The 70,745-nt window shown below is 46.8% G+C and overlaps 6 protein-coding genes across 8 annotated transcripts in view; 5 read left to right on the top strand and 1 right to left on the bottom strand.

The window, feature by feature from the left end:
- Positions 1-157: 157 nt before the first annotated feature.
- Positions 158-14,518, bottom strand: LOC135826705 (E3 ubiquitin-protein ligase TRIM45-like). Its single transcript, XM_065339306.1, has 3 exons — positions 14,500-14,518; positions 13,898-14,053; positions 158-1,494 (listed from the first exon to the last, which is right to left on the bottom strand). The coding sequence occupies exons 1-3, from the start codon at positions 14,516-14,518 to the stop codon at positions 158-160; spliced, it is 1,512 nt and encodes a 503-aa protein (XP_065195378.1).
- A 788-nt stretch (positions 14,519-15,306) lies between these two features.
- On the top strand, positions 15,307-19,024 carry LOC135826704 (uncharacterized). Its single transcript, XM_065339305.1, has 3 exons — positions 15,307-15,466; positions 15,622-17,137; positions 17,931-19,024. Exons 1-3 carry the CDS (start codon positions 15,307-15,309, stop codon positions 18,172-18,174), a joined length of 1,920 nt encoding a protein of 639 aa, XP_065195377.1. The 3' UTR covers positions 18,175-19,024.
- A 12,264-nt stretch (positions 19,025-31,288) lies between these two features.
- On the top strand, positions 31,289-37,148 carry LOC135826110 (uncharacterized). Its single transcript, XM_065338748.1, has 3 exons — positions 31,289-34,535; positions 35,293-35,519; positions 36,199-37,148. Exons 1-3 carry the CDS (start codon positions 32,413-32,415, stop codon positions 36,255-36,257), a joined length of 2,409 nt encoding a protein of 802 aa, XP_065194820.1. The 5' UTR covers positions 31,289-32,412; the 3' UTR covers positions 36,258-37,148.
- Positions 37,149-44,181: 7,033 nt separating this feature from the next.
- Positions 44,182-53,672, top strand: LOC135825774 (uncharacterized). The gene is made up of 7 exons (XM_065338397.1): positions 44,182-44,794; positions 47,988-48,069; positions 49,322-49,388; positions 51,231-51,316; positions 51,495-51,575; positions 52,140-52,448; positions 53,045-53,672. Exons 1-7 carry the CDS (start codon positions 44,303-44,305, stop codon positions 53,113-53,115), a joined length of 1,188 nt encoding a protein of 395 aa, XP_065194469.1. The 5' UTR covers positions 44,182-44,302; the 3' UTR covers positions 53,116-53,672.
- Positions 53,673-55,668: 1,996 nt separating this feature from the next.
- Positions 55,669-63,923, top strand: LOC135826260 (metabotropic glutamate receptor 2-like). Its single transcript, XM_065338891.1, has 3 exons — positions 55,669-56,552; positions 57,737-57,851; positions 59,991-63,923. Exons 1-3 carry the CDS (start codon positions 56,341-56,343, stop codon positions 63,072-63,074), a joined length of 3,411 nt encoding a protein of 1,136 aa, XP_065194963.1. The 5' UTR covers positions 55,669-56,340; the 3' UTR covers positions 63,075-63,923.
- Positions 63,924-69,992: 6,069 nt separating this feature from the next.
- The window catches only part of LOC135825711 (cell adhesion molecule DSCAM-like), a 22,066-nt gene continuing 21,313 nt past the window's right edge, over positions 69,993-70,745 (top strand). Inside the window, exon 1 of one of the 3 annotated variants that reach the window (XM_065338333.1) lies at positions 69,993-70,667. The gene's annotated coding sequence lies outside the window, so the exon portion shown is untranslated. The remainder of the gene's footprint in view (positions 70,668-70,745) is intronic. The other 2 variants (XM_065338332.1, XM_065338329.1) reach the window with 2 other exon arrangements.

Genomic DNA, 70,745 nt, shown 5'->3' with positions numbered 1-70,745 from the left:
CACAAACACACACACACACATACACACACAACTGCGCAAGAATAACATGACATTGGCGTACCCATGACAAGGAGCATTGCGATCAAGAGGAATGGATATCTGGTGTTTGCCACGGCTCCCTTTCCTCACGCCACGTACTGACCTCCAGAGATGTTAATCAGATGTCCGTAACTGTTCGGGTGTTGTTTGACAGTTCCAAATTTGCACTACATTGGCTGGGATCAAACTGAAGAGGATCCACGATGGTAATCGTTGCAGGACTTCCAGCTACATGGTGATCTCCAATCATGGCTGATACCTGCACTGAACCCTTCTTTCCGGTCGTCTTGTACGTTGCAATCATGTTAGTACCTTCATTAGGACTACAGTCAGACATCATCACCGGTTCAATCATGCTAGTGCTGTTGTTGTCTACAGATGTTACTTCAATGTGAACACTAGACAGATGTGCCTCCGTCACAGCCAGACTATTACCGCGGCCATTCCGTGGCTCAATGATCACGGTAAGGTCGTCTCCCTCCACAACACTGGCTGCAGTAGTCATGCTACTCTTCTCCGATGACAGTACACCTTTGTCACTCACCACACCAGTTCTGGCAATGGCCGCTGTAAGCTCCTCGCCATGGCATGGTGAAAACGATAGCGTTCCCGGAGAAAATACCCTCACATCTCTCTCGGACACACGCACCACATTCTTCGCTGCTTCCACCAGCCATCCGCTCATCTTCAAGAAATTCACATCGTCACAGTTCTGTGCAAGATATTGAACCTTCGTGCTATACGATGCACCAGCAAGTAAGCTCTGCCTCTCGTCTTGAATGGGAAGAAGATAAGACAACTGCAACTGCTCTACCTCATGCAGAAGCTCCTGCTGACGTTTCTCAATGTCTTTCTTCAGACCACCAAAAACGTCATTGATCCGGTAGTTCACACCTTCTCTCTCTTCACGGAGTTCGCTCAGTTTCGCCTCAGTCTTCTTCAAGTTCTTGATCAACACCTCAAAAACACTGCCACTTCCACGTGACGTGCTAGTCAGCTTGGTTTTCAAGGACTGGCGAATGCTAGCAGATGCCATAGTGGTAGTCTGCACATTGTGAGCATCATGATCACCACTGCTTACACATTGCCTACACAATAGCTGTTCACAAGTCATGCAGTACGAATCCTGCACAGACGAGGGGTGGAATGAGCATTTGTGCTTGCTGGCTGATTTACTATCATCTGTATGTGCCGCAATCTCACGGTGTGTCACAACCTTGTGTCTGTACGACCTGCGTGAGGTTGGGTGCACCCTGGCATGGTCAGTGCATAGATTGTCGCCACAGTCCAAGCAAACTGCAACTGCTGTAGTGTCCTCAGCACACTCAGCACACACTGACTCCTGGCGACCAGCACTTGCAGCAGCTACCTCTTCTCCAAACCCGTAACTAGACACATCACTATCCGGCAGGAACTGCAGCAAAGCCACACCAGCCAGTGGTGGTGGCGGAGTGACTGTACCACATTCAGTACAAATCACAGAGCCCTTGCTACGGGTATGTTTTTCCAAACACTGCACACATAACGAGTGCAAACACCTCAGCAGCTTGCCATGCTTACTGCTGCTTCTACATGACCCACATTCCGGTCTGGACATGGCGTATCAACACAGCTACACGCACACAACACCCTGAATTCAATCTGTCGTGTAATAGCTACAACAACACAGAACACTGGCCTGACTGTGGCTCAAAGGCAAAGTTACTCTACGTACCACTGCCGTACAACACCAAATTGCAAAGGACTTGTTTGGCACAAATGATCTTCTGCCATCAATTTCTGCATCTATAATTATAGTATATCATAGCCAGCTTATGCTGAGCGAATGAGGATGCTAGGAGTAGTATGCTGGAAACCTCGGGAAAGTAAGACTGCACTACACGTCGGCACTTGCACTACGGGCACTACACGTAGGTCTACGTGGCGTTGACAGTACTATAATACTTAATAGTACAGTCGGTATCATTCTTTACTTATAATAATAAGAGGCACCTGTGACGTGTGTTTGTCTGTGTGTCACGCTCAGGCCATGCTGCGGAGCAGCGCTGCGTTGAGCACGCGAAGCGTGCGAACAGTGTAGCTAGCGGCCGCAGAAGCACTGAGCACGCGAAGCGTGCGAATCGTGTAGCTAGCGGAAGCAGCTAGCCTGGCCTAGCTAGCTAGCCACAGAAGCACTGAGCACGCGAAGCGCGCGTGTAGCCACCACCACGTGCTGAGCACGTGTGCTGTTCATGTACTTGCACCCGCCCATGCATGCCACGTTCGGCCAGGCAACGCTGGCCGGGGGTGCTGCTAGTCGCCTACATGTATAAGGTTGGCGGCTATAGTAATATACCGGACATAGTGATCAATTATTTCTCAAATTCATTTTCATTTGCCATAACGAAGTATACACAGTTATCGCGTATAGTAATAATCGTATAGTAATATATCGCCTATAGTAATCGAATTCATATTTCAAAAGACGTTTATTACACTATTTTTGCATCGGTTATAGTGACTGATGTAAAATCAAGCGATGTCAGAGGAGAACAGGGTGTTACTTCTTCGTGAAGAACTTGTCCAGTGAGTGTTGTTTAGTGAGTTTTGCTTGTACAAGTTGCCAAAATATGCCTCCATCATGAGGAAATGCTGATTTTGTGTGTCAGGAGCTACAGCCAGCTACATGACATTGTACATGTATGTAGTGCGTATGTGCACGGCGCGCTGAGTCGTTTGACACCCCACTCGCATACATTGCATGCAGTATCGGTCATAGTAATTATATCGCTTATTGTGGTAAAATGCTCAAAATCAAACACCAACGCTATAGACGATACTGACTTTTTTTTTTTTTTTTTTTTTTTTTTTTACTAAGTACACAACCTACTCGTCAGAAGGGGAGAAGACAACAGAGTATACAATGACAAAACAGCAGGGAGAGTAGGGGCTGCAAAGCAAGCCTGTGCTGGTGAGGCAAGCCCACAACACCGACCTATGGTCTCGGCGTTAACGTGAGCTTGCGCACCATAGCCTAAAAGAAGGGGGTGATTTAGTGCGATAAAGACAAGAGAAGGTGAGGTAGAATGGATGAGGAGAAAGAAAGAGAGAGAGAGAGGGGGGGGGGGTGGAGAAAAAGAGAGAGAGAGAGAGAGAGAGAGAGAGAGAGAGAGAGAGAGAGAGTGAGTGAGTGAGAGAGAGGGGTGGAGGGGGGTGGAGAGAGAACAAGAAGAGAGAAAAATAGATTCAAAGGCAGTTCAGATGCAGTGAACACAAGGTGACTGTACAACTGCCACTACACGTACAGGTACGTGGCGTTGAACGTTGGCACAACTGCCACTACACGTACAGGTACGTGGCGTTGAACGTTGGCACAACTGCCACTACACGTACAGGTACGTGGCGTTGAACGTTGGCACAACTGCCACTTCACGGATACACGTGATGTAGGCACTACCGGTACTATAACTTTATAAGTGTAATCTGAGGTAGGGTTAGGGTTATTTCATGCACCCTCTTTGGTGATGTCATTACATTGATTGTGATGGCTTTCGTCGGATTGTCACTTTGTTAGAATCTTAATCGCCATGCGCCAACCAAACTCCACCGACTCGAGATGCAGGCGAAAGTGACGTGGATTCTAGTAGCAAATGTTGATCACTCTGCAAATATGGCTGAGTGTTCGAACTGTAGACAAGAAGTCAGTGGGTGTGTGTGCTGCATATCGCTCTGGCTCCTGCCACGACAACGACATTAGTACAGTGATAAAAGGCCTCTTTTACGGGCAAACAGAATACAACTGACAGTGGCATGGCGAATGATTAGAACACAACACGACGTAATAGTACAGTACTCTCGAAGCCATCACTCATCAGTGCGGGCATCGACCTAGTACCAGAGTACTAGTACCTGGCCCGTAAATCCTCTCAGTACATGAACATGTATGTGGTATAGGCCGTCGAAGTCTGACGTCACAGCTTCTTGACAACGCGTAGTTTACTAGTAGTAGTAACTTTACTTGGCCAAGTGATGACAAACAAAAGTCGCGTCACCTTCACTTGTACCTATAGTCCGCAGTCCAAGTGCTCAAAATGTAGCCCTAAAAAAATTCCGTTCGCCACGACGGGGCACCAAGGTTTGATGTGGGGGCCTGAAAGAGGACCCCTTGAGGTACCCAAAACAGTCGAGAAGTGCTTCTAGATCTGGGGCGCTCTCTCGATAGAGGCGATTTTCTTCGGGGCAAATCCATGCACAAATTTCGCGGAGCGTAAGTTTGAGCATGCATCAAACCCACTCAAAAGTTCAAATTTGAAATATCGCACACTTGGAGTGCCACGTGGTGCGCTTCAGATGTAAAAACGTATTCCTGGACGGTACTCTGTAGTATTTAGGTTCTACTTCTAGGTCGATCGGGTGTGCCTCGCCTATGCCATGGTTTCACGTATTTTGGCAATACCACCTGCAGTGATGAGCTCCTGCCGAGTGCTGGCCGGCCTGGTACATGGTGCTATCTCCTCTGTACTGGAACCCGAAACGAATAGAACTCTGAAGTGTATTCACACAATGCCAAGTGCCAAATATTCTGACAGCCTGCACGGCATCCGAGGAGTCCGCAGTTCGATGGACATGGCTCATCAATCGCTACGAGCCCCTGTTGTTGAACCAGAACTTAAAAAATATGCCTGTTTTGTGGCACGCTGAAACAAATAAGCGAGCTGTACAACCAAGCAGGCGACATCTCAACTCGTGAGAGTGGAAGCAGAAAAGAAATAATTGCGGAACGCTGCTGCCACACGACAAGATCAAAGGATTATGGCAGCAAGCTCAGCGAATCTGATCGCTAGAGAGGTACACTACCATAAGTCTTGCTATCATTCATGCACTTATGCAGAAACTCTCGCTAGGATTGTAGCAAGCAGACAAAAGACGCACATTGCAGACCTCACTGCCTCATCGAATTCCTGGGAGGATGATTTCTTCTCTGCTGTAGGCAGTGAACTACTTGATGACTGTGTTCAGGGGCGTAGCCAGGATAGTGATCAAGGTGGTTTCCTCGACGTTCCCACACAAAAGAGCATGCCTTCATTGTGGTCCTTTCATGTCGGCCGATATTTATATATTTTGTTATTACACAGGCAGAAGAACGTGCAGTTGCTGCTTCGTAACTCTGAGTTTCATGAACTGAATCAATCCGATCAGACGAACATTGATACTGACCTTGGCCTGAGAGTGCTACTAATACTAAGTCCGCTGCGCTTGCCACATTCATGGTATAAAAAAAATAATATATTATATCAGTACTCTCAGGGCAGGGTCAGTATCAATCTTCGTCTGATGATCGATTTAGTTCGTGAAACTGAGAGTTACGAAACTGCAACCGCTCGTTCTTCAGTCTGTGTATTCCGCTCTTTGTCTTCGGCAAATTGAGCCGTCTACGGACAGTGGATGAACGTCACATGGTATATTTTGTTATCATGAACACAACGGCTCTACGGAGAAACATGTGGAGAACATAACGGCATAAAACAAGACATTCAAAGCGGATGATGTACATTATAAGGAAGACGTGCCGCACTGTGTACCGCACTAACCATTCCAAAATGGCCAATCATCCGACGAAATAGTCAAGTGCAAGTAAGAACGCGTAGATTGGTTTCAGATTAAAAAAACCCACGTAAGTCCGAACAGGGATGGCTACAGTGTGCGATGTGTAGAGTTATGGTCCGCGCGTTATGGTCTTTCTTGAACGAGCTGCAAACCAAGATCGAATTCGGTTTTGGGGGGGGGGGGTGTGCTTTGGCACCCCAAACACCCCTTCGAATGCCCCTGGTGTTGTCGTGTCCGCTGCGTAAGTACAGTTAAAAATAGTTCATTCCCTTTGTTTGACCATACCTGGTCTTTGGGTCGCAATATACACAGAGGTTAACTATCAGCATTGTCTAATATTTCTCGGAACTATTTCCCTAGTTCGAAACGAATTTGATGCCGCATTTCTTTATGTTTAGGTGCTGACACACACACACTGCATTTTCAGCCACTGCATTGCTGTAAACCATTACGTTGACTTGCACTTGAAGTAAATGCACTCCTCCTAAGGCCGACTCCAGTGTGCATGGCACGGGTTTTCTCACACCAGTCTCCATACATGTAATTAATTAACTCGTCTCATCCGGTTTTCTTTGTGTATTTTGTGTCCACATGTAATTCTAGAACATATAATTATTAGTATTATTGCTTTGAACTCATCCGTTATGCGATAGTGTGGTTGTAGGTGCACACTGCAAGGTAGTACATGACATGACAACTGTGTCGTGTTGCGTCATACTGTGCAGTACTATTTCTCCTCTCTACATGCCTATACTTCATCCAAATTCAGTAACATTCCGCATGCTGGCTCTCCTCAGCCTCTGTGGCTCGAATACAGTTCACAAACATCGCTATGATGCTTGCAATAGCCTCAAAATTCAAATTCATGATCCAGTTGCCATGGCAACGCATAGAAAAACAATTGTCGCGATTTGGTCAACAAAGCCCCAACACAGCTAATCAAGAGACACATGCCTGGAAAGCCCTGCTCTTGCTCTTTCATTTGGTCATGTCAAACCTTGGTGCCCTTTCGTGGCGAACGAAAAGTCACAATTCTGCACCCTGGACTGCGGACTACTAGGCTAGAGTACAAGTGCAGCTGCAGGTGACGCGACTGAAACACGAAAAGTTTTCGTGTTTCCAGTGCCAGCATGCAGCATGCAGCGTGCAGTGGTTACAGCTACAGTACAGGCTCTACAGCATCACTTTGACTGAGGTCGTGAGGGCTACAATAGACCCTTTGCACAATAAGCGAGAGGGGTCGAGACGGGGCATGCTGTGCACGCGCTGCACACTTGGCATGCAACCAGCATGCATGGTTTGCTGCCGGACGTGATCAAGTTTCCTGTGACAGGCTGTGTTTTCACGGTCCAGACGCGATGTTCATGTATGTACTTCCCAGCCTTTTTCATTTGAAGTTTTTTAGTTCTGAAGGAAGAAGTACCGAAATGCTTTCCAAGGACCACTGTTGGGTTCTTGTTTGCAGCAACCGTCATCCCTAGTGGCTAGTCTAAGAAACCCACTTGTCTTTCCATGCATTCCCTGGTTATGCTGGCATTCCACACTCTTGAATCCTCGCTATCTGGCGAGAAGAGGGCCGCAGTTTGCTGCGACATCGTTCACAGTGTTGTGCTCGGAACACTTTGTCGATGACGACTTTCATCCTTGCTTTTGCGAAGACGCTGAACGCCCTGCCAAGAGACTCTGGAGCCTGAGAAAAAGGCATGACCCATCCCTGTCTTTGCAAGGAAGATCGACTGCTTGCTGGCGCTGCTCGAGCTGCTGATGTTGAAGTGCTGAGCAACGCAGCCTCATCGCTCAGCCTCAGGTGTGCGGAGAAAGTCATCTGAGTTCGAGCTGTGGCTGTGTGCACGATATGACAGACTTTCACATTATGCACATAGCCACCAAAGTAAAACTCATGGACACTATCCACGGGCTACTTCACTAGTACTACTCCATCAGCTCCCTCTTCACTGATCACTGTCGTCGGCGACTTGCCCCTGCGTTGGAGATGAGCACTCACTCTGGGAAACAGAAGTTCATCTCTCATCCACTCGGACGCATGACAAAGTTGGGCATGATGAAGGTACACTCGAGGAAGATTGGTGCCCATCTTAGTTCTAGGAGCATCAGGGTTCTGCATAGAGAAGCGTTCTCTACATCGACAGAGGAGAGAAGGTAGAGAAAATAAAAATAAATTTCAATCTACAGTAATCCGAAATATCCACTGACTGCGGAAAACTTACCGCTCCAATAACTCCTTCTTTTTCCAGACAGATACGCACCCTCATTCAGCAGAAAACTGTTCAGTTCCTTCACAGACCATTCTTTATTTGACAGCTCCTCCACGGGTTCCACAGCCATCGATGGCAAACCACTCGACACTCTCTCCTCCATCTCCAAAATGGAAAAATACAGTGTTTCACCATGCTCAACAACTGATACTCTGCACAAAAATCGAAGAGGATGCCCCGTCTCGGATCACGTGACCATTATTGTGCAAAGGGTCTATTGTAGGGGCGCGCGAGCGAGACTATCATAATAATAATTATTATGATAGTCGAAAAGTAGCAGTTTATTTGAAATAAAAATTAATAATTATTATTAATTTTTATTAATTAATTTTTATTTCAAATAAACTGCTACTTTTCGCCGAGTTTTCGCTTTGCAGGGAAGGAGAAGCCGTAGCTGATTATTTGCTTGGCCACTGCTGTGCCTGTACTGTCGTTCGGCTTTACATGTAGTCGCCGGCCAAGAAGCAATTATGTACCAGCAGGAGCGGTAAACGATAAGAAAGGGAAAGACACGGAAAAGGAAAAGGAGAGAAAACATTAAACAGAAAAATGAACGCGCCGAAAAAATGGTTTACCAGCAGCAAAATGGGGAGAGCTGGGAGCAGCACTGGAAGAAGCAACCGCAGCACTGAGACTGGCAGCTCTATACGTGGGCCGTTAGTCACAGGTTCCACCGTACTTTAGAACAACAGACTGGCAGTCCACTGTCATTGAGGATCCTAATGCAGTGTGTACGCACTTTACCCAGAACATTCTAGAAGGCATGCGCCAACACAAACAGTCTAAGCAGCTCAGCATGTAACCATCTACTGTTAAACCCGAAAGTCTAACGACCAAAAACTTTCACGTTTTTGTAATTTTGGCATGAAAACGTGCAGAACGTTTAACGATGGCTAGCTGGCCACCCATCTTTATGCGCATCTTTACACAGACCTCTAGCGATAACGTTATTTTTCAAATAGGGAAAAAAATTGGTCGTTAAAACGTTAGACTTTGGGTCTTGTTAGACTTTCCGGTTTTACAGTAACCCCTTTTGATGGACATGGGAATGCACTGAGGCTGTAGCACAGAAACAAAGAGCATGGAGGAGACTCCGCGCAGACCGGTCAAGTGCCCAGCTGCAAGTCCGTGATATGGTCGCCAAGCACTCAGCTAACCTATGCCTGACAACTGCCAAGCAAGCATTCACAGCAAGCCTGGCGCAGAAGTTAGCCTCTGGGTGTATGGCGTCTGGTGAATGGTGGCGAACCATCAAGAAGGCCTCTGGCCATGGAAACAGCACATCCTTACCTGCTCTCCGCAACACTGCCGGTACGGAGCACCAACCGCGGCAAAGTAGGGTGCATTGCCGAACACTTCGCCAACAAATTTAATGCAGTTTAGGGGCTGAAGAACTATCCGCTGCATTTCCTCACATCCGAGAACGCAGCACGGCACGCACTGACCGCAATCGGCACTGTCCTGTTTCGCGAGACCACAGTGGAGCAAACCCTCTGCCAGCTCAACCCCACCAAGGCCACTGTTCCAGATGGGATACCTGCTCGGATCCTGAAAGCTTGCTCCGCCGAATTGGCGCGACCACTTTCAAAGCTATTTACTTGCTGTCTTCGCTCCGGCATCCAGCCACAACAGTGGAGGGTTGCAAACGTTGTTCCAGTCCACAAGCGCAAATCAAAATCGTCGCCATCCAACTATCGACCAGTATCTTTACTGAGCATCATCTCCAAGGTCATGGAGACTACTATAATTATAGTCAACATGGCATTCAGCAACTTCATGGAGACGAATCATGTCCTGTCAGAACACCAATTTGGCTTCCATCGCGACCACCTGCTGACTGCTCTCCACCACAAGTTGGTGCACACGCAGCCAATAGAGGGGCTTCTGGAGTGCTGACCATCGATATTGCTGGAGTATTTGACCGGGTGTCACATACTGGTGTATTGCACAAGGCTAACGTGTACGGCATCTCGGGTGACCTGCATCGGTGGTTCCAAGACTACTTCTGCAGCCGCACACTCCTAGTCCTCATAACCGGCCAAACATAAGCCAGACGCCCAGTTAAGGCTGGAATGCCACAGGGAAGTATCCAGGGCCCCACCTTATTCTTGGTCTACGTCAATCTATTCTTTTCATTTCTTCTGTTTTCTCTAATCCTCCCTACCCGATCTCCCTTTGGTGCGTCCAGCGAGCTATGAAGCCGAGACTTCTGGTCGGCTGAGCTTATTGGACCCCACCACCACACTCCATGAGAGAGACAGAGAGAGACAGAGATAGAGAGAGGGAGAGAGAGAGAGAGAGAGAGGGAGGGAGGGAGATAGAGAGAGGGAGAAAGGGAGAGAGGGAGAGGGAGAGAAAGAGAGAGATAGAGAGAGAGGGAGAGAGGGAGAGAAAGAGAGAGGGAGAGGGAGAGAAAGAGAGAGGGAGAGAGAGAGGGACGGCGAGAGAAAGGGGGAGAGAGAGGGGAGAGAGAGATAGATAGATAGAGAGAGAGAGAGAGAGAAAAAAAAAGAGACAGAAAGCGAGAGAGAGAGAGAGAGAGATAGATAGAGAGAGAGAGAAATTCGTGAGGATACAGTTACCAGAGGTGTGGGTTTACCGTGTTATGGGTGTAGGGGAGTGTACTAAGTTGGAGAGGTTTAAGAGGCAGGGGTTTGGTGTGGTATAGGGCTTTATAGGTACTTGATTGCTTGTCCAGGACGTTCACATTGAGTATTTAAAAGTACATGGCTTTGCAAAGTTACTCAGACTTGCCCTGCTTAGTTTCACTTGGATCACAATTCATGTTAGTTGTCCGTCGCAGGAAACGTGCGAAGGCCTATTCATACTTCATTTCGCGCACCGGAAACGCGTCGCGAAGAAGTGGATCTGAGCTCAACTATTTTGCGTACGAGAAAACCATCTTGCGACGGTCGCGTGATGGCTTTCCCGTACGCGAAATGAAATTGTATGTATGTATGTTTTTATTTGAATTCGCAAGTACACACGGGCTACAAGCCCAATTACATGGAAGCGAATGTGATAATGAGGTTAATTAAGAAAAAGGGCGGAGGAAGGAGGAGTACGGTAGCAAAGCAAAAGGGAGGACAATTCAGGAGCAAAATTAACAATTGCAGAAATATGAGAGTACCTGAGACCGAGGGTACCTGTGGAGCGATAAAATGCTAAAGCAAACAGAAGAAAGGAAATCACAAGCCAAATACACGCTAAACTGCGCTTGGGTTTTAATAAAGGGGGAAACTGGAGTTCAAGAAAATTATACCACACAAAGTCATAATAAGAATTTAACTGGATGAAGAGTAGCAAAAGCAAACATTTCCTGACAACGAGAGGGACTGTAACTACAGCCACGGCAGTAGCTCCTGTAGCAGCAGCAGCAGCAGCAACAACAACAACGACAACGACAACAACAACAACAACAACAACAACAACAACAACAACAACAACAACAACAACAACAACAACAACAACAACAACAACAACAACAACAACAACAACAACAGCAGCAGCGCCGTGCTGACTGCTCCAAGGAAGGAGTATGGGATTGCGAACATAGAAGGGAGTTTGCAGATCTAGCCTGCAAGCGTGAAGGGCAGTGCGGCTACGGCGAATTCACTGGGACGGTTGAGTAGGCGAACTTCGCTGGGGAGGGTATTCCAGAGGACGGCACCACAGTGCGATGGTCCCTGCTGCTGACCGGGCTAGCGGGAGGCGCAAACCCTGTCCTTGCTGGAGGCGGGTGGTGTTTCCATGAGCACTTTGAAACTTGTCCTGGAGGGCTGTGCTGGCGCGGTTGTGCTGGCAACGCCACACAAACCTCAGAATCTTCTGCTTGTGCAGCTCCTGAATGCTGTAGAGCTGCAAGCTTGTCAGGAGGGGTTGAGCATGAGACCAGGGTGGCTGGCCAAACACTGCCCTGGCAGCTCGGTTCTGTAGGACTTGCAAGCGAGAGACTTGCTCCTGTCGCAAGCAGGCGAAAAATGCGGTCGACCCGTACAGCAGGTCAGGCATGATGATGGACTTCATGAACTGTGTACGGGCCTTCAGATTTATTGCTCGCCTAGATCGCCAGAGCGCCCGGATCTTCTGAGATACTGTCTTGGCGATGCTGTCCACGTGTCGCTGCCAGTTGAGGGAGCTGTCCAGCAGAACTCCGAGGTATTTTGCAGTGTTGTTGTGTTGTTGTTGTAGAAGTTTATTTAACGTCGCACCACAAACAGGCGATTTCGCCTCCTTTGATACATGTGGACGACAGAAGGAATGAGAGAGAGGGGGGGGGACAGAAGTATGGAGAGAGGAAGGGTAGAAATAAATAAGCAATCAACCTCAGGGCTGCACCAAAGCAAAAACGGAATGGGAACATACTATATACAAAATAGCTTCATACATATATTGCAAAACACGTTTACTATTCTTCAGTCCGCTATACCACAGAAACACACTAGCCGAAAAGCATTTAAACGGAGCCATGATGCGCTTTTAGCAGGGCACAGAACTGAAGGTGGCTGGGCTCGGAACGGAGATCAGGCGGGAGCTGGTTCCACAGGACTGCGCCGATGAACTGCATGGTCGCTCGACCCGCAGGACCGGGCCAAAATGGTACTCGAACGAGGTGATGTGCTGCTCCCCGAGTGCGGTCACCAGTGCTTGCTGCTGGCAAACTAGTCCCATTTCAATTTACAGGAATGGCTTCACTATGTCTGCTCAGGACTTGGCTCTTCGTGGAGTACAGGATGAGGTTGCGATCCTCTAGCCAGTCAGCCACTTAAGATACTGCCCGGGTAAGCGCCGCATGAAGTATGAATCGACCTTTAGTACGTTCACTGCTTGCAACACTGGCTCGTTATGTCCATCACGAGGACAGATGGAATCGGTTGATCACCGTCTGTTAGTCGTGCTATTCGTTGTCCACTATAACATTACGTGACAGATGGCGTGTTTCACACCAGGCTTCTCCGACTGGCCCGTAAAATCACCATCGCATCAAGTCAATCACCATCGCATCAAGTCGAATCCGAGCGATCAAGTTTTGACCGAACTTCGAAGTACAAAGCAGGCATGCAACTGCCGTGAGTCCGTCAGGCGGAGAGCTGGTTCTAAACAACAATACAAGAGGAAGAATTGATTCCTCAGATGTTCTCCATGTCTTCCAAGTGTTGCGCAAGCTCCGAGCCTTGCATCGGAGCGTTAGCTCTCAAATTGTGTCGGCTCACCAGGTGTGGCCTCTTATCTCAGTTCATCTCTAATAGAGCAGTGAGTGCTCGTTCCTCAGTGCTGTACTCTGAACACTAAAGTGAGAATCGGCTATTACGTGCAACGGGCCAAAACGAACCTCGGTATTCTGCGTTCACATGTGCTAGTCCATCTGAGCTCCAACACGTGAACCCAGCAGTTGATCGGAAACGGATACTAGTATTCAACTATGGATGTACAGATAAGTGCGAAGTGTATTCTGGCAATGGTATGCGTGTCCCTGACGTCCTGGGTAGCAGTGACCACTGGCATTGCCGGAGCTCATGAGGGCCTTTCACCAGAACTCCTGAAAGAGAAAACTGCAGTCCCTAGGCGTAGCATGCAACTTTACCCGACTTATCCTGAACATGGTCATCCCCTCCGACCGGCTTTCAGTCCGCGAACAACAGTACTTATCACGGATGCTTTCTTCAACAAGCCAATGGAAAGGGTTGTAACATTTGGTCTGCCCGATGCCAATTCTACCCTCTGTACAATAGTGGGCTCATTCTTTTCAACCCAAACTACTTTGCAGAGCTGGAATTACAAGACATTCTTTTCTTCTTACCAAGCTTTACAGACAAAATGTTTTTGCAAACTGGCGATTCAGCCCAGTGTGACGTCATCACCTGACCGAAGTATGTTAGTCTTCTATGGTTTTGGAGCGGGCGAGTGCTCCGAGTTCATCGTTCTTCACGATGGTTTCACAGCCATCACCAGTATACTGTACACAACTGGTGAGAACGCTCCATGGGCATTCTCACCTGCTCTTGTTACCATACCCACCAATACGTCATCGTCCATGTTCACACTCATATCATACGGAGGGTCCCATTGTAACGACATGAGCGACAGTGAATGTACCCGCTTCTCCACGGATATCTTCCAGATCACCATCGACAGATCAGACACATCAGTGCCTGCCAAATGGATAAAATCGGAACAGTTAGCAAATGCTCGCTCTCCAAGCCCCAGGTCAAATCCCACTCTATTTTCCATAAGTGATTCCGATTTATTGCTGTTCGGGGGAGTGGAAGCACATGAACATTCCCAATCCATCCAGTTGCGAATGTTAAAAGATTTCTGGATCTTCAATATTGAACAAGGTACATGGACTGAACTGTCATCAGATTTCCCGCCTTTGTACTTTTTGCCTCCTGGTGACGATATGGACATTATGAGAGAGTTTTACAATAACTTACAGGCTGCGTATCTTAGTGACTACCGAGCACTGATTGTGGCATACTCTGTGCCGTTTGGGCCCTTTCCCCTGTATCTATGTGCGCTGCCACCCCAAGACGTAGGTCGAGTTCACTGCGAAGCGAAAGGAAAACTATCGACATTATTCCCTATGTCATATCCGTACGAGATGCCTTGGTTTTCATTGTTATCCAGCCACTCAAATGAATTTCACATTGTGTTTCATGGTAAAGAAAGTAAAAAGAGTTTCATTGTGGAGCAGGACTTCCAATCTCAACGCAATACGTCACAGCTAACGATCACGCAAAAGCTAGACATTGATGTTCGAAGTCAGTTTCCAGGCTTTCAGGGCTGCTTTAATGCACGGCCTATGTCTGTATCGCTTCGGCTAAACACCACATCAATAATAGCATATGTGTTTGTTGGGTCGCATTGTCCAGCTCATTCAGCTGGTAGTAACATTCGATTTACTCGATCTGAGAGACCGTCTCTTGTTGTTTGGCTCCTATTGTACAACAAGTTCGAACCCTCCACTATAGTGGCAAAGTATCCTTCACCTTCACCTTTGCTGTCGAGGAGCAATGGCCACACACTCACATCCGTGGGACCATACATGGGAATTCTCTTTGGAGGTTACCAGATAACAGACAAAAGCATAGATTACCCAGATTCCACTTGGTGTATGTATATCAAGTTTGATTACTTGGCTCAAGATTCCGCAATCTACTGGCGATTTCTTACCACATATCCCTTCCCGAACAAGCCAATGGCTCGAAGTGAGCATGTCGCATTTCTTCACAAGAACAACAACTTGTTGATACAAGGTGGTGCAGACATCGCCCAATTCAAAGTTTACAGTGACTTGTGGATATTGCAGGTGACAGACGAACAGTCATGCTACGGTAAATGGATCGAACTGACTGATAATGTTTTTGGTGAGAAACTCCCTCATCGCTACGGGCATTCTGCCACGATGTATGGTGATGATATCATTCTGTTTGGTGGTAATGACGTAATCGCTGAAGACAATGGCTTCAGAACCACCCGTGATAATGTTGAAAGGTTCATGACAACCGATCACGTGTTGCTAATGGCGATCAAGAACCTATCGTTTATACATCTGCGCAAGATCCGTTTGTCACGTCCGCTTCCCTTGACATGCTATCATTCCCTGTCTCAGTACGCGTTCAATTCCCTTTTACTACTTGGCGGATTGTTTTCTCGCAGACGGCTTTATACGTATTACAAAGACACCAGCCAAGCATTTCTTCTTCAATTTCGTGAACAGTGAACAAGACAGTGAAAGTGATTCCCTATTTCAATTTCACCATATTTGGCCATCATGTGATCGACAATTTCGTCTTCTCCGGTGGGTTTGCGTATGACTTGGATCATTATACGCCAGCAGTAGGTTTTCTGTTTGTGAATGTTTCGGGAAACTGTCCCCTGGGCTATGGATTCTCGGACCATCGTACCTGTCAGCCCTGCTCTGTAGGGTATTACTCGTCCGCTATTGGAGAGGAATGTCGCAGATGTCCTGGTGATTTAACGACACCAGGCATTGGAGCCTGGAAATGCGATACCATATGCAAGGATAACTTCTGCCATGGCCACGGTACATGCATGGTGGACAGGGATGACAAGAAGTATTGCAAGTGCAAGTTTGGATACCTGCCTGCCGACAACTGCCGTACACCCACAGTCTATCTTTCTCAGGTGGCCGCCGTTATTTTCTCCTTGGTACTTTCTTTGTGCATTACGTTCCTAGTGAAGTTCATTCGAAAGCGTCGTGACTTGAGGAATACGGAGAAACAGATGCAAATCCAACATGTTCATCTCCAAAGGTCACTGAGGAAACTTGCGGAACTGAATCGGGGAGCGCGAATGCAATGGACCGACATAACCATCAGCAAACGACTCGCTTCGGGCACCTACAGCAAGGTGTATATTGCAAAGCTTAGTGACATGGATGTTGTTGTCAAGAAACTTCCCAAGCGTTTCAATCGCACGCGATGGCGTACATCACCTTTTGACATCTTCTTGGAAGAGGCTGAGACACTGCGTTCATTGCGCCACCCAAATATTGTGCTCTTTCTTGGAGCAGGCCAGGACACAGCAGACAATTGCCCTTTCTTGGTTATGGAGTACTTGCGACGAGGTTCTCTCTACGACAATCTCCATGACCCAGGAATTCAACTAGAACAAGAGGATATGCTCCGGTTTGCTCAGGACATCGCTCGTGGTATGCGATATTTGCATAGCTCCAATCCTCCACAGATTCACCGTGATCTAAAGAGTCCAAACCTATTGGTCAGTGACAAGTGGGTGGTGAAAATCGGGGACTTAGAGTATACCAGATATCTTGCCCTACTGGACAGTGAAGATCGTCCGCAATCTGGCCGGGAATCCAGCAGCGATGCCCAACCCAACGCTCAGGCGGCAAGCGGTATAACATTACAGCAGAACTCAACGGCACACGGCTGCGAAAGAGAGACTCTGATTCAATCAACGGTTTCTGAATGCCGAGAACGTTCACCGTCAATACACCACAGCAGCGGAGAAGTCGCAATTCCACTTCTGTGCATCACGGACCAGACTCAATCTGACAATACGATCTCTGGAAATGCTGGTCCCATCGTAACTATGACAACAGACGACGCAGAGAGTACACTCAGTCCCTGTTTCACGGCCTCCTCACAGCTACCATCGCGAGTTGGAATGACGTGTGGTGTGGGGACTGACAGATGGAGAGCTCCAGAGACACTGACTGAGAATAGTTACACTGAAAGGTCGGATGTGTACAGGTAAGTCTGGTCTTGTTGATTTTCCTCTTTCCAGTCCATTTCTGCACGCACCTCTTGCGAATTGCCTTTTTCAAGGGTGCTTTTCCACAGTCAGAGACAACAATACAAAATTATACAATAATAATATGTACGAGTAGGCAAGAAAACTCCTACACACAACATGATCAAATGAAGTGGTCTCTTCGCTGCGAATTTCTGATTATAATATCCCAGTCAAATCTTCGACAAGGAGCAATCATCAGAAGTAGGCAAGAAATCAGATTTAGACGTGACGTGTAGACACACACCCGATAACAAGTACATTTTGTATATGGCCAATTGTAGTGATGGTTGGTTTCTTGCTTTGTTGTTGAAGTAGAAACCTTCTGTGGTTGAATGGTGGTGGTGAGGTGTTTCTTCCCAGAAATATGCTCAGGGTTTTGCTTGTTATAATCCGCATACTCTGCGCACAAGCCTTCTTCCTAAAATAACACCGCTAGCCCTGAAACATACATGTACATTGTATACGGAGTCTACATACACACACACAGCTTTCCATACAGCGCTACACGACCCACCCTCTCCTGGCATATTATACCGGCATGGTCGGTGCCCCTTCCTCATGTTGACTGATGTTTGCGAAAGCATGAAACCTAGCAACAAACAAGCCTTGATTGTCCTTGTTGTTATGGACCTTAGATAATTACACCTGTGTGTGTTCCTGTACAATGTGTGTAAGAATGCATGCGCGTATGTATTTGTGATTGCGTGTATGTACGTGTGCATGTGTGTGTTTGCGTGTGGTCTCTTGCAGTTATGGCGTAGTTCTGTGGGAGATATCTACTCGTCGGCTTCCCTACGCACATTTGACATTCCCGGAGGACATCCATCAAGAGATCCTTGATGGCAACACGCCAGTCTTCCCTCCCACCACTCCTTACCCATACCGTCATCTGGCTGAGAAGTGCATGAGCGAGGAAGCACGTGACCGGCCCTCATTTCAGCAGATATTTCATCAGTTGGAAGGTCTACAGGATGCATTTGAGGTTGACGTCTAAAGGGCCGCCCCAGTCACCCCATAACTGAATTTATCACGTGGCACGTGATTGTTCCCCATACTCCAGCGAATCAGCACCTTTGGCGCCGCCAGCAATAATATGCGATATTGCCCGCAAAAAAATGTTTATTTCAGTCATGGCGTGACTAAGACGACTCTCTAGACAGTACGACTCTACGACGAGTCGCAGTGTAGCATTGAGACGAAGATGGAATTCTTTTTGGAGATGGACGTCCCGGCAATGGACATGGCCTCGGACGTCTGCCGTGTGGTGCTTGCAGGGATCATTTTGTTCAGTCATGTTGGCAGCCTCACTGTCGGTAAGCTTGTGGATAGGATTCAGTTCTGCTCGATGTGGTACTATGATCACAAAAAATTATATGAAATAACTCAAATTCAACTCGATCAGCATCGTGCGTTTCAGATCCTCGCAAAGTCACTGCCTGTGTGTGGTCTTCCTGTGCCACCCAAAACTCTTACCAGGCTCATCTGTCCTCTGCCTTCACCTTTGCTTGAACAACAAACACAACAATTCAGGAATGTTTTGCAATGAAAAATACAGCTATCAGGAGCTGAAATAAAGGAGAAAAATTGTTTATTTGCCAACTTCCTGATACACATGTAAACATGAAGAAACTCTTTGTGGCAGCACTCTTAATGTTTCAACTGAAATTATGATTCTGTTGTGTTTTTTTGTGTTTGACATGTCTATTGCTATGACGATGCGTTTTGCTCAGGACAGCGATTTGACGATCGTTTTTCCGAGTGTGCTTTTGTGTAACATGTTCTGGTTGAAACGAGTGGTAATGTCCATATGAAGGAGTTTTCAGTCTGTGTTTTGTGGTCTGCCCGACGATGGTTAGTTGCGGGACCAAGTCGCACCGCAACAATTGGTAGCAGAGGATGGTTTAGTAGTGGTACCAGTAGAGCAGACCAAAGGACATGGAATCCTCGTCGAGTTTATGCGTAGAGTCCGATCTCAAAGTGAGGAAAGCAAAATCAAAAGCCCAGTTCACGAACGGCAAGAGGGCGGTACTGGTGGCGGCGATGCACGAGCAGCCAGAGTAAGGAATCATCAAGGCTCGCATGGATGTGCTGGAGAGAGAGAGAGGGCGAGAGAGAGAGAGGGAGAGAGAGAGAGGGAGAGAGAGAGAGAGGGAGAGAGAGAGAGGGAGAGAGAGAGAATGAGAGCGAGAGAGAGATAGAGAGAGAGAGAGATAGAGAGAGAGAAAGAGCGAGAGAGAAAGAGATAGGGATAGAGCGAGATAGAGCGAGATAGAGGGAGATTCGTGAGGATACCGTTACCAGAGGTATGGGTTTACCGTGTTCTGTGAGTAGGAGCGTCTACTTAGTTCGAGAGGTTTTAAGGGGCAGGGGGATGGTGTGCTATAGGGCTTTATAGGTACTTGATTCCTTGCGCAGGACGTTTACATTGAGTATTAAGTACGTGACTTTGCAACGTTACATGAACTTGCCCTAAATAGTTTCGCTCGGATCACAATTCATGTTAGTTGTCCGTCGCAGGAAACGTGTAAGAGCCGATTCACACCTCATTTAGCGTGCGGAAAACGCGTCGCTTCGCGAAGAAGTTGATCTGAGCTCAACTATTTTGCGTACGGGATAGCCACCGCGGGACGGTCGCGCAATGGCTTTCCCGTACGCGACATTTAGAAAAGCGATCCTGTCAGCTTTTCTATTATTGTGTTCACATGGCAAGACAAAAGGACATCGCTATACTAACGTAAGTTTCTACGTAAGGTGCTCGGTATTTCACTACTCCATGTATCCTAGATCTATCAACTCGTGGTAGCCGCGTGCTGTGCACGTGCACGGCAGTGTGTTGCAGTCCGTTTTCGGACGTGCAGGCGCGAGGAACTTCCTTCTTTGGAACTGCTTCTTGAATGAGCTGTTTCGGATATTTCGTCTCCTGGCTTATTTCACTTCGGCTCTGCTGAGACCTCCTTTCACGGAATATTACTCAATGACAGGTGAGTTGACCAGTTCCCTTTGATTCATTTGCTTGTGTTGACTCTTTCATTTACGAAAAGTGTGCTGATTTTAGGTGGAATACAATACATAGCAGACTCAGCGGAGGACGTTCAGGTTGGTTGTAACTCTGAGTTTCATGCCGTTAGGCAATCATGCGACACCTGATACTCTGGTCTACCCAACAGTATGCTTATAAACACATAGGGCCACAAGCATAAACAAATTTAGCGCTAAATCTGGTGTGAGGTATGGGGAGAAAGCTGGCGCGGGCCAAGGCGCGACAGTAGAAGTGCCAGGTGGGTGGCGGGCAAAAGGGCAGGTGTGAGCATGAAAGCGCGGAAGGAGGCGATGGGGAGGCAGTGTACAGCAGATGGATAGAGGTGCCAGGAGGATGGCGGGCAATGGGCCAGTGAGATCGCTACAAGTAGGGAGTCGTTTGGTGACGGGCAGGCGTGAGCAGAGTGGCATAGCCAACAACAGGCCAACGGATTGTGTTATTAATAATAATGGGTGCTCAGGCAAAGTGCAGTACAGTACTTGGTCAATTCATTTCATAGGTGTGAAATTTGCGAGGCGGAACTTATTCTCATGCCTGCATTTCGAGACCATCTCAGACCGCTTGTTGAGTAGGAGCTTCTTGGGTGTAGTCAGGATGTAAATTTTTTCCGCAGTACATAGATTGCATTTTTTTACTCACATCTGTATGATCGTACCTTCCATGTAATGGTCAACGGCTTTCCCTCGCTCTTCAGCTGCCATACGTGTTTTGCGAGCTCAGTGCTGTTTTTGTATTTTTCATGACGCATGGAGGTCAGGTGGTTGGCGTGACGGGCTTTGAAAGGTGTCTCTGATAGGCCGATGTAAATCTTGCTGGTAGATTCTGCAGTGGCCTCATACACTATCTCCTTCGTCTGGCACTCTCCGCGCAGCGGGCAGGACTCCTTGATTCTACAGTTGCATGCCTTGGTTTGTTCTGGCTCTCGCAGGTTGCTCTTGTTGTGGCTGCTGATGACCGCTCCCATGTTGGGCATGCAACTGTAGCGCACTTTCAGGGTGTTACGGTTGAAAAACTTCCCAAGCTTGGATGTTTTCGCGAAGTGCCTGGAGACAAGGCTCAGGAACCTACTTCGAAGTACCAGCGACGTTTGTGCTGACGTTTTTGGAGTAAGGAGGGTTGAACCATATGATCTTCCGGCTGCGGTTCTTCCTGCCCCTGTGCTCATGTGCCTCGGGCTGAAAACTCAACACTTTGGTGTATCCACTGGCCTTTAATGCGGTCTGGTACACGGGGGCTGCATGGTTGAATGCCTCCGCGTCGCTTGATATGGCGGAAAGGCGCTTGTTGACAGCAGCAGGGATGTTGTTGATGATCCCAGGCGGGTGATTGGACTGCTCGCTGACGTAGAGCGGGTTGTCATTTGGCTTTCGGAAGGGTTGAAATTTCCCGGTGTCCAGGTTCATCGTGACATCCAAGAAATCCACCACCTTCAAGTTCGCTTCGATGGTAATTCTTAGGTCGAAGCGCTTGAAGATTTCCGCCAGCTTTTTTTCTGAGGCAGTCTGCAGCCTGTGGGCTGATGTCCTTGAGGGCGGCCAGTCCATCGTCTCTGTAGAGGCCGATAGCGGATCTATCGACGTGGCTTGAGAGCTGGTTGAGAAGAAAGGCGCCCACAAGTTCGCACGTCTCGGCGCCATCGTAACTTCCCATTGTTACGTCAAACATGTCGCCCTTGTCCTTCATCCATAGGGAGGCCATCATGGAATAGGAGCGATTTTCGGGCGTGAAAGATGATGTCCATTTCACGCGGCTCGATCGTGGTGAATTGCTCCGCAAACAATAAGGCCTGACGGAGGAGCTGCTCACCAATTGACGGGTAGAATTCTACCACGTCAAAGCATAGGAACGTGTGGCGCTGTTTGTCGGGTATCTCCTTGAACCACTTGATCACTGACATGGTGCTCCTCCATAGGTTCACGGCCGTTTGGCGACGCACAGCAGCCACGATCTTCTCCAGTATAGCCTTGCTCACCACACCCACTTCCGATTTGGCTGGGGTAATGAGTCTGCAGGGCAGCGCTCTAGCGAAGTTGTTTTATGATCTTTCAGTGTTATAAATGCTTCTGACTTAATTAAACAGTACGTCCATCCTGTTTTGAAGATCTAGACCCTGTGCGATCTCCTTCGCCTCGCTGTTGACTTCATCGTAAGCATTCTCAGGCGCGATCTTGTAGTTTTTGGTGATGTTCTCCTTCATCAGCTTGCTGAATTGCTCTTTTGGTACTTGGTACAAATTGCGTGTTTTATCGGCTTTCACGATGGTGTCCTTAGAGTTTTTGATCGTTTTGGTGTCTTTTCTCATAGCGTCTTGGAGGCTGTCTGATACTTGGCGGAAGCTGACCGTTTCAGCCACGCCAATGAGGTCCTCTTCAAAGGCAGAGCTAAGAACATAGCAGACTCAGCGGAGGACGTTCAGGTTGGTTGTAACTCTGAGTTTCATGCCGTTAGGCAATCATCAGACAACTGATACTCGGGTCTAACCAACAGTATGCTTATAAACACATAGGGCCACAAGCATAAACAAATTTAGCGCTAAATCTGGTGTAAGGTATGTGTATATAAGCATACTGTTGGGTAGACCCGAGTGTAACATTTTAATGTTATTTACACACAAGCGGAAAAACCGTCAGAGATCAAATTCCATTACACAGTGTTTCACCGTTCAAGCAACGGATCATCAGATGAGCACTCTCCGCAGTTTGAGACCATTCCCTTGTGTAATATTATTTACATAAGTGGGTATACCCAGGTTTCAACAGTGCTCAACACCACAGGGGCGGAGCGTAACCACAAAGGTCAAAAAGAATGGTTTCACCAATTATAGAAACATACGTTGTAACGCTGCGTTTCATGCACGTAGCTAAATGCTAAGGCAATCATCAGACAACTAATGCTTTTGCCTACTGCGCAGGCCCATCCAGTGATGTAATTATTAACACTCGTTCGTCCCATGCATGCCCTGCATTGATAACTCACATCTCCTCTACATGCCCATGCGTATCCCCCACAATAAGAACAAGCTATCCCGCGACAAAAGCATTAGTTGTCTGATGATTGCCTTAGCATTTAGCTACGTGCATGAAACGCAGCGTTACAACGTATGTTTCTATAATTGGTGAAACCATTCTTTTTGACCTTTGTTAATGTTATTTATACTCGAAGTATATATTTATATTTATTACAACATCTCAAGACTCGGTGGAAACACCGGCCAATGTTAAGAGAGCGGGTGATTGCCAACCATGGCGATAAATAAAAGTAAGGGGAGGAAAAAAGAAAGAGTAGCAAAATGAACGGCAACAACAACTCCGTAAAGAAAGATAATGTCATATAAAAACAGTGAAAAACACAGAGACGCAAAGGAGGTTATGGAGTGCCTAGTTTGTCTCAGTACCTCCAACTATAACTTTGCCCTTATATCCTCGGGATCAGTGTAGTTGTTGGAACGAGGTGGCGGACTCAACAATGTATTTGTTTATATTTTAATACATGTTTATTGTTCCTTATTTGCTGTGTTGTTTTAGACAATCGTGGACTAACACTTTGAAGTCATTGAACTACTTCCAGAAGTTATATCGACAATTCGACATCAACAGGATTACAAGATCAGTGCAATATGATGCAGGATGACCTTTTCACGATAACCCATGACTACAATTATAAACACAGAACAAAAACATCTGCGACGCGCACCTAGTTACATTTCTCAAGTAAAATTGAGGGTGGGGAAATCTGAAATATCTGAAAGGCAAGACAATTTTATGACAGAGTCACGAAATTCTGCAACAGCAACATCCACAATATGACCTGCGTATAAAAATGTATCAATACCACTACCCACATGTTTCCCCAGCAGAAGAACATGATTATGGAAGTGCCATTTTCTGCAAGAAAAGGCTTGCGCACATCACTGCGTAAAATACTGTATTGATATGATGTACATTGCATTCCCAACTCATCACAACCACGCGCTCTTCAGCCGAACCATACATACACCAGCAAGGACACTTCCGTTGAGAGATAATATTGCTCCACGCCTCTAGACAGCTGTTTCGCTCCCTGTCGGAGCTCATCAGTAGAGGATGATAATGATGATAATGGAGAAATGATCAGTCTTATACACCAGAAATGGTGCAAGTGCGCGCTTTCCACATATATCAATGGCATATGCAAGCTGCTAAAATGGTAAAGTGTGAGAACAGCGATAAATAATCATAGGCCGCGCTCATTGGTGGAGAAACACACCACACAGGCGACGAAAATCTTACGCGGAATACTGATGCCAATGGAAAGTACATGTTACCATTTTAGCAGCTTGCATATGCCATTGATATTATGTGGAAAGCGTGCACTTGCACCATTTCTGGTGTATAAGACTGATCATTTCTCCATTATCATCATTATCATCCTCTACTGATGAGCTCCGACAGGGAGCGAAACAGCTGTCTAGAGGCGTGGAGCAATATTATCTCTCAACGGAAGTGTCCTTGCTGGTGTATGTATGGTTCGGCTGAAGAGCGCGTGGTTGTGATGAGTTGGGAATGCAATGAATTGAAAATATGGCCGAAAGCTCTGTCGCAATATTTAGTTTTGATATGATGTAGATGGCATTATTATTATTACTTCATATTGTAAGGAACAAAAATTGGAGGCGTATACAATTTCGAAAGGAAACGTGACAGCACCAACGCAATCCACACAGTCAAGTAAGCCAATTTGGTAACCGAACGTTTTCGCTCCCTTCTCATCATGGGTAAGTACAGGGAATAATGAAAAATGTCAAAAAACAGCAATTTATAGAGCTACAGCAAAAGCAAAGATCGAGAACCTCACGCTGAACGTGTGGAAAAATTTAAATTCAGCAGAACAGGTCAAACACAGGGTGAAGGTGAAGAAATGACTAAAACATAATGAAAACATCAGTGAGGAGAAGCACTCCTAACACTTTCACGAGGATTAGCGCCAAACAACTGCAGTGACAAAACATTTTCCTTCTGAACACATAGTTCAGGGTACAACTTACGGATATACCCCTGTGTTTGACCTGTTCTGCTGATCTTAATTTTTTCCACACGTATAGCGTGTGGTTCTCGATCTTTGCTTTTGCTGTAGCTCTATAAATTGCTGTTTTTTAACATTTCTTCATTTTTCCCTGTACTTACCCATGATGAGAAGGGAGCGAAAACGTTCGGTTATCAAATTGGCTTACTTGACTGTGTGGATTGTGTCGGTGCTGTCACCTTTTCTTTCGAAAATATTATTATTAATATTACGACGAAAGAAATTAGAAGAAAAGATGTGAGAGTGTTCTGAGGTGTGAGCTACTACAAAAGGTGAGTGAAATGAAGGCGTGGAAGCAGGTGAACGTGATAGAGTGATAACCTATAAGTAGTTTGTTTCTCCGTATAGCCTCTATTGTGAGACGATTTTCCCTGATGATAGTCTCAAGAAAATCGATTAGGAACAACCATTTTAGATACATGTATTCTCATTCATCATTTTGTAATGTCCGCTTCACTTATACTATTAATCGCATTAATAATAATATTATTAATATTCGCTAGCTACAAGCGAGGGTCCCTGGTTCGAGTCCTGGTGGTGACAGTCAATTTTTTCTTCAGACTTTTCCCGTTTGTCTCTTTCCCTCAAACTAGTGAAGATTATTAATAATATTATTATTAATAATTCGACGAGGAGACAATAATTTTAATATGGCAATAAGTAGGACGAGCTGAAGCGACATGTGGACTACTTTATTAACAATGTAAGCGATGGAGACGATGCAAGAAACAATCTAAAGGGTAAATAAAATACATGTAAGAAGAAAAAGGGCAATGGAAAAAATGATGATTCGAACAAGTTTTCGTACAACACTCTTCAGGAATCACCGTTGTACTAAAGAACAAAATGAGAACAAAGGAAATAATATAGCAATCAAAAATCCATAAACCTACATGCCCTGTTAGACCAATAGTATCCATGACCGCCTCCCCTCAATACTCTATCTCGAAATGGCTGTGCATCTACCTACAGCCTGTTCAAGATTACTATTGCAAACGCACTGTGAAGGATAGCTTCGACTTTGTTGCGAGGCTTCGTGATAGTCCGGTCCCTCTCAATGCACACATGTGTTCCTTCGATGTTGTAAGTCTCTTTACGAATGTTCCTATTGATGAGACTGTTGACATCTGTATGGATGTATTGTACCGTAACGATGATGTTGATACTCCATGGGTATCGGAAGCGGCGTTTCGTCATTATTTTGATGCTGTCAGTTACAACTGGTGTCGAATTTTCATTCAACGATGTGATGTACAAGCAAGTGGATGGTGTGGCGATGGGATCTCCTCTTGGTCCCGTCCTCGCCAATATATTCGTTGGTTATTGTGAGTGCAAGATTGATGAGTCGCTTTGGCCCGCGTTCTACGTGCGTTTTGTTAACGATTCGTTCACGCATTTTGACAGTGTTGAGAGCAGTGAATTTGTTTCTCGATGTGCTCAACAGCCTACATCCTTCCCTCCGCTTTACTTGTGAGCACGAGCAGTCTAGTAAGTTGTCATTTCTAGACGTGCTTGTAGAGAAGACTGGCTGTGAAATGTTGACTTCTGTGTATCGTAAGCCTACGTTCACTGGTCAGTACATTGCCTTCGATTCATATTGTTCGTCTCAATACAAGGTCAACTTAGTTCGTAACCTCGTGGACCGTGCGCAACGTATTTGTTCGCCCAGTAAGCTGCAGGCCGAGCTCGATTTTCTTCGATCTGTTTTCTTGAAGAATGGCTATCCGGAATTCTTGTTGCGTAAGTTTCTGTCCATAGAGCAGAAACCGAAATCGGTGCTGATTGGTCCACCTCGCTGTCCCGTCTATCTATGTTTGCCATGGAAGGGGCAGGAATCGATCAAAGTGTGTCGCGAAGTCAAGTCTATCGTCCGTCGTACTTATTATGCAGTACATTTTGTGCCAGTCTTCACAACAATGCGTGCGTTCACGGTGCGGAAGGACGTCCTACCAACCCTCCACCTCAGTCATGTTATCTACAACTTCGAATGCCGACATTGTGCTAGTCGGTATGTTGGTAGGACTGTTCAGCACCTGAACGCACGTATCAAACAACACACTCCACTTCACATCCTTCCACCCAGTGCGCAATCTGAGAGGCCCAAACGCGGGAGGCCTAGGAAAAACCCATCACCTACACGGCAGGATAGTTCCCTGCCGCTGTCTGCCGCTCCCCCTCTGACATCTGTGTTGGACGGGCTTGAGCTTGGCAGCTCTTTGGAGGTGCGTGCGGAACCGCCACTGGTGCAGCCCTCGGGTGTGCCTAAGTCTGTGCCTCTGGGTGCTTTGCATGGGGCTGTGCCTCGAGTGGTGACAGCACCTCTGCCTCCCCCTGACCCTCCTCCTTCGAGGTATGTGTTGGTGGAGAGCACCCGCGGCGGTCGATTTGTCCCACCGGAACTAGAGCTGGATTCAACAAAAAGACCAACAAACATGGCTGCAACAACAACACCAGCTTCACATCCAACAACAACACCAGGTTCACATTCAACAACAACAACAACAACTAATCCACAAAACAAAGCAGCAAATGACAGACCACGGAGATCTACAGCAGATTACAACCGGACCTATGAATTCACGGTAAAAATACAAAGGAAACAATCGGAAAGGACGACGACTGACATGAAGGCAACGGCATTCACGGTTGGCGTGGGTGGTGAAGGTGAGACGCAGGACGATGCAAGTGAGGAGGAGAGTCGAACCGCTGTGGATGACGGAGCAGGTTCTGATTCGGACAGTGAGGGAGAAGGTGAGCTGAGTGAGGGTGAGAGTGAGTGTCAGGGTGTGCGCGTGAGTCGAGATTGTGTGCGTCCGTCTCGTAATAAGTCTTCAGTATACAATCATTTGGTTTCTAGTACTGACTGTTGTCGTACTTATTCTGATTCCTGTTTTTCTGTTTTGTGCCGTGCTCGTCATGGTTATCTTTTGCAGTTACAAGTTTTGGAAGCTGTTTGTCAGCGCATTCATAAGCCGAATTTGTGTGTCCAGAAAGATAGTGTTATTACCCTAAAATTGTTCAAATAATGTTCTTTTGTGTAGTGTGGCAACGTTGTTGCCACTTGTGCCTAAATGTGTTTTGTCACCTTCTTGTTTATTATTGTTATTATTATCATTCGTTCTCACTTTTTTGTTTTTGTTGCTGATACACACTTGTCACGCTTAGTTCTTACTGGTATACCCTTGTGTTCTACACACTTTTGTGAGAAATCGCACCTCGATATTCCAGTGCTGTCATTGTATCGTGTCACCCTACCTTGATTGCTATATTATTTCCTTTGTTCTCATTTTGTTCTTTAGTACAACGGTGATTCCTGAAGAGTGTTGTACGAAAACTTGTTCGAATCATCTTTTTTTCCATTGCCCTTTTTCTTCTTACATGTATTTTATTTACCCTTTAGATTGTTTCTTGCATCGTCTCCATCGCTTACATTGTTAATAAAGTAGTCCACATGTCGCTTCAGCTCGTCCTACTTATTGCCATATTAAAATTATTATTAATGCGATTAATAGTATAAGTGAAGCGAACATTACAAAATGATGAATGAGAATACATGTATCTAAAATGGTTGTTCCTAATCGATTTTCTTGAGACTATCATCCGGGAAAATCGTCTCACAATAGAGGCTATACGGAGAAACAAACTACTTATAGGTTATCACTCTATCACATTCACCTGCTTCCACGCCTTCATTTCACTCACCTTTTGTAGTAGCTCACACCTCAGAACACTCTCACATCTTTTCTTCTAATTTCTTTCGTCTTCTCTCCCACTTTAGTTTTTTTTTCACACCTCACCTTGTATACTTCCCACTATCCGATAACCTATAAGTAGTTTGTTTCTCCGTATAGCCTCTATTGTGAGACGCTTTTCCCTGATGATAGTCTCAAGAAAATCGATTAGGAACAACCATTTCAGATACATGTATTCTCATTCATCATTTTGTAATGTCCGCTTCACTTATACTATTAATCGCATTAATAAAGTTATTGTCTCCTCGTCGCCTTTTCAATATTATTATTAAATTTTGAATAGCTCAGTCCCATCGCGTGCATCATTTTGGGCATTCGATTGGTGACATGAAAAACAAAAGAAGTTATAGCAATTAAAACTGCTTTATGGCAGCTTTCTAAAATAAGTTATTGTGCTTTAGTCCTGGGTCCTTTATAATTTGCTACCAGACTGCCTTGGACTCCGTCTAAAAAGTAAGAAATTAACGAAATGTGATTGCCGAAAATTAAAATTTCACACAAAACCTCCCAATAATCACACACAGAATGAAAAGCGGGAAGACCTTTTCCCCTCGTGATCCTCTTTCCCATGCATGCATGTTGGTGCACTACAAGTACAAGAGAAAACAAGTGTTGAAGGCATTATTAAATTTTATTTTGATTATCAAATGTTGCGATTATTGTGAGGTTTTGTGTGAAATTTTAATTTTCGGCAATCACATTTCTGTAATTTTTTACTTTTTAGACGGAGTGCAAGGCAGTTTCGTAGCAATGTATAAAGGACCCAGGACTAAAACACAATCACTTTTTTTAGAAACCTGCCATAAAGCAGTTGTATTGCTATCATCATCATCATTATCTGCGTTGCCGAAAAAAAATAATAGTCTCTTTCCCTCAAACTAGTGAAAATAATAGTAAAATTTAAAAAATAATAATAAACGGCATTATGCAGCTGTGTAAGCAGTAGATGCACAGTGTGACTGCCAGGCATCTCTGTCAGATGCCATAATGAGGTATTAATCGGCTTTTTAGTAGTAAGTTCACTGCTTGCAACACTGGCTCGCTATGTCCATCATGAGGACAGATGGAATCGGTTGATTACCGTCTGTTAGTCGTGCTATTCGTTCTCTACTACTAGTATAACATTACTCGACAGATGGCGTGTTTCAGACCAGGCTTCTCCGCCTGTTCCATAAAATTACCAGCGCATCAATTCAATCACCAGCTCATCAAGTCAATCACCATCGCACCAAGTCAATCACCATCGCATCAAGTCAATCACCATCGCATCAAGTTGAATCCGAGCGACCAAGTTTTGACCGAACTTCGAACTACAAAGCAGGCATGAGCCTGCCGTGAGTCGGTCAGGCGGAGAGCTGGTTCTAAACAACAATACAAGAGGAAGAATTGTTTTCTTAGATGTTCTCCAAGTCTTCCAAGTATTGCGCAAGCTCCGAGCCTTGCATCAGAGCGCTAGCTCTCAAATTGTGTCGGCTCACCCGGTGTCGCCTCTTATCTCAGTTCATCTCTAATAGAGCAGTGAGTGCTCGTTCCTCAGTGCTGTACTCTGAACACCAGAGTGTGAATCGGCTATTACGTGCGACGCACCAAAACGAACGTCGGTATTCTGCGTTCCCATGTGCTAGTGCATCTGAGCTCCAACACGTGAACCCAGCAGTTGATCGGAAACGGATACTAGTATTCAACTATGGATGTACAGATAAGTGCGAAGTGTATTCTGGCAATGGTATGCGTGTCCCTGACGTCCTGGGTAGCAGTGACCACTGGCATTGCCGGAGCTCATGAGGGCCTTTTACCAGAACTCCTGAAAGAGAAAACTGCAGTCCCTAGGCGTAGCATGCAACTTTACCCGACTTATCCTGAACATGGTCATCCCCTCCGACCGGCTTTCAGTCCGCGAACAACAGTACTTATCACGGATGCTTTCTTCAACAAGCCAATGGAAAGGGTTGTAACATTTGGTCTGCCCGATGCCAATTCTACCCTCTGTACAATAGTGGGCTCATTCTTTTCAACCCAAACTACTTTGCAGAGCTGGAATTACAAGACATTCTTTTCTTCTTACCAAGCTTTACAGACAAAATGTTTTTGTAAACTGGCGATTCAGCCCAGTGTGACGTCATCACCTGACCGAAGTATGTTAGTCTTCTATGGTTTTGGAGCGGGCGAGTGCTCCGAGTTCATCGTTCTTCACGATGGTTTCACAGCCATCACCAGTATACTGTACACAACTGGTGAGAAAGCTCCATGGGCTTTCTCACCTGCTCTTGTTACCGTACCCACCAATACGTCATCGTCCATGTTCACACTCATATCATACGGAGGGTCTCATTGTAACGACATGAGCGACAGTGAATGTACCCGCTTCTCCACGGATATTTTCCAGATCACCATCGACAGATCAGACACAACAGTGCCTGCCAAATGGATAAAATCGGAACAGTTAGCAAATGCTCGCTCTCCAAGCCCCAGGTCAAATCCCACTCTATTTTCCACAAGTGATTCCGATTTATTGCTGTTCGGGGGAGTGGAAGCACATGAACATTCCCAATCCATCCAGTTGCGAATGTTAAAAGATTTCTGGATCTTCAATATTGAACAAGGTACATGGACTGAACTGTCATCAGATTTCCCGCCTTTGTACTTTTTGCCTCCTGGTGACGATATGGACATTATGAGAGAGTTTTACAATAACTTACAGGCTGCGTATCTTAGTGACTACCGAGCACTGATTGTGGCATACTCTGTGCCGTTTGGGCCCTTTCCCCTGTATCTATGTGCGCTGCCACCCCAAGACGTAGGTCGAGTTCACTGCGAAGCGAAAGGAAAACTATCGACATTATTCCCTATGTCATATCCGTACGAGATGCCTTGGTTTTCATTGTTATCCAGCCACTCAAATGAATTTCACATTGTGTTTCATGGTAAAGAAAGTAAAAAGAGTTTCATTGTGGAGCAGGACTTCCAATCTCAACGCAATACGTCACAGCTAACGATCACGCAAAAGCTAGACATTGATGTTCGAAGTCAGTTTCCAGGCTTTCAGGGCTGCTTTAATGCACGGCCTATGTCTGTATCGCTTCGGCTAAACACCACATCAATAATAGCATATGTGTTTGTTGGGTCGCATTGTCCAGCTCATTCAGCTGGTAGTAACATTCGATTTACTCGATCTGAGAGACCGTCTCTTGTTGTTTGGCTCCTATTGTACAACAAGTTCGAACCCTCCACTATAGTGGCAAAGTATCCTTCACCTTCACCTTTGCTGTCGAGGAGCAATGGCCACACACTCACATCCGTGGGACCATACATGGGAATTCTCTTTGGAGGTTACCAGATAACAGACAAAAGCATAGGTTAACCAGATTCCACTTGGTGTATGTATATCAAGTTTGATTACTTGGCTCAAGATTCCGCAATCTACTGGCGATTCCTTACCACATATCCCTTCCCGAACAAGCCAATGGCTCGAAGTGAGCATGTCGCATTTCTTCACAAGAACAACAACTTGTTGATACAAGGTGGTGCAGACATCGCCCAATTCAAAGTTTACAGTGACTTGTGGATATTGCAGGTGACAGACGAACAGTCATGCTACGGTAAATGGATCGAACTGACTGATAATGTTTTTGGTGAGAAACTCCCTCATCGCTACGGGCATTCTGCCACGATGTATGGTGATGATATCATTCTGTTTGGTGGTAATGACGTAATCGCTGAAGACAATGGCTTCAGAACCACCCGTGATAATGTTGAAAGGTTCATGACAACCGATGACGTGTTGCTAATGGCGATCAAGAACCTATCGTTTATACATCTGCGCAAGATCCATTTGTCACGTCCGCTTCCCTTGACATGCTATCATTCCCTGTCTCAGTACGCGTTCAATTCCCTTTTACTACTTGGCGGATTGTTTTCTCGCAGACGGCTTTATACGTATTACAAAGACACCAGCCAAGCATTTCTTCTTCAATTTCGTGAAGATACAGTGAACAAGACAGTGAAAGTGATTCCCTATTTCAATTTCACCATATTTGGCCATTATGTGATCGACAATTTCGTCTTCTCCGGTGGGTTTGCGTATGACTTGGATCATTATACGCCAGCAGTAGGTTTTCTGTTTGTGAATGTCTCGGGAAACTGTCCCCTGGGCTATGGGTTCTCGGACCATCGTACCTGTCAGCCCTGTCCTGTAGGGTATTACTCGTCCGCTATTGGAGAGGAGTGTCGGAGATGTCCTGGTGATTTAACGACACCAGGCATTGGAGCCTGGAAATGCGATACCATATGCAAGGATAACTACTGCCATGGCCACGGTACATGCATGGTGGACAGGGATGACAAGAAGTATTGCAAGTGCAAGTTTGGATACCTGCCTGCCGACAACTGCCGTACACCCACAGTCTATCTTTCTCAGGTGGCCGCCGTTATTTTCTCCTTGGTACTTTCTTTGTGCATTACGTTCCTAGTGAAGTTCATTCGAAAGCATCGTGACTTGAGGAATACGGAGAAACAGATGCAAATCCAACATGTTCATCTCCAAAGGTCACTGAGGAAACTTGCGGAACTGAATCGGGGAGCGCGAATGCAATGGACCGACATAACCATCAGCAAACGACTCGCTTCGGGCACCTACAGCAAGGTGTATATTGCAAAGCTTAGTGACATGGATGTTGTTGTCAAGAAACTTCCCAAGCGTTTCAATCGCACGCGATGGCGTACATCACCTTTTGACATCTTCTTGGAAGAGGCTGAGACACTGCGTTCATTGCGCCACCCAAATATTGTGCTCTTTCTTGGAGCAGGCCAGGACACAGCAGACAATTGCCCATTCTTGGTTATGGAGTACTTGCGACGAGGTTCTCTCTACGACAATCTCCATGACCCAGGAATTCAACTAGAACAAGAGGATATGCTCCGGTTTGCTAAGGACATCGCTCGTGGTATGCGATATTTGCATAGCTCCAATCCTCCACAGATTCACCGTGATCTAAAGAGTCCAAACCTATTGGTCAGTGACAAGTGGGTGGTGAAAATCGGGGACTTAGAGTATACCAGATATCTTGCCCTACTGGACAGTGAAGATCGTCCGCAATCTGGCCGGGAATCCAGCAGCGATGCCCAACCCAACGCTCAGGCGGCAAGCGGTATAACATTACAGCAGAACTCAACGGCACACAGCTGCGAAAGAGAGACTCTGATTCAATCAACGGTTTCTGAATGCCGAGAACGTTCACCGTCAATACACCACAGCAGCGGAGAAGTCGCAATTCCACTTCTGTGCATCACGGACCAGACTCAATCTGACAATACGATCTCTGGAAATGCTGGTCCCATCGTAACTATGACAACAGACGACGCAGAGAGTACACTCAGTCCCTGTTTCACGGCCTCACAGCTACCATCGCGAGTTGGAATGACGTGTGGTGTGGGGACTGACAGATGGAGAGCTCCAGAGACACTGACTGAGAATAGTTACACTGTTAAGTCGGATGTGTACAGGTAAGTGTGGTCTTGTTGATTTCCTCTTTCCAGTCCATTTGTGAACGCACCTCTTACGAATTGCCTTTTTAAAGGGTGCTTTTCCACATTCAGTGACAATACAAAATTATACAATATATTCGAGTAGGAATTAAAACCCCTACACATGTCATGATCAAATCAAGTGGTCCCTTCGCTCTTCCCTGCAAAATTACAGATTAGATATTCCAATCAAATCTTCGGCAAAGAGCCATCATCAGTAGTAGGCAAGGAATCAGATTAAGACGTGACGTGTAGACACACACCCGATAACAAGTACATTTTGTATATGGCCAATTATAGTGATGGTTGTTCTCTTGCTTTGCTGTGGATGTAGAAAACTTATGTTGTTGAATGGTGGTAGTGCGTTGTTTCCCAGAAATATGCTCAGCGTTTTGTTTGTGTTAATCCACATACTCTGCACACAAGCGTTCGTCCTAAAATAAAACTGCTTGCCCTCACATTCACACAAAGCTTTCCATACAGCGCTACACGACCCACACTCTCCTGGCATATATACCGGCATGGTCGGTACTCCATCCTCATGTTGACTGATGTTTGCGAAAGCATGTAACGTAGCAACAAACAAGCCTTGATTGTCCTTGTTGTTATGGACCTCAGATAATTACACCCATGTGTGTTCCTATACAATGTGTGTAAAAAATGTACGTGCGCATGTATGTGAGTTCTTGCGTGTATGTGCGTGTGTATGTTTGTGTTTGTGTGTGGTCTCTTGCAGTTATGGCGTAGTTCTGTGGGAGATATCTACTCGTCAGCTTCCCTACCCACATTTGACATTCCCGGAGGACATCCATCAAGAGATCCTGGATGGTAACACGCCAGTCTTCCCTCCCACCACTCCCTACCCATACCGTCATCTGGCTGAGAAATGCATGAGCGATGAAGCACGTGACCGGCCCTCATTCCAACAGATATTTCATCAGTTGGAAGGTCTACAAGATGCATGTGAGTTTGAGGTCTAAAGTGCCACCCCTGTCACCCCATAACTGAATTTGTTCATCAACCGCCACACCACAATGGCGCTCACGATGGAGTACAAGGACTACAAGAATACTGCACAGACTCAGTACATTGACATTTTTTACTAGAATCAGACATGTAGCTTTGCAGGATTCATGCTGAATTGCTGATCCCTTTGGAAATATTTGTGTGGGCAAATGTTCGAGACGTCACGGCCATGCACCACCATACTGCAAGGGAACATAATAAAGTTGGTTTGCGCATTCCAGAGGTGAGACAGCTAAGCATCACGTCGTTGAATGTCAGTAACTGCGTGACACCATTGGTGATTTGCTAACTGAAGTTTGCCCAGATCATAGCAGATGTAGCGGTTGAACCTTTGTTAGCTCCCGTTCAGGGTGAGGACTGCAGCCAGTACGATCACAGCAAATGATGCAAGGTCGGACATTCGTGTCCGAGGGTTTTGGACTCCTGCTCAAAGCACATTTCTCGATTTACAAGTATTCCATCCAGATGCATTGCAGCAGCTTCATATTGTAGTAGAAATAATTATTTCCGCTCTTTATCTGCAACACGAGAGGCAGAAGATATTGCAGTGTAATGAAAGGATTGTGCATCTTGACTGTGGGAGCTTTACTCCGCTTGTCTTTACCATGGCTGACAGGGCATCCCCAGATGTACGCGGTGTCTGAAGCGCCTGTGTGGCATGTTGGCGCAGCATGACGGCAAGCCCTAGGCTATGGGCAAGTGATGGCATACCTGTGATGTCGGCTATCGTTTGCGCTGCTTCGCGCAGCCATCATGTTCGTTTAGGAGGAGCGCGCTCGGCGTATCATCGCCCTGACAATGCCTTGCGCCCCTTGGCGATGGCCGAGAGTAGGTTGTGGGTCGTTACCGGAGGTGTGCCGGAGTTTGAAATTGTTAAGTACATTATGTCACTTCTCATAGCGTGTTTCCTTTCTGGGAGAGTGTATGGCATTCATATTTTATGACCATATTATCACCTTATCTTATTCTATGACAGTGCTCGCTGCATTGCATTTAGCAGTGTTTGAGTACTGTAGGGTTCCAATTTACATGATACTAATATCACATTCTTCCTTTCATGCAATTGTTTTCAGTGATTGAATTGTGTTCTACTCCTAGATCCTCCATAAATTGCAAATTGTGTTTTGTTTGCCCGTAAAAGAAATTGACGATCTGTCGACACGTTGGTGGTACAGCAGCACACTGGGAACTCACCTGTACACCATGCAGACAGGCAGTGCTCTTCAACGTGACTGACCACGGGCACAGACAGTACAGCCTCTCCAATTGGCCAAGCAGACTGCACTGCATACATGTACATGTACATGTACATGCGCTGAACGGGTCCTGGATCATTTTCCCAGTACCCATATCGGATCATTGTCCTGGTTCCCGTGCACCCCGGGAACCGCCCTACCCTATGTATGCCTCTGCCATTTCATGGTCAGTATTATTCTGCTCTTTCAGGCCCTAGGAAAGTTAAAAAGAATTTTGATGTGTATCATCTCATTAATTTTCTCAATGAGAAACAACATAGAGACACCCAGAATTTATTCGTTGCTTCTGGTCACCCGACCGACCGTCTTTATTCACCTGACCGCAAAATGTTATTTTTATATTGTGCATGCAAATGTACGACTACACACACGCGATCCTACAGTCCATTTCAAAACTATAGACGCGTGAACTCATACGTACGAGCCGTACGTGCGCACGACAGCCGTGAGTTTTGCATGAGTGTTTTCTGGTTTTCAGATGTGTTTTTCAGGTTTTTCTTCGTCGCCGCGGGAAAACAAAAGATGCAAAACACGCAAAGTCGCAAAAGAAAAGGTGTGAGGAAAGTCTCAAAGAAATGAAAGTCTCAAGTGAATCTTCTTCTTGTTTGCATTTTCTGAGTGCCTGACTGTAATGGCTTCCAAGGCCCGTAAGAATATCAGTGATACCGAGAAAGATATGATTAGTCGTGTTCATTGTTTCTTCGAACAAGAGCTGGATTTTGATTGACGCTTGAGTATCCGAAATCATCGTCGTCGAACTCACCTTGCAACTGGCGTGAGTGAAACCACTGTCACTCGTTGTGTCAGGCGAAGGGAACAGGGAGGCTCAAATCAAATCAAAAAGAGAAAATATAATTATCATCTCTACGAGTCATACTGTATTCACCCAACAAGATCCAAAACATGCAGAAAAGAAGAGAAAAAAGGCAGGAGACGGGATGGGATTCGAATGCCCCACACTTGTACTGGAAATCACGGATCGAAACCACGAGGCTACCAGGACCCATACAAAAATGCACCCGCGATGGTCTGGGCGCAGCACTGTCTCAGGACTAGCAAAAATCCGAAAGAAACTGGTCAAACCCTTCAGAACAGAAATTACATGTAAAACAGGAAAACCTGGCCTAAAAATAAACTTCAATTGTAGCAAAAACAAAGTACATGTGTATAGCCAGAATTGTGAAGCGATGCAGAGACGGAATCTGGAGAAAACACTAAAAATATTTATAATCCCATCGAATTTTGCAAAACACTACGCGTCTATAGTTTTGAAATGGACTGTAATAATAGCATTCCAGACATTGACCTCAAGCTCAGAAGCAGCCAAATGACAGGATGCAGCGCTTGGTGACGAGGTAACTGGTTGTCTTCTATTACATGTATCTCCGATCCGCAATCGGTCCTGAAACAGCATCAGCTCCGCCACCACTAGCACCGCGTCGCTCCTGGACAAAGGTTTCACTGAGAGCTGCTCGTCAGACTCGTTTGCCAGCGAGGCAAAGATCTGGTCCTGGATCTGATGGGACAATGACTGCGCTGGATCGTCTACAGTAAGATTTGATAGACTGGATTGATGGACAAAAGCCATTGGATATGCATCTGTCATGACCGGGGAGTGGGCCAGACATATCTCAGGATTCTACGATTCCAGGTTCTTTACGGAAATATACCAGGAGTCCAGATACCCATTCCTCACCCTCACCACACAAGAAGACCAAAGCTACACTCTAGGACCAAATTCCAAGCAACAGAGAAGCAACAAGAACAACAACAACCCATCGACGCAAAGCATCGACCTATATACTGCTATAATTATAGTAGCGTGCAAGCTGAAGGAGCGAAGCGAGCGAGCAGCAAACCAGCAAAGCATGAATAGTGATAGGTTTCCCAACGCTATTCATAGACGAGACACATCGACGCCACGGCAAACACTTGACAAAGATACATGTAGGAGCAGACGGAATACAATACAGATAGAAACACACGGACACGACATATCCCCCGCCTACGAACATGTTACGTCCTCGTAACAGAAGAAACGTAACGGCACTGAAAAAGAAAGCAAAATAATAAAACTCTTGAAAACTTGAAAGGAAGGAACCAACCTCTTCCGACCCAAGAACCAAAGAAAACATAATGCGCCAGTCTTGCACAGACTCTCCGCCACAGCAGTGTTAGAAAAATAGGTTATGCCGTTACAACTACGTTCGAACAAACTATTGGTCAGCCTGCAGGGATTGCTTCTGTGTTACTATCATTATGAACTATTATAAGAAAGGTTTGATCCCCACACCGGAGCTCGCGCTATTCCGCCGACTTTACTTGACACTTGACTGACTCACGACTGCCATCCAGAGCACACGAGAAGTCCATCGAACCTTCGACTCGGCAAACCTGCAAGAAAGCACCACTCCCTGCTCAATACACAGTGTTTCGGGGAATTCACCCCTCATCAGTTGAGCTTGAGTAGGCTGAGGAAGATTGTGCCTGAAGAGCACCACTTATATAGTGCTCTCCAGGCACAAACATCACCAGGGATACAAACTTACAGAGACGCTCCGCTTCCAGCGCGATAAACACCTCGTGAACACCAGATAGCATCGTGAGTCAGTGTCGCTCCTGGACGGTGAGACAGACGTCGAGGACCCTCGGTCATTCGCAACGCTGTCACCTCCAAACCAACTAGTCGCAAGCCCGCGCTGGGCACAACAGTACGAAGTAGTGGTTGCGACTTCGGCGATGATTTGTAAGAAAGGTTTGCTCCCCACACCGGAGCTCGCGCTATTCCGCCGACTTTACTTGACACTTGACTGACTCACGACTGCCATCCAGAGCACACGAGAAGTCCATCGAACCTTCGACTCGGCAAACCTGCAAGAAAGCACCACTCCCTGCTCAATACACAGTGTTTCGGGGAATTCACCCCTCATCAGTTGAGCTTGAGTAGGCTGAGGAAGATTGTGCCTGAAGAGCACCACTTATATAGTGCTCTCCAGGCACAAACATCACCAGGGATACAAACTTACAGAGACGCTCCGCTTCCAGCGCGATAAACACCTCGTGAACACCAGATAGCATCGTGAGTCAGTGTCGCTCCTGGACGGTGAGACAGACGTCGAGGACCCTCGGTCATTCGCAACGCTGTCACCTCCAAACCAACTAGTCGCAAGCCCGCGCTGGGCACAACAGTACGAAGTAGTGGTTGCGACTTCGGCGATGATTTGTAAGAAAGGTTTGCTCCCCACACCGGAGCTCGCGCTATTCCGCCGACTTTACTTGACACTTGACTGACTCACGACTGCCATCCAGAGCACACGATAAGTCCATCGAACCTTCGACTCGGCAAACCTGCAAGAAAGCACCACTCCCTGCTCAATACACAGTGTTTCGGGGAATTCACCCCTCATCAGTTGAGCTTGAGTAGGCTGAGGAAGATTGTGCCTGAAGAGCACCACTTATATAGTGCTCTCCAGGCACAAACATCACCAGGGATACAAACTTACAGAGACGCTCCGCTTCCAGCGCGATAAACACCTCGTGAACACCAGATAGCATCGTGAGTCAGTGTCGCTCCTGGACGGTGAGACAGACGTCGAGGACCCTCGGTCATTCGCAACGCTGTCACCTCCAAACCAACTAGTCGCAAGCCCGCGCTGGGCACAACAGTACGAAGTAGTGGTTGCGACTTCGGCGATGATTTGTAAGAAAGGTTTGCTCCCCACACCGGAGCTCGCGCTATTCCGCCGACTTTACTTGACACTTGACTGACTCACGACTGCCATCCAGAGCACACGAGAAGTCCATCGAACCTTCGACTCGGCAAACCTGCAAGAAAGCACCACTCCCTGCTCAATACACAGTGTTTCGGGGAATTCACCCCTCATCAGTTGAGCGGGCTTGCGACTAGTTGGTTTGGAGGTGACAGCGTTGCGAATGACCGAGGGTCCTCGACGTCTGTCTCACCGTCCAGGAGCGACACTGACTCACGATGCTATCTGGTGTTCACGAGGTGTTTATCGCGCTGGAAGCGGAGCGTCTCTGTAAGTTTGTATCCCTGGTGATGTTTGTGCCTGGAGAGCACTATATAAGTGATGCTCTTCAGGCACAATCTTCCTCAGCCTACTCAAGCTCAACTGATGAGGGGTGAATTCCCCGAAACACTGTGTATTGAGCAGGGAGTGGTGCTTTCTTGCAGGTTTGCCGAGTCGAAGGTTCGATGGACTTCTCGTGTGCTCTGGATGGCAGTCGTGAGTCAGTCAAGTGTCAAGTAAAGTCGGCGGAATAGCGCGAGCTCCGGTGTGGGGAGCAAACCTTTCTTACAAATCATCGCCGAAGTCGCAACCACTACTTCGTACTGTTGTGCCCAGCGCGGGCTTGCGACTAGTTGGTTTGGAGGTGACAGCGTTGCGAATGACCGAGGGTCCTCGACGTCTGTCTCACCGTCCAGGAGCGACACTGACTCACGATGCTATCTGGTGTTCACGAGGTGTTTATCGCGCTGGAAGCGGAGCGTCTCTGTAAGTTTGTATCCCTGGTGATGTTTGTGCCTGGAGAGCACTATATAAGTGGTGCTCTTCAGGCACAATCTTCCTCAGCCTACTCAAGCTCAACTGATGAGGGGTGAATTCCCCGAAACACTGTGTATTGAGCAGGGAGTGGTGCTTTCTTGCAGGTTTGCCGAGTCGAAGGTTCGATGGACTTCTCGTGTGCTCTGGATGGCAGTCGTGAGTCAGTCAAGTGTCAAGTAAAGTCGGCGGAATAGCGCGAGCTCCGGTGTGGGGAGCAAACCTTTCTTACAAATCATCGCCGAAGTCGCAACCACTACTTCGTACTGTTGTGCCCAGCGCGGGCTTGCGACTAGTTGGTTTGGAGGTGACAGCGTTGCGAATGACCGAGGGTCCTCGACGTCTGTCTCACCGTCCAGGAGCGACACTGACTCACGATGCTATCTGGTGTTCACGAGGTGTTTATCGCGCTGGAAGCGGAGCGTCTCTGTAAGTTTGTATCCCTGGTGATGTTTGTGCCTGGAGAGCACTACATGTATATAAGTGGTGCTCTTCAGGCACAATCTTCCTCAGCCTACTCAAGCTCAACTGATGAGGGGTGAATTCCCCGAAACACTGTGTATTGAGCAGGGAGTGGTGCTTTCTTGCAGGTTTGCCGAGTCGAAGGTTCGATGGACTTCTCGTGTGCTCTGGATGGCAGTCGTGAGTCAGTCAAGTGTCAAGTAAAGTCGGCGGAATAGCGCGAGCTCCGGTGTGGGGAGCAAACCTTTCTTACAAATCATCGCCGAAGTCGCAACCACTACTATGAACTATTATAATAAGACAAATCAAGACTAGACGGGTGACAAGACCAGAAACGTGTCCAGGAACTGGTAACTGACCCGAACTAACTTCACTTGAAATCCGCGGCTCCCGTTTGCGTGTTGCCTTCATCTTGACTTCCTCGATGTACCTCCTCTCCAGCTCTGGCTACGTCCAGCAGTTTATCGTCATGCTCCGGGACGGGCGCGTTGGTGATGGTGACCAACCGCGGTCGCCAGGGTGCAGTTTATCGTCGTACCCAGGACGGACGCGTTGGTGATGGTGGCGATGGCTATTGGCAGCGCTCCCTCTCGCTGCCGAGGGTTCGGAATGTTAGTGGCACTGGACATCCTGGCGTGGTCGCCAAATGTCATGACCGGGGAGTGGGCCAGACATATCTCAGGATTCTACGATTCCAGGTTCTTTACGGAAATATACCAGGAGTCCAGATACCCATTCCTCACCCTCACCACACAAGAAGACCAAAGCTACACTCTAGGACCAAATTCCAAGCAACAGAGAAGCAACAAGAACAACAACAACCCATCGACGCAAAGCATCGACCTATATACTGCTATAATTATAGTAGCGTGCAAGCTGAAGGAGCGAAGCGAGCGAGCAGCAAACCAGCAAAGCATGAATAGTGATAGGTTTCCCAACGCTATTCATAGACGAGACACATCGACGCCACGGCAAACACTTGACAAAGATACATGTAGGAGCAGACGGAATACAATACAGATAGAAACACACGGACACGACACATCATCATGATTGTATGCACACCGCAGTAACCAAAAATAAATAAAAAATAAAATAAAGCCGACCGACCGACCCTGGTCCGGATGAGTGAAGTGACCCGAAACAACGAACTAGGTGGCCTAGTCATTAAAGGGGAAGTTAAAGCAAAAATTAAAATTTCACCAGTTGTAGTCTTCGGGGTGCTGAGTCGAATGGTCTTGGTCCGAGAAAGCTGAGACGCTCCCTTCCTACTTGAATCCCAATCGAACTCGCGCACTTCCACCGAAACTGGGTGACTGCGCCCTACTAGATGGGGATTTGTATACAAAATGTCACTAAAAGCGCCATTTCGTTCTTATAAAAGCACGGAATCGAACATGGTTGAACAAGCGGTCACGTGCTCCTGCGTACACCAGTCACCTGCGTGACCTGGTCACCGTGCTTGCAGGGCACAAGTAAGTTACTACTAGCCTGTTTGACCTTTTTTGGGTGCAGTCCTGTGTGTGTGTGTCTGCACTCGGACTCACTACTCGAGTTGAACTCGTCTCGAGATTTGGGCACCCAGGAGCACGTGACCACTTGTTCAACCATGTTCGAGTGGGAATAAAGGAGGAACGCTGCATCGCAGCCTTTTCGGACCAAAACCAGTCGACTCAGCGTCCAAAACTTGCAAAAGACTACAACATATGGGCCAATCGCGGTCATCCGTGCTTTTATAAGAACGAAATGGCGCTTTTAGTGACATTTTGCATACAAATCCCCATCTAGTAGGGCGCAGTCACCCAGTTTCGGTGGAAGTGCGCGAGTTCGATTGGGATTCAAGTAGGATAGGAAGGGAGCGTCTCAGCCTTCTCGGACCAAGACCATTCGACTCAGCACCCCGGCCCGAAGATTATTATTTTTGTGACACATCATTATTATAGGGTACCTCCCTTCAAACTCTCCAACTACGGTCTCTTCGCTGTATACGTTCACTTCACTTCCAAAAAATATAAAATTAGATACAAATGGAATGCACAATTACAAGTGGAGTGCATTCCAATTTTGTATCTAATATTTTTTGGAAGTGAAGTGAACGTACATGTATGCAGCGAAGAGACCGTAGTTGGAGAGTTTGAAGTGAGGTACATGTACCCTATAAATTATAATGTGTGAATGGCTGCAATGGAGTCTGCGAGTGCTTAGAAAAGTTTACACATCATTATTTTTACATTAAAAAAATAATTTTTCGAAGTGAAAGTCAGAGGCATGTACTGATATGATGTAGGTGTTGTTGTGTTGTAGTGACGTCCAGTTGCAGTAGGTACAAGTAAAGCAGTTCACCATGTGTACTGGTTATTTCAAGCTCTCTCTTGCGTGATCTGGTCAAGAAATGCAGTAGAGCCCTCTTATCTGTACTCAGCTTGAGGCTAGCAGCATGCAGCGCTCAGCGGCTCATCGAGGAATCACCTTCACCACCTGCAATCTGTTCAGCTGGTGCATACTCATCCGAAGCCGTCGTTCGTGCTGCCAACACAGCGCGCAAAGCAAAGCCACCGATGTTTTCGTGGACTCCGTTCTAGATCGCAACTACGTTCCTGCCACGCACATCAGTATGCTACCTGCTCAAAGTACTGATCGACTGGAGAGCTTGCGAGGTTCTGCATTCCTGAGCGACCTCCAAGCGCATGTAGACGTGAGTGAGAGCGAAATCAGCAAGCTTGCTGCTGCCACATCAGTGTTGTCCGCCGGATCCATTCAGCTGAATACCTCACTGGTTTTGTCAGCGTGGCGCAGAAAAGGGCGTCAGAATACATCCACTGTCAGTGTGATATTTAGCGTGTTACTGTTAGCACAGCACTGCTGTTCTTCGTCATTCGCCAATTTCTGCAAAGAGATCTGCAGGATGCTTGTGGACAATGAGAACATGGTGAGTGACAATTTCGTTTGAAAGTTTTTGATACTGTTTTTTTAGTTCCTCGTGTCAGTTATCTGGAGTTTTTGCTTGAAAACAGGAGATAACTGCCTTTTTGGATAATGGCAGGACTACAGGTCCTCCCTCATTATAACGAGTCCGGTTAGTACATAAACCCCGTTAGTAAATAGAAATCTGAAATCCCCCTGGCGAAACGTGGTCTATACAACTGTTTACAGGTCCGGTTACAGCATAATCCGTTAGTACATAAAATCTGTTATAACGACCCTTTGCCCAGGTCCCTGGAGTGCCAAACCCTCAGTATAAGATAATATTAACCATGCAGGACCAAGGCCAAAACATGTAGGATAAAGCAGAACGAGGAAAAGTATGATGTCTATGTATTCGTGAATATGGACGATCCTTTGCATCCAAGGAAGAGTTATGTTGGAGATTTTCAATTATCTTATAACGAGTTGAAGCATCAATAATTTATGTTGTATCGAGGGTAGCCCCGGTAAGTACGAAGTGGTGCCTATTTCACCTTTAGCTGCAAGTCCTGCTACAAGATAAGTCTCGTTATAAGATAACTTTTTCGATGGCCCAGAGATTATCTACTAACGAGGGAGGACCTGTATAAGGGGCCATCCGTAAATGTCGATAGTTTTTTCAATCCGTGAATTTTACAAAGTAACCAGGACCCACCACCCACCCCCCTACTTTTTACGGAATAAAAATATTGATGACACATGTACTGTACCTACAACAGTCCACAAGGCCTCGATGACGGCGTAGTAGCCATCGTCGTCTTCACCAGGGCTGTCAAGCTCTTTGAAAAACTTATCTTTTTTGGCAGCTGTACCAAACAAAGTAGTCTGCCGTGCTATTTTCGTTAGGCCACGCTCCACATGAGAACTGTTCAAACCATTGGCGATGTAGCAATTCTTCGATGTGGATTTCAAATAATTAATCAGGTATTGTGATACTTCGAATAATTGTGCAATAATTATACTTGTGAATAATATCTGACAAACTTCCCTCTTTCTTTTGCTTCAAGAGTTTCGATCTCCACTACATTTTTTGGAGACAACAATCTACGCGTACGTGTGGTTCGACGCACGCAGACCCACGCACACGCAGTACTGGGCGCCAGGTCCGCGTGTCATCGATATTTTATTTACTTTGAATTTCGGCTGCACCCACCACCCAGGTACGAAAATTTCACGGATTGTAAAACTATCGACATTTACGGACGGCCCCTAAGAGGTGTGTTTCAAATAATATTATAATTTTTAATGACTTTAGCCAAGGTAGACAGAAGGATAATACATGTATAATTATTAATTAATATTGAATCGAGAGTAGTGATGAGGGGGAGTTTGATGTTAGCAAGAGGAAGTCTGCAGTGTACAAGCATTTGGTGTCCAGTACTGTCCAGAATGTCGTAAGGTGTTTGACAATTCCTGGTTTAGTGTTATTTGTTGCGCACGTTTCTTCAAGCAATTGCAGGTGTTGGAAGCTTTGTATATTCGTACTCGTAACCCTGTGCTATGTAAACAGAAAGAAAACGTTGTATCACTCACACTCTTCAAGTAATACACACGCACCATTACATTCATTCACACAGTATCACATTCATCTGCCACTACCTTTTTCACATACACTATATTCACAGATTGCAAAGGTGCAAACTTCGCTTTTTGTACTTGCTGGCTGCTGTAGTTCTACCTGAAACCGTATCAGCTACATGTATATAAGTGTGTGGTTTAGTGATTGTATTTTTATGTGACAGCGTTCCACTGATGAAAGTCACAAGAAAACGTTATGGAACTTAAAGGGGAAGTTAAGGCAAAAATTAAAATTTCACCAGTTGTAGTCTTTGGGGTGCTGAGTCGAATGGTCGTGGTCCGAGGAAGCTGAGACGCTCCCTTCCTACTTGAATCCCAATCGAACTCGCGCACTTCCACCGAAACTGGGTGACTGCGCCCTATTAGATGGGGATTTGTATGCAAAATGTCACTAAAAGCGCCATTTCGTTCTTATAAAATCACGGTTGACCGCGATTGGCCCATATGTTGTAGTCTTTTGGAAGCTGAGTCGACTGGTTTTGGTCCGAAAAGGCTGCGATGCAGCGTTCCTCCTTTATTCCCAATCGAACATGGTTGAACAAGCGGTCACGTGCTCCTGCGTACGCCAGTCACCTGGTCACCGTGCCTGCAGGGTACAACTTACTAGCCTGTTTGACCTTTTTTGGGTGCAGTCCTGTCACTCGAGTTGAACCTTGGTGTGAAAGTTGTCGCCTGCTGGCGTTGTGACCAGGTGATTTGGGCACCCAGGAGCACGTGACCGCTTGTTCAACCATGTTCGATTGGGAATAAAGGAGGAACGCTGCATCGCAGCCTTTTCGGACCAAAACCAGTGGACTCAGCGTCCAAAAGACTACAACATATGGGCCAATCGCGGTCATCCGTGCTTTTATAAGAACGAAATGGCGCTTTTAGTGACATTTTGCATACAAATCCCCATCTAGTAGGGCGCAGTCACCCAGTTTCGGTGGAAGTGCGCGAGTTCGATTGGGATTCAAGTAGGAAGGGAGCGTCTCAGCTTTCTCGGACCAAGACCATTCGACTCAGCACCCCGAAGACTACAACTGGTGAAATTTTAATTTTTGCCTTAACTTCCCCTTTAACTTTCTTCATTTTTGCTGTTGTTATGAGTGCACAATTTATCTTTTTTATAGCCATTTTACGACTATTGTCTCCTCGTCGATTGTTTAATATTGAATTATGCTTCGATGCTTTGTTCTCCCGAGGAGTTTTTGTTTTCCATGCTTCTTTTTCATTTGTCTTGTGTTTATATGTATAATGTGTGTGTGTGTGTGTGTGTGTGTGTATGTATGTGTTTGTGTGTGTGTGTGTGTGTGTGTAAGTCACTTCAAACAGCTGTGTGGTGGATACCAGGCTAAAAATAGTGGCGGTCAATTCATCATCCTTGCAAGCTGTTGAATGGTGTAATCCCAGCACAAGTTGCTATGTCTAACATAGCTGTTCGCTATCATCGCTTCCGCGATGGGCATGTCTGAGGTCTGAGGTATGCGTGTGTGTGTGTGCATGTGTGCGCGCGCGTGCGCGCGCGCGTGTGTGTGTGTGTGTGTGTGTGTGTGTGCACGGGCGTGTGTGTATGTGCGTGCATATCTGTGCTTTTACAGCTCTTGAACGCATTTCCTAACATCATCACCTACAAACAACGTCGTTTCAACCAGGAAGAGCGTATTCGTTGTCAGATTGAGAGTGAGTCTATGTATCATGTATATTCATTTTGTCTACAATCCATTCATGAGCTGAATATCTCTGCCTTTTTTTTTCAAACCCAATTTAAGCCGATAGAGTTGATTCAAATGATGGTAGATACACACCTGGCAGTATAACGGTAAACACACGCCTGCCCACGCACGCTCTTTAGGCTGCACAGTTATTCCGGCACAGAGCTCTCTTCTCACCACCATCAGCGCCAAGAGGAAGATTGCCTGATGAGTCCAGCGGGGACGAAATGTACGGGACAGTCGACCTTTGGCGTTGCTGTGTCATCTTCCAGGTGCCATGCACTACCTGAAGTACCAGCCTGCTATGTCGGATACCGCCAACCCTGCATCGACTAGGCGCCAGGCACGAACCGCTTGTGGTGGTGAGAAGGATAGCTCAGTGTCAGAATAACTTTGCAGCCTAGAGAGCGTGTATGCGCAGGCGTGTGTTTACCGCCATGTTGCCAAGTGTGTATGTACCACCATTTGAATCAACCATAAGTACAGCTCCAGTGGTGTCTTCAAATTTATTCCCCGATATAGTCTCAGAACTAAATAACTTTGACAAAATTTTGACTCAAGATAGTTTTTGTGTCCACATTGCAGCCAACTTGTCGATACCCAACCTGACTGAATTCGGCAAAATCCTGTTGAAAATACAATCCTTCATGGTCCATGATTTTGGAAGAAGCCCTGTCATCACCATATTTGGTAGCGCAATCAATAGAGTTACTGCATGACCGAAACAATAGCGAAGAAGATAAAACTTGCCCACCGATTTATGTGCAAAAGCTGAATGTGATGACGATTTTATGTACGGTGTTTATTTTGACTGTAGTGTGTATTGATATGTTTGTTTGTCAGTTAGAAACAATGAAGAGTACATGTACTTGCAGAAAAGAAAAGGACCAAGGAACTACAAGTTGCACTATAATGTTCGCTAACACCATGTACCAGTTACTAAACAATCAGCTCATGTGATCCTTTTTCTTTTCTATATATTTACCCTTGGCTCGCCATCCGAGTCCATACCTTTACTTGCATGCATGTTTATACACATGCTATTGTGATAATGTCACTGTTCCTGTTCTAGGGTAGACTCGGTTGGAGAGCCGAGGATTAATTTTATAATTCCTGTTCTAGTCCATGTTTCCGGCACTTCCAGTGTTTGTCTTGTACACCCCCCCCCCCCCCCCCATCTATTTGTATGTGTTATGTTTGTCTATAATGTCTTCTAACAGACATTCCATTGGAGGATGGTAGCTTCTCGACTGAAAACAAGAAGTCCTTCCTTGGCCAGGATTCCTAGTGAGTATAATGTTTCTTAATTTAAAGGGGAAGTCCCGTGAAATTTTTTAATTTCAGTCCGTAGAGTTCGGGGCGCTGAGTCGACTTTGTCCGAGGAGGCTGCGGCCTATGGTTCGTCAGATACGCCCAATCGAACATATGTGAATTTGAGCGCACATCACCCAGATCCAGGTGATGACGTCACAGCATGCAGCCAAGTAGCCACACCATCTAGTTGTGTACAAAATGGCAATATTCGGAGCGCGTTCGATTGGGGAACCGTTTGTCGCTGCTTCTTCGGACCAAGACCATTCGATTCAGCGTTACAAACACTACGTACCCTGTGATTTTCAGCTCGGTAAACCTCGACGTTACACCGTATTTTAGCCGTTTCCGAGTTGGACTTTTTCCGTCGGCATGCACTGGCCTCTACGGCTCTAGCAATGCGCTGCGTGCATGCTAGCTGTAGTTTTTGTAGTCAACAAACTCATCACACACGGAACTACTCCCGCACTGCCGTGCTGGGCTAGCTACAACATTCAACAAGACTCGAGACACAAGACTCAGAAAACTAGTCAACACACGGACTTGTCATGTGCTACACTCGTATCAGTCGTGTACAGTCATGTAGTCAGAGAACGTGCGTTTCTCCTTTGCCGGTGCCGGTGGTTGTGCTTTGAGAAAGAAAGTTTTTGTTTTCCGCTCCCGCCTCATTATTTTATGCTACAGCGATGAGTGCACAACCGTGACAAGTGACAAAAACAGCGAACAGCTCCTGGACCTAGAACTTTCAGATCCCGTAGCGCTGCGAGCGAAGTGTCGTGCCCGTGGTTCAAAGAGCCTGCACTGTTCTCCGATTGAGTAGTCCGAAATATGCCAAGTTCGCACCAAAACATCACCATGTGGCAGGCTACTGGAGTCTAAGCGAATCGGTAAGGAACAACATTTAGAGCACTCGCATCACTCTTCTCCATTTTGGCGACTCTGCTCTCCAGCGATCTGATAATTATATCAGGCTTGTCTGCAATAGCTGCTGCTTCTTCATCAGTCGGAAACTCAGTAGCGCTCACTCTTGACCGGCCCGCGCGGCCATTTCTTCAGCCGAATACCGGGGTTCTCAGCCCCAGACCGAACTCATGAAGGTCAGCCATGGCTGCATCCTCTCTCACAAGGAGTTACGTCTTTGAGGTCGCTTGCACCAACCACTATCGGTCGCCAAATCATTTGAAAAAGCACTGACACTATTGCTTTCACGCACTCCTTTTGACCTAGCTGCACGCTATGACGTTGCGGAGGGTGTGGCGCGGCCGCGTGACGTCATGGCGCAGCCCCTGAAACTCAGTTATTCAAACGGAAATATCTCGAGAACGCTTTGTCGGAGACACGTGGGACCAACACCATTCGATTCAGCGCCCGAAACTCTACCGACCCTGAAATATAAATTTTTCACTGGACTTCCCCTTTAAGTTGGTTATCTTTGTCATAGTGATGAATCGATCGTAGGCTATTTGTTGGGGAAATTTCTCTCGAGAACTCCACTGAACTCTGCAGTACCTAAGAAGTGTATATTGTATTCTGCTATCACATAATGTTACGATGGAATATGGGTAATCACCATACATTAGACGGTCTGTATTTGTGACAATGGTTTTCATCTCTACTTCTGTATGTGTGTGCTTGCTTGTGTCGGTGTGTGTGTGTGTGTGTGTGTGTTTGTGTGTTGTGTGTGTGTATGTCTGTGTGCGCGTGCTTGCGTTGGTACATGCGAGCCTGCGTGTGTAAAAGCGGGTGTATGTTGTTTTCAATGCTGCGGGCATGCCTGTGTTCTGTGCGTATGTATTTTTAAAATGTTTTGATTTGCAGCATGGTAATACTCCGAACACACCTGCACGCCATGCACATTGCTGACAAGCTGATCGTGGACTCTGACCAGTACAATCTGTTCCAGGGTGAGTCACTTTTGCTCCCCAGTCTCTGCTATTTCACACTCACGATGATCAATCAGCCAGACAGAACAGAACTAGACAGAACTTCGTGCTATATACAACGTGTTTTAAGAAATCTTTCAGTCTTTAGTACCCATTAATAGCTCTAGTTTTCTCTTCATCTCTCTCCTTGTTTTAACAGAAGCTGAGGCTACAGCAAACACAGCCACATGTACAGTCACAGCCACAGTCTCAGCACCATCAGGAGCGGGAGAGAGGACAGGTATGTGAAGAAGGCACAAGAAGCACAATGCTCGGCATCATGATTATCCCAAGGTTATAAAAAGTCCCCAGAATATTCCGTACAGAACAGTTTCAAGCAGTACTGCCCAAACACACCACCTTCACCCACATCTCCGCTTTTCTACGCCACCTCCTCTTTTCCCCATCACCTCCACTTTGCCCCACCACCTCTATGTCCTACTCCACCTCCACCTCTGTAGTGCCCGTCCACCTCCGCTTTGTCCGACCAAGTCCCGCTCTGCTCTACCCAATACACTGTGCGGAAACCATCGGGAAATACAATGAGACGTTTAGAAATTTTTTCGAAACTCTCATTGGATTTTCCGATGGTTTCTGTGTGAATGGTGCTATACTATTATAAGGTACTTAGTGTAGGTGTCTGTGCTTCGTGACTACACACGTGGGTGTTTATGTGCTGGAAAACACGGTACAGACTTGTTTTATGAAATGTATGAACGACTGCTGGGCCTTTGGCGAAACGTGGAGATCGTTTGTGAATCCATTTCTCGTTGTATGTTTTTTTGATGTTTGTGGCCCACTGCAGATAATCCATTTGACACAGGCACTTTCACTACGTACATCCTTCCAAAGTTGCACGAAATACCTTGTGTAAGGTTTCGCAGGAGTGTTCAGGAACAGGGTGTGCTACAAAGTCTGAGCAAAATCACCGAATTGATGCGCGTGGAAAAGTACGAGCCAGTAGAAAACCATAATGTCAAGATCATCGGATACATCCATGCTGGAGGGACGGTTGCCTACGAAAAGCTCTGTGCAGCCATTGAAGGCCTAAAGTATGAAGCTTCGTACACAGAGATGATTGTACTGCTTCCTGCTGACCGTCAGCCTAGAGATGGTAAGTGTGAAATTGTGTGCAGTTGTTTTGTGCATGTGTGTGTTGTGTGTGTGTGTGGGGGGGGGGGGGGGGGTGTCTCCAATTTTCACTTCAAGATACCATTGCATCTAGTGTCTGCTTCTATCAAAGCAGTGTGCTGTCTATACTGGTGACCCCAGCAAGTGTAGGGTGTGCATAGGTAACTGTCTTGGCCGTCCTATTCCGATTTACTCCGTGTGGAGTAGACCAGATGTGCATTGGGTGGTCGATTCACATGTCTACTATAGTCACAATCCAGTCCAGCACACTCACAGTCCACACCGCAGTTGACCTCCCTCCCTTTCAGTGCATCATGATGCGTGGTCATTTCTGTTAAATTGTGATGTGTGATTTTACTTGCTGACATTCATTTCTTCTGTCATTTCTCGTGTGTGTGTGTGTGTGTGTGTGTGTGTGTGTGTGTGTGTGTGTGTGCGTGTGTGTGTGTTTTTGCGCACATGTTGTGCTGATGTGTTTTTGTTTGTGTATATGTGGGGGTGTATGTGGGCATATGCATGCGTTTGTGTGTGATTATCGGTGCGCTTGTCTGTGTGTGCATATCTGCTGTATTATTGTAGAGATTGACCCACACTGGCTGCTCACGGTGCTATTAGTTAATGATGTGGATGATCATCATCTTCAGCAGTAGCAGCATCACCAGTACCAATCACAGCAATAGCAATAGCAGCAGTAGCAGTAGCGACAACAGCAGGAGCAGCAGCACAAGCACCAGCTGTAGTGACAGCATCATCACCAGTACCACCAGTACCAGCAGCAGTAGCAATAACAGCAACAGCAGCAGCAGCAGTAGTAGCCGCAGCAGCACAAGCACCAGCTGTACTTTACTCTCAGGTATATTATTACTGTGTGTTTTTCCTGCTCTGTCACAGCTATGTACACACACTGTACAGGACCGATGTGATTTGGGTTTTTTCGGGTTGGTCACAAGTTTCGATAGGAGAAATTACATCCGTTCATTTGTTCAGCTGCATAATATTTCTGCATTATTTTATTTTCCCTGATCTCAGTAGTTGTTGCAGTTATGCTTCATGAATCGTTTTCATTGAGTTGTCTTGTTCATGCTCATCACAATGGGGAATCCCCTCCTCTCACATATCTCTATTTCACCTCTCTTTACAATCATGTTCCCTCTGATATTGAATTATTACTCTCAGTAGAGAGTGCTAGATGTACAATCGTTATCTACATGTACATGTACATCATAGGGAGGTTTTGCTCTACGTAATTACGTATGAAAATCCGTATGTCGTGCGCGCCGGGGAGCGAGGGCAACTTTCATACGTAAATCTCTCTACGGATTTCCGTAGGAAAGCTGTTTCCTACGTTGGGTCCTCCGTAGGACTTTTTGAAATATGTTTTCGCATTTTCAGCATTTGTCCGTGGCAACGTTCAAGCTGCGCGAAACACAAGGCACACACACCGTACACCACGTGCAAAATAAAAAGGGAAACGCGGTTTCGGTTCATGGTGCATGCGGCAGGCGCATGCAGCCAACGCGTCTCCAAAGCAACAACGCATGTTTAGCAGTCGTGGAGAACTCACGTAGAGCGAAACGCAACAGCTCTGATTTTTTACGTATGAAAATTCCGTGCAGTTCCTACGTTATTTTCATACGTAATTCCGTAGAGTGAAACCTCCCTACTGTACATGTATGTCTAGTACAGTGACAGCCACTTTCACGGGAACAATAACCGTAATATTAAAATGAAGAGTGGAAACAATGAATGGAAATGCAATAAAAAAATAACCTGCCTCTATCAGTAAAATCGTCTTGTACGCTAAAGGATTTCAAGGCCAACATGAAGCTCGTGTTCTAATAACTGCCAATTCTTCATCCAGATTTGTTTCTCTTTGCCTCCAGTAATGTGCAATATTAATTTTATTTATTTTTGCTTTGTTTTTGTTTACTGCCATGGCTGGCTACCGCCCCCTCCCTCCATATTGGCCTATATTCTCTGGCCACGGGAAGGTGAAAAAAATAAAAAAAAATAAAAAAATGTAATGCAATGCAATCATTAGTACTTAAGTAAAACTAATACAGTGAACCCTGTCTAACGCGACCACTCAAGGGACCTTCAAAACGTGGTCTCTGTCACCAGGTGGTCTCCTTATCCAGGGCCAATTGACTGGAAATAGCATCCCTTAGTCCTGGTTGCAGTGGTCTTCTAGGACAGGTGGTCGCCTTATCCGAGTGGTCGCCTTGACAGGTTTTACTGTATCTGGAATGAAAATGCAAACCTAGTAAAACAAAGGATATTGAACCCAAAAAGCAAAACTAATACTTCAGTAAGTGATGTAAACTATCCCTACACAGTCAGTATGTAGCTGGCATACACTGTAGTATGTGACCTGTACAATAGCAGAACCTAACACGGATTGAAATAATTATTATAAAACAGAAGCCTGCTAAGGCGACCGCTCATGGAGCCTTCACAGTGGTCACAATGTGTCCGGTGCTGGAGTGGCCGGCTTATCCAGGATCATCTGACTGCTGACTACCTCCTTGGTGCTGGTTGTGGTGGTTCTCTGAGACAGGTGGTTGCCTTATCCGAGTGGTCGCCTTGACGGGTTTTACTAGTCCGGCACTGTAGTAGTTTGTGTGAACCAGGGCAGGGTAGGGCAGGGCAGGGCAGGGCAGGGTAGGGCAGGGTAGGGTAGGAGTACTAACGTGTACACCTCTACAAATAATTAATTAATTGTCACTCAGCCTCTGGCCACCAGGGCAGTTACATTATAATTATTCAATGAGCAGTGCAGCCAGAAGTCAGTGGTCAACGAAGAGTCTCCCCAGATGGCTAAAGGAATAAAGTCTTTGAAGATCCACTTCCTCAGCATGGACATATTGCTGTGCTCTCACAGGCTCTCGTGCTCAGTACCGTTATACTATAACTTATAGTCATGAGTGTGCATAGTGTCGCCAGTCAAATGGGGTTAGGATCCGGAGCCGGAGCTGGAGGAGCTTCACATCCACTTCAACTAGTTCAAGCCTCTCTTTATAAACAAAAACACAGCATATTGCAGTGGCGTACGCGGGCCGGCCGTGCTCTGCTACTTCTTCTACTTGTGCGCATATCTTGTGTTTTCTACTACTACTAGAAGTCCTTGCAAAGCACTTAGTTATAGTATTAATATTATTGCCTGATCACGTGATGCCAAACACTACATTGTAGAAATAGGAGCCAGAGTCAGAGAGAACTAAACTGGAAAGTTAGCTACTACTAGTAGATGATGTTGGCGCTACCTCTGGTGTATGATAGGGCCTATCTTCTCTGCGGATCGGACGGCAAAAGCCTGGGTTAGCGCTAGAACTTACTTACAACAACAGCTGTAAGTTGTTAACTTTTAAACGTCTTATTGTTAGTTGACCACGCTACATAGTTTTCCACTCATAATAATTACACTGCGCACTGTCGTCCCATTTTTTCTATAATTATTTTCAGCTGGCGTGTATTAAAATTATTGCGGCATATCAAGGTGCCCTGCGTGCAGCCCGCCGACTTCATAACTACTTCACCGCGGCCTCAGGATCCAGCAACGCCGACACCACACTGATCGCTTGCGGGCACCAGCGAGTTACCTCGATATCGGCACGTTCGTATGGTCTACACGCCAGAAACGGAATAATCCGGCAATCAGCGTGTGCTAGTGACGCCAGATCATTATTGTAGAACTAGTCTGCAGTATGCTGTCGACATGTCGGTGAGGTGATGGCATGGTGTCACGCGGGTTGTTTCTGTGACAGGCCGGCTAGCTGTTACTAAAAAAGAGTGCTTGTGGTACGTTTAGCAGCGCCTGTTGTGTCACACTCGAGAGAGATTACAGACATGTGAACTTGCGGTAGTGTAACAGTGATATGTGGCGTTCCGAGTTCCCCCTGGCCCTGTTTTTGCTGCTGTGCGCGGGCATCGTCACACGGCGGTGCGCGCTGGCTCAACTCGGCACCCAGCACCCGACGCTGACCGGTGAGCGGTTCCCGGAGATTTGCCAAACCGTCTGGAGCGGCACGTCGACGGATACGAGGATTTGGTCCAGCGTGCACGGCATGATCAACTCCTTCCATGGCAGGTAATGCTGTATAAATTCATAGTATATTACGCTATTGGCTTTGTGAATAAACCCGGTCTCAGTATATTTCTGCAAATCAACCACAGTACGAGGGCTTTTAGACTTCATTCAGGAAAACATTTCCGGAATGTTGTGGAAGCTGTCACAAGAAAGAAACACAAAACTTTAATAAAAGCGTAAACAAAAACAATAATTATGTTCACGCTCCTGCTGTTAGGTTTAGTATCCACACGTCATTGGTTCATTGTTAGTTCCGTTCATTAGCCGTCTACATTGGTATCACAATACAAATCACGTCGCTCATTATTATTATTACGGAGGATTAGCAAGACGAAATTCGCGTTCGCGTTCGCTCTCCAAGGAAAGTCGAATTCAGTGACGGAATTCGCGTTATGAGAGGGATTAGCAAACAGAATTCGCACATGCATGACGTTAACACGACGTACATTGTGTACAGACAGTACAGCGTGGTAAATTAATAATGACTGCCCTGACACGAATCCGCGATTCGTGTTCCGACTACTTTTCCGAGCGAAAAATGCGAAAGTTCGCAATCCAGTTCGCGAACTGAAAAATGTTTGCAAACGCGAACGCGAATTTCGTCTTGCTAATCCTCCGTATTATCTCTTCGCATGCCGGGGACTGTAGTGATGTACATGGCTACCGAATTTGCTGTGTTGCTACAGGCAGTATCGTGTGCGAACACAGTTTCTTATCATCTGGCCTTATTCTAACTACTGTAAAACCGGAAAGTCTAACGAGTCACAAAGTCTAACGTTTTAACGACCAATTATTTTTCTTTATTGGAAAACAACGTTATCGCTAGATGTCCGTGTTAAGATGCGCATACGGATGGGTGGCCAGGTAGCCATCGTTAAACTTTCTGCACGACATAATCATGCCAAAATTACAAAAACGTTAAAAACTTTTTCGGTCGTTAAACTTTCCGGTTTTACGGTAAACTACTGACTGCTGCGTATTTCACCTACAACCCGAGATCACTTATACCAAGTTTTACACTAAACATTGTTGATAAGCTATTGTACTGAGTAGTTCCCTCTTTCATCTGAAAAGGAGACAGCGAAAGGACAAAATATGGGAATGCTGGAATGTGAATTCTAATGTCGTAATGAGCCTCAAGCTTATTTTTATTTCTTCATCTGAATGTGTGAATCCATTTACAGCTACTCATTGGAGACCAACAGGTGTTCACATTTTCTCGGATGGGAGGCGTTCCAGAAGATAGCATCGCTTGCTTTCGCTCTCGACTCTCCAGGGGATAAATCCCAGGACCCAGTGGTAAGAAGATGACACACTCCCTTCAGGAATCGGACAAAACGTGTTTTCGTAACCAGCACCGCCGGTAGGAGGTGTTGATTGGTCCGGCAATACCAATTTGTTGTGTATGACATACAGTAAAACCTGTCAAGGTGACCACTCGGATAAGGCGACCACCTGTCCTAGAAGACCACTGAACCCAGGACCAAGGGATGTGATTTCCAGTCAAATGACCCTGGTAACAGAGACCACGTTTTGATGGTCCCTTGAACGGTCGCTTTAGACAGGTCTCACTGTACAGTTAACTTTGCGTATAACGACACTCGGCCGGGCATCAGAAAAGTGTCCGTTATTCGCGAAGTGTCGTTATACCCAAAGTCTCATTATATGTATACAGTTAGATGAGACTTTGCTCTGGGCATGGAAATTCTGTCGTTATTCGCCAGTCGTCATTACAGTCAACTTCGCTTATAACGACACTCGGCGGGGCATCAGAAAACTGTCCTTATTCACAAAGTGTCCTTATACCCGAAGTCTCATTATATGTATTACAGTTGGATGGGACTTTGCTCTGGGCATTGAAATTATGTCGTTATTCGCGAATTGTCATTATATCCGCAGTCGTTATTAGCGAAGTTGACTGTACATGTAGTAATTGCACCTAATAAGGATACATGTACTATAAGGATACATGTACTATAAGGATACATGTACTATATAAGGATACATGTACTATAAGGATACATGTACTATAAGGATACATGTACTATATAAGGATACATGTACTATATAAGGATACATGTACTATATAAGGATACATGTACTATCCTTAGCAGTAAACAGGCGTTGGTGACCAACCAGTTGGTCTGGTGATGACCTGACCGACCGGACTGGTTCCGGCGCGCCTGTCGTTGTGATACTGGCGGAGTTCTGGGCAAGACAAGACCCATACACACATGCATGCACACACACACAAGCGACCCCCCCCCCCCCCCCCCCCCTGACGCACACTTGCAAGCACCAATTGATTTTGACTGTAATCGGAAACGAAAAGATTTTGCTTGGGGGGGGGGGGGGGGGGCGGGTTGCTTTTGAAAATAATTATTGAAATCACAAAGTACGAGTATGTAAATTTCACGACTTGTCGTCCAACACTTTAACCCATTGACTGCTGAGCCCGAATATATTCGGGATTCAGGATGACGTCAGGGCGCTGAGCCCGAATATACTCGGGCTGACAGGCTATCCTACCGTACTAAGCTCCGTGTTCCAGCGTAGGGTTGCAAGAGACCCCAGAGTTGAGCGGTACATTTCCTGCATTCAGTACGAGAGGATGCGGGTACAAATCCCGCTTGGATACTTTTTTTCTTCTTTTTCGTCCGGTGATTCAACTCAATTTGGCGACTTTTTCGTATTTTACGCAATTTGGATGAACTTATGTGTCATATAGCATTTTGTTCCCCTTTCTAGGAACTATATCGAGTTGGTCAGCGTGATGATTATAGCCTTGGTCAACATTTCACAAGAGTTCAACAACCTAGTTGTTTAGACTATGAAGTTGTGGAGCTTTACATTGACCCTATTTTTAGCATTTTCTTCAGAGCCTCAGATGAAAGGCCCTGTAGCCCTCAATGGGTTAAATCAATATTTGGATTATACTTCAATGTATTTCATTCTATCTGCAGAAAGAGGGTCGGTGGGAGAATAGTAAGTCCTTTCTTTTGGAAAAAAGAAACAATCGGTAGCCCCGAACGGCCCGGCACGTTAGGATTGAATAAAGTGAAACTCTGAGTTTAAGCACACCTTTCTGACGTCTGCTTTAGAAAACTGTGCCCCGGGTTGAGAACAGTGTTTGAGCAGTGAAAGTGTGGGTATTGAGCACTGTTTGAGCAGTGCAAGTGCAGGTTTTGAGCACTGTTTAAGCGGTGGAAGTCACCTAGCGCTTTGAAAATGTCTATGACAAGAAGACGGATATTGGGGAAGCGTTAAGTACAAGGGAATGGGAACATATCTTAAGTGTCACCATGCCAGAATTAAATACTGACAAGAATGCCTAGGCTAGAGTACAGTCGGTCATACTCCTTGGACTTCTTTTTGTTATAGTAGATATTTCAACGAGTCGTGATCAATTTCTGTCTTCGCTATGTTGGTTTACTGCAGGCTCAACTCGTTGAGATTTTCAGCTCCACATTTATCATTCTCATTAAGGACTCGTGTTCTTCAAACCTGCTCTCATCCGCTCAGGCACAGTCACTGCTAGCATTCACGCTGGAAGACACCCCAGCTGTGGAAACGTACCAGTCACAGGATGTGCCCATCATGGATCTGGATATTAACATTACGAGTCTTCGCTACACGGCCGCCAATTGCGGCAACAGAAATATAAGTCGGAATGGCTGCCGAACTCTGCAGGATCTACTTGATATTCTCCACGATACGGATCCCGACGGGCAGAACATGACGCTGCTGCAGCTAGCCCGCTTTTCGCTGAGCGGCGAGCGTGTTCCCCTCACAAGCTCAAGCCTGTCAGAGCCAGCAGTCAAGGATATGCTTCTGCCGTCCTCCAGTCGCGACTGCCTCGCCATCTCACCGACGTTCTCCGTGTTCCGCGTGCTGCACATGAGCGCCTGGGCCTCGAGTACTCTGTTCAACAACGTAAATGAATACCCGTACTTCTTCCGAGGAGTGCCGTCCGACGATCATCAGGCAGTCGCCCTGGCAGATCTCATCGAGGAGTTTGGCTTCCAGTACATAGTCCTGCTTGGTGGAGCAGACGAGGTGTACAGTGGACCAGGTTTCAAGTTGTTGCGGGAGGAGGCGTTCCGTCGTGGGACGTTCTGCTTGGCCGTGCAGGCGCGATTCTCGGCGGACGACCCGATCTCCATACGGTCGGCCATCGCACAGATCCGGAACAACCCGGAGGCGCGCGCCATGGTCGTATTCGCCACCATGGCCGACGGAGCGGCACTGCTGCACGCGCTCGGTCGACAAAATGTCACCGGTCGCATCCTGCTGGGTAGCGAGGACTGGTTGAATCGAGTTGACTTCAGCGCGTTTTCCAACACAGTCCTGTCCATGCCAATATTTGGCTACTACCCCGACCCAAGCGCCGTCTTTCTACATTCGGGACCCAGTGACGTTGTAGTGAAAGCTACGTTTGGATCTACGGACTTCATACTGGGAATGGCCGCGTTGGAACTCGGACGTCTCTACATCGAGCAGGAGGGAGATTGTACATTTCCAAACCCACTGCGCTGCGAGAACCAATCACGGGCTGACGTTAAGCAGTGCTCGCACGACACCGTGGCGCGTTTCCCGCGCCGACAGCCCACCATGGCGATGCCGATGATCCGGCTGCTGAGTCTGTACACCAACATATCGGTGGTGATGGACGTGGAGAGGCCGTTCTGCGAGCAGGGCGACTGCACCGTGGTTCTCGGCAGGGTGCCCGCGGACGGGCTGCGCCGCGCCATGCGAGAGTTCACAGTGCCGTGCCGTTTTCACAACGGAACGCGGCGCGCCCCCTGCCACACGTTCACCGACACCCAAGCGGCGTACCCCGCCTACTCGCTTCGTATGCTGAGTGTGCCGACGGCAGGTGCTGTTGGTACTGGTACTGGACTGCCAAGTCTACAGGCTATTGCAAACTGGGACGGCTTTGCTGGACCGGATCGGATTACGCGCCTGACCTGGCTCAGATCTGCCTGTATCCAGTTCGGTGTGGGCGAGTGCATCAATATGCACGACAGGCGCCAGAGTGGTGAAGAAAAGCAAACTTCGAAAGCATCCGGTATTCCTCTCTCCGCGTGCAGTGCACCATGCAACCCGGGGACTTTCCTGATTCCCTCCGCCGATCCGATGAGGTTTTGCTGTTGGCGCTGCGTAGAGTGTGCGCCTGGTCAAATCAGTAGCTCTGTGAACGCCAAGAACTGCAGCGCCTGCGCCACTGGACTTATTGCCAACGGTGCAAGAACAGAGTGTGTCATGCCGAGGATAGAATGTTTCCCCTGGAGTTCCCACTGGACAGGCTTTTTGATTGCCTGGAGTGTGATCACATGCGTTTTCTCCGTAACGAGTTTGGTGTACTTCATACGCTACCACAAAACTCCGGCAATCCGCGCCGCTAATCTGCCCCATATGATAATCATTATGCTGACGCCAATCCTCTCCAGCATCGTACACTGGTCATTTCTGCACTCGTCACGCAGCTCCGATCTCGTGTGCACTCTCGAGCGCGAGTCCGCGTACTCCGTACCGACGCTGGGCTTCATCGCTCTCATGATGAAGACGAACCGCATGCGCCATCTGTTCAACACCTTGCAACTAGTCACGGCTAGTCGATGGCGCCGCTGGCTGGTGTCTGCATCCGGTCAAGTCCTGCTCGTCTTAGTCTTGTTCCTTGTCGCGAACGCACTCAGCTCAGTGCCATCATTCCTCTATCCGCCAACTGCTAAACTTGTCCTCGTGAGCGCGGACGCAGCCACGTACGTTTGTGAGCCGAATTTTACGGCCGAGATATTCTCCCTCGTGCCACTGTCGATATTTGTGATCGTGACGGCGGTGCTGGTCTTTCAAACTCGCAACCTGCCGGACGAGTACAACGACTCGAAGCTAATACTACTGGTGTGCGCTGTGGACTTTGGCGCTTGTTTGGTGTTCGCGGTTGTGTATTATAACGACGAGGTGTTCCGACCAGTAGTCGTGCTCCTGCTCGGCCTGTGGATGAGCACGAGCTTTTCGGTCATACTGTGTGCGCCACGTATCTACTGGCATCGCTACGGTTACGCTCATCCGAGAGAACGGCCCGGCAGCAGAGCCTACAGGGCTAGCATGGACACCAGCAGTTATCATCGCAATAGCGACCTACACATGTCCACCTCTCGCCAGCAATCGGCACGATCCAGTTCCCAGGATGCGAGGAGATCGTCTCAGTATATAACCGAGCCGCCGAGCCGCCTGGAATCCCTGCAAGGTTCTTTCCGTGAAAACAGTCCCATGGAAAACGGTCATGACCACGCATCATCCCGTCACAGCAGTACAGTGTTGCCAATGGTGACCAGGATATTAGCGCAGGCAGACACATCGAGTAAGGAAACCATCGTTGAGAGTAGCCATACCAGTAGCAGCAGTAGCAGCAGACGCAACACTCGCACTAGCGACAACAGCAGCAATAGCTTCAGTGGAAACAATGGTGGTTGCCAACCAAATTCGTCGGCAGACCCGGAACCTGAGGGTGGTGAGTAGGTAAACTCGGAATGGCCGAAGCGTGAGTTGGAGACATTCTGTGTGACGACAACAGTGATGTAGACGTGATAGCATTGTCATCATTGTTTTCTAAACCCTCACTTCCATCACATTGATCTTTCACCTGACATTGTAACGCACATGAGACAACCAGAGTGGCGAGTAGGTGGAGTCGGAATGTCTTAGCCTGAGCTCGAGCCATCCTGCGTAGTAGACTTGACAGCATTGTTATCGCTTTCCTCAGGGTGTGCCTTTTTATCCTTGTTTTCTACACCCTCACTGCTGTAACATTGATTCACATGCGATGTATGTGAGACAAGTCATCCAACTTCATCCAAGAGCAGCCCGTGCCTATAAAGACCATAATTATTGCGTTTCATTTAATTTTTTTCATAATTCGGAGGGCAAGCACAGCTTTCGGCTTGGTATAAATTAAAATATTGTTAGCATATATTATGGCATAATACCCCCCCCCCCCCCCCCCAATGCTCGCCTTCTTCTGTGATCCCGCAGTAAAACTAATTTTTAAAATTGCTAAATAGAAAGAAATGTACATGCATATACTGTGGGCGCTGTGCGAGTGTAATGCCCTATATAGGGCCTCCGTGTAGCACATAATATTATGATAAACGGAGCGTTCCGAATCTCTTTCCAACTGTAAAGTTTCGCAGAGGATGTATTTTTCCTACAATGCATAATATCAGTTTCTCAGGGTGCGGCCAACATTCCCTCGTTGTTTCAGTTATGTGTGTTTTTCTACTTGTTGCTTGTATTAAATTTTCTATTTCTTTTCTTTCGTTCTTTGCCAAGCCCAGAGATGTTTGCACATAACAATATCATCACAATATTCGTAAAGAGAGAGAGTGAAGGAACAAGAACAAAGAAACAACCTCATTACAACCGGCAATGCTCTTTGCTGCTGTGTGATATTTGCCTTGTCCTCCAGCATGTGTATGCCCACCCCTTTGGATACTTTGAGGTCTTTCCTGCTTCTTTTCACACCAAAACGGCGCAGATTCGATCGAATATGAGTGAATTACAGCTTGTTGAAGTCATGGACGGATAGTCGTCGAGTCTTGACTGGCCGATCGTATAATGGTTAAAGGGGAAGTTAAGGCAAAAATCAAATTTTCACCAGTTGTAGTCTTCGGGGTGCTGAGTCGAATGGTCTTGGTCCGAGGAAGCTGAGACGCTCCCTTCCTACTTGAATCCCAATCGAACTCGCGCACTTCCACTGAAACTGGGTGACTGCGCCCTGCTAGATGGGGATTTGTATGTAAAATGTCACTAAAAGCGCCATTTCGTTCTTATAAAAGCACGGATGACCGCGATTGGCCCATATGTTGTAGTCTTTTGGACGCTGAGTCGACTGGTTTTGGTCCGAAAAGGCTGCGATGCAGCGTTCCTCTTTTATTCCCAATCGAGCATGGTTGAACAAGCGGTCACGTGCTCCTGCGTACACCAGTCACCTGGTCACCGTGCCTGCAGGGTACAACTTACTAGCCTGTTTGACCTTTTTTGGGTGCAGTCCTGTCACTCGAGTTGAACTCTAGTTGAACCTTGGTGTGAAAGTTGTCGCCTGCTGGCGCGGTGACCAGGTGATTTGGGCACCCAGAAGCACGTGACCGCTTGTTCAACCATGTTCGATTGGGAATAAAGGAGGAACGCTGCATCGCAGCCTTTTCGGACCAAAACCAGTCGACTCAGCGTCCAAAAGACTACAACATATGGGCCAATCGCGGTCATCCGTGCTTTTATAAGAACGAAACGGCGCTTTTAGTGACATTTTGCATACAAATCCCCATCTAGTAGGGCGCAGTCACCCAGTTTCGGTGGAAGTGCGCGAGTTCGATTGGGATTCAAGTAGGAAGGGAGCGTCGCAGCTTCCTCGGACCAAGACCATTCGACTCAGCACCCCGAAGACTACAACTGGTGAAAATTTGATTTTAGGGTATACTTCCCCTTTAAAGGGGAAGTTAAGGCAAAAATCAAAATTGCACCAGTTGTAGTCTTCGGGGTGCTGAGTCGAATGGTCTTGGTCCGAGAAAGCTGAGGCGCTCCCTTCCGACTTGAATCCCAATCGAACTCGCGCCCTTCCACCGAAACTGGGTGACTGCGCCCTACTAGATGGGGATTTGTATGCAAAATGTCACTAAAAGCGCCATTTCGTTCTTATAAAAGCACGGATGACCGCGATTGGCCCATATGTTGTAGTCTTTTGGGCGCTGAGTCGACTGGTTTGGGTCCGAAAAGGCTGCGATGCAGCGTTCCTCCTTTATTCCCAATCGAACATGGTTGAACAAGCAGTCACGTGCTCCTGGGTGCCCAAAATCACCTGGTCACCATGCCAGCAGGCGACAACTTTCACACCAAGGTTCAACTCGAGTTCAACTCGAGTGACAGGACTGGATCCAAAAAAGGTCAAACAGGCTAGTAAGTTGTACCCTGCACGCACAGTGACCAGGTGACTGTTGTACGCAGGAGCACGTGACTGCTTGTTCAACCATGTTCGATTGGGAATAAAGGAGGAAAGCCGCATCGCAGCCTTTTCGGACCAAAACCAGTCGACTCAGCGTCCAAAAGACTACAACATATGGGCCAATCCTGGTCATCCATGCTTTTATAAGAACGAAATGGCGCTTTTAGTGACATTTTGCATACAAATCCCCATCTAGTAGGGCGCAGTCACCCAGTTTCGGTGGAAGTGCGCGAGGTCGATTGGGATTAAAGTAGGAAAGGAGCGTCTCAGCTTCCTCGGACCACGATCATTCGACTCAGCACCCCGGAGACTACAACTGGTGAAATTTTGATTTTTGCCTTAACTTCCCCTTCAACACTTCAAGTTGGCCTGCACATTGAATACAATTATTATTGTTCTAGCTACATGTAGGTTCAACTCGGATGGTGAGCCAATTTATTAAAATTACGGTGAAAAAGGAGAAGGACAAAATGTTACGAGTTGTGACTAACTGTCCACCAACGTAACCAGATCTACAGTCAGCGAGTGCGACAAAATGGCACAAAACTGACGAGGAGTACTGAGACATTCGGCGACCTCGAGACGTCCGGCGATGATAGTGGAGTTCAGTAGGATGTTGACGTTTCGGTTTGTCACAATTCGTCTTCGCTTAGCTTCCCCTTTCTACGTTTATTACATAAACTTGAGCCTCCCAAGTTGGGTGGTCTGTTGCTTTGCGTCGTCGAGTTGTAGTAAGGCCGGCTTGTCCAAATCCCATTGTCTTACTAATTTCGTCATCATTCCAGTAACTTTCGGCATTCCTTGTTGCCGTCATGCGTAGCTCATGCTCTTCTTCGTTGCGCTTTCCTTCCCCTCTTGGACCTTTCCAAACCTGAGCCTTCCAAGTTGGCAGGTTGTTGGTTTGCGCCTTGGAGAAGTGTTGGAGCTAGGTGTCAGGTCGCCGAATGTCTCAGTACTCCTTGTCAGTTTTGTGCCATTTTGTCACAATCGCTGACTGTATAAGATCTGGTTACGTTGGTGGACAGTTAAAGTCATAACTCGTAACATTTTGTCCTTCTCCTTTTTCTAGCTAGGTGTCAGTTGTTTGAATGTCTCAACACTCCTCCTAGTCAGTAGGGTCCAGCTGATATTGCTCCGAAAATGTTCGTATAATGCTCCAAAAACTACCTGATAATGCTGATTATAATGCTCCAACAAGGGCTATAATGCTCTTGGTTTGGGACAAAAATGGAAGAAAGGCTGCACATTGTCAAACTTCCAGGAAAGGATGTATATAGTCAATCTGCCTCTGAAGCTGCTGCAATATCTCTCACGAGCTCCACCACTTCTTAGCACTATAAGACATGATCACGTCTCCATTGGCTGCTCTCCATTGCAACTTTGATGCAGGGCTGTAGCTGAATAGTGGGTGTATCAAATCTTTTCCCTTGCTTATCCATGAAGTGGGATGTGAGACCATTATTGCTGGTGATCAATTGGATGCTGGAAGCTTATCATGGGAAGTGATATTCCTGCCTGCAGACAAGCTGTCACTGCTTCCACTCCGTGAACAATGTCTTCATCTGAAACAGCTTACGTCAAGCAAGTTCCCGAGGGACGATCTCAGATCGAGATCCCTCCCATTTGCGGAAATCCTGAACACACGTGGTCAGAAGTTATTTTGCCGCTCTACACCCTCTGCTTGCGCTGTCTTCTTCTCCTGAGGCTGCGTGGAGACAAATAGTTGGCCACAATACCCTTCTTTTCTGATAGCACTTGACTATAGGCCTTGCATTACAATCGTCCACGACGAACTGTACGTGCTTCACCAGGAAAGTAAAACATGCGCTGCTGAGCACTCAAATCAACTTGGTGCTTCGTCCATGAGAAATTCTAGTTCTTTTCGAGCCTGCTGAGCTGGACTCGGCAAAGGCAGTTATTAATTTTGGAGCAAGCTCTATCCGTTTATAGCCGCTCCTTCGTGCAGGTCCAAATTTGTGTCAATGGATTAGTGTTTACTTCAGTATCGCTAGACATGCGATGGCCAGAGCCTATGGCATAACACATTATTTTTATTAACCCTTTGAGAGCCGACCCATACTTGAATGTGTAGAATTCTACACACTCGACTGTGAGACTTCAACTGGCCGTAACTCGGTCAAAACTAGCTCAAATTCAACGATCCAAATATCTACCTCGAAGAGAAAACTCTCAGCGTGCCGTAGAACCCATCCGCGACGCGCTGCGATCAACGGTTCTTGAAATAAATCGCTCGTAAGTTCAGCCGCGATCGCGGCACTTGAAAAGCGTGGGAGTGCAACTCGAAATTTGAGAATTTTGAGACTTTTCCTCGCGCTGAGTTACTCCAATTTGCGTGGGTTTCACTGGTAGTATTTCCAAGGGTACACAGCGAAAAAATCGAAACTCTGCGATCAAGAAAAATGAAAATGCTGGAGCAGGACGAAGGTGCACGCATTTCAAGCAGTTTTCGCTAGTTCGCTGCTCTCCGGCGCTGGATATATGGCGTCCTGGTCATCATGCGTGACCTCAGTCTCTTCCTCTCGCGGAGACCTTTCCAGGAAGCCCAAGATTGTGAAGATTGAGTGAGTAGAACTGAAGTTACGTCCCAAAGAACATGAAAATATGCAGAATTTTGAAATTTTCAATCGGCTCTCAAAGGGTTAACAGGAAACTCCTCTTCCTCTGTTTGATATTCACTTCGCGTAGATCTACGTAGTCTCCATGGCTCTCCATGAATTCTAAAAAATCCTCGTATTAAAATCATCGTTACGGATTTTGTGCACTTCGAAGCATAAACAGCCTCAGTTGCAACGTTGGGCATGCTACATCACAAGTACATTTACATGACATTGCTACATAAAGACTTTATGTAGCAATGACATTACTGTATGTAGTCTGGTAAATGTAGCGCTAAAGCTAGTATTAAAAGGTGTTACGTGTGACGGTGTCTACACTCACAGTCACAAAGTCATTTGCCGGTACAATACATGGCGTTGCACCTCATGCAGTCATGGCGTTAGCCGATTGTTGCCAAAAACCATGAGATTTCCCGACAGTATCCACTATAAAACTCGTCATGCCGCTCAAACCTGACATAATGCTCGTCTTGTTCCTTCCTAATGCTCCTTATTGCTCTAATGCTCGGATAGTCTTATAATGCCGAATATAATGCCGGCATTATCCGCTGGACCCTACCCGATGGACGAGATGTTGCCGGCAGGTGGGCCGTCAGGAATGGCCTTAGCGCTTCGCGGCCGGAGGCGCAGAGCATCTCGAGCGCTGGGATGTGCCCCCCCCCCCCCCCCCCACACACACCCCACGAGCCACTGTTCATGCAAGGACTTAGGTGGACACAGACCAGACCCGCGTAGACTACCCTGTAGTGTTGGTGTGAAAATACTCTCTCCCTCTCCCTTCCTCTTGAGTCTTGCGTGTGGACTACACCATGCCACATCTCCGTTGATCTTCACCACAGACGAGAACAGGCCGAAAGGAGGCGAAACATAGTCCGCACGAAAATGAAACTCGGCATCACACACTGTCGCTTCGATGACAGGTTTCCTGACGGTAGAATCGCCATAAGAGAGGGAGGGGGGGGGGGGGGGGGGGGGTGGGGGGATCATAGCAGACTAGCTTCCATCACAATCATTACATTATTTTGGTCATGTAGATCTACCTGATCTACAGTATCGAGCTCTACGCTCACGATCACCACACATGAGTCCGTCTGTTGATGGGTAGTAAAAAGCTTTTACGACTCCCTCGGCCTGAACCTGGTTAGCACCTGCAGGCGCGCACAGTACTACTACTAGTGCATGAGGGACCACCGCTCAACACATTTGGTCATTTTGGGACCAGAAAGCAGTGAGTTCAAACAAGCAGTAGGTCTACCTGGTCTACTCACCCTCGAGCCTCACCTAGTACTAGCCTAGCAGTGAGCTTGCACGAGAACCCCAGACAGCACATAGCACGCAGTAGACTACATGACGAGTCAGCAGAATGTTTTTGCGATAATTTGAATTTAATAGGGCTTGAAAGTGCTACGTCACTCCATAGCAATGGCATAGCAACAATTTGAAAAATTCGAAAACTGGATCCACCTGGATCCAGTTTTTGTATGGATCCAAGCACATTTCAAGCGGTCTCACTCACAGCAAGGTGATGTTGCCAGTGAAACTGACTGATTTGGCTAGTGGGGGCGGGGTGACAACTGGTGGCGAAGTAAAAGTTGCACCTGCATACGACATGAGTGGGTTGCTATGCACCCACATACTGAGGCAATAGCAAAGTCACACCTTAGTGGATCCAAAATAGAAATCTGATGTCAATTTACTACTCCCAGGCCGTTTTTGACGTCATCACTTTCAAGCCCTATTATCATGGCGATGATATGAATAGTGACTGCAACCATCTTGTAAAATCTCAACGAGAAAGAAGGTTCGCAGACCCCCGTTGACTCATTCTGTACTGCAAATCTCGTCCTTGCCGGCTTGGCTCACTTTGTGCTTCACGAGGGTTGGCCTAGAACTTGAAGAAAAATGTTTGCCAAGCCAAGACAGCTATCGAGGCAAACATTTGACAGGCGTTTAGCGGCGCTGAACCGCCCCGAGCCTAGTTTTATCTCGGTGGTGGGCTAGTTCCTTCGGTGACAACTGGCGGAAATTGTCGCCAGAAGTGATTTCCGTGCTCAGCAGTTGTGCCAAGGATCGCGTACGAGCTAGTCAGCGGGCGCATGGTATTACGCTCAGCCATCCGTGTTTGGAGGAATGTCCGAGCAGCGAGTAAACAGACGACAGTTGCATATTCTGCATCATTCTAGTCCCGATGCGATACCCTCATGCACATCCAGTCAGACATGGTTGCCACATGCGAGTAGTCACGGATGCCACGTCGCAAGCCAGGCAAGTGACATTTCAGTCGTCGAAGAGCCGAAAGGAAGTTCAGGAAAAACGAGAGCAGGCAGCTGGCGGTTGTCCGAGGTGCCTTTGCGTTATTCAACTAGCTGCTTACGAGCAGAGTTGTCTGGTTGTTTCTGCGGAGCGGATCGGGAAGCGAGTGTGGCGCGGAGCATTCTATTGGAACAGCAGAATAGCAAGAGATCATCCATCGCACGGGTAAGAATGGTAGCATTACCGTATTTTTCGGAGTATAGTGCGCACCTTTGTATAACGCGCACCCCGAATCTTCATTGG

Source organism: Sycon ciliatum, chromosome 10 (assembly GCF_964019385.1).
Source record: "Sycon ciliatum chromosome 10, ocSycCili1.1, whole genome shotgun sequence".
Lineage (NCBI taxonomy): Eukaryota > Metazoa > Porifera > Calcarea > Leucosolenida > Sycettidae > Sycon > Sycon ciliatum.
The sequence above is the reverse complement of the archived record's forward strand: the minus strand, read 5'-3'. Positions and strand labels throughout refer to the sequence as shown.

What these genes read in the sequence shown, in the direction of transcription:
- LOC135826705 (XM_065339306.1), bottom strand. An exon ending in GGGTATGGTAACAAGAGCAG is followed by an intron (nt 1,495 to 13,897) that starts GTGAGAATGCCC and finishes AATGTGGTACAG; the next exon opens with TCACTCCGCCACCACCACTG.
- LOC135826704 (XM_065339305.1), top strand. Translation starts at nt 15,307, where the DNA reads ATGTATGGTGATGATATCATTCTGTTTGGTGGTAATGACGTAATCGCT. An exon ending in TATACATCTGCGCAAGATCC is followed by an intron (nt 15,467 to 15,621) that starts GTTTGTCACGTC and finishes TTTCGTGAACAG; the next exon opens with TGAACAAGACAGTGAAAGTG. An exon ending in GAAAGGTCGGATGTGTACAG is followed by an intron (nt 17,138 to 17,930) that starts GTAAGTCTGGTC and finishes GGTCTCTTGCAG; the next exon opens with TTATGGCGTAGTTCTGTGGG.
- LOC135826110 (XM_065338748.1), top strand. Translation starts at nt 32,413, where the DNA reads ATGTATATCAAGTTTGATTACTTGGCTCAAGATTCCGCAATCTACTGG. An exon ending in GTTAAGTCGGATGTGTACAG is followed by an intron (nt 34,536 to 35,292) that starts GTAAGTGTGGTC and finishes GGTCTCTTGCAG; the next exon opens with TTATGGCGTAGTTCTGTGGG. An exon ending in GGAAGGTCTACAAGATGCAT is followed by an intron (nt 35,520 to 36,198) that starts GTGAGTTTGAGG and finishes CATGGCTGACAG; the next exon opens with GGCATCCCCAGATGTACGCG.
- LOC135825774 (XM_065338397.1), top strand. Translation starts at nt 44,303, where the DNA reads ATGCAGCGCTCAGCGGCTCATCGAGGAATCACCTTCACCACCTGCAAT. An exon ending in TTGTGGACAATGAGAACATG is followed by an intron (nt 44,795 to 47,987) that starts GTGAGTGACAAT and finishes GTGCTTTTACAG; the next exon opens with CTCTTGAACGCATTTCCTAA. An exon ending in TTCCTTGGCCAGGATTCCTA is followed by an intron (nt 49,389 to 51,230) that starts GTGAGTATAATG and finishes TTTGATTTGCAG; the next exon opens with CATGGTAATACTCCGAACAC.
- LOC135826260 (XM_065338891.1), top strand. Translation starts at nt 56,341, where the DNA reads ATGTGGCGTTCCGAGTTCCCCCTGGCCCTGTTTTTGCTGCTGTGCGCG. An exon ending in ATCAACTCCTTCCATGGCAG is followed by an intron (nt 56,553 to 57,736) that starts GTAATGCTGTAT and finishes ATCCATTTACAG; the next exon opens with CTACTCATTGGAGACCAACA. An exon ending in ATAAATCCCAGGACCCAGTG is followed by an intron (nt 57,852 to 59,990) that starts GTAAGAAGATGA and finishes GGTTTACTGCAG; the next exon opens with GCTCAACTCGTTGAGATTTT.